The sequence below is a fragment of the Ochotona princeps genome, chromosome X, assembly GCF_030435755.1.
Source record: "Ochotona princeps isolate mOchPri1 chromosome X, mOchPri1.hap1, whole genome shotgun sequence".
Classification (NCBI taxonomy): domain Eukaryota; kingdom Metazoa; phylum Chordata; class Mammalia; order Lagomorpha; family Ochotonidae; genus Ochotona; species Ochotona princeps.
The window spans coordinates 39,078,273-39,150,361 of record NC_080865.1 but is presented as its reverse complement, the minus strand read 5'-3'; positions in this window follow the sequence as shown (position 1 = coordinate 39,150,361).

The window sequence follows — 72,089 nt, the reverse complement described above, 5'->3', positions numbered from 1 at the left end:
TGAACCTTTATTTCATCCACTTTGCAAAGCCTTGATTCTGAGGACAAAATTCTGCTACTCCTTAATTGAAAGTGAGCCATTCATCCTGTTGCAGGCATCCGTCAAGGTTCAGGGACCCAGCAATGGTTGATTCCTGTGATCTCGGTACCCAGCAAATCAAGCCACAAATCAGAAACCCCAAAGTCAGAGGCCCATAAGGTATCACGATCTCTCCCGCACATGTAGTTAAAGCCGTATCCCCTTACCTCAGGGCAATGGCATCCGTTAGCTGCACAGTTAGTGAAAGACACTTTTGAGGCAATCTTGGTCCAACTCTTGACCTAATGCCTCACCAGTGCCTCACAGAAAGCACCCAGCGTTTCTTATGTCCATGCCCACTGCCTGTGAATGGTCACTTCTATCCAGTGTACATGCACACAGTCCACATGTTTCCTGCCCTTCTTCCACCTAATGTACCCTTTCATTGAGAGAACGGAGAAGCACCTGGTGGACCACCCACATCCTGAGAACTTGCTCTAACCGCTCACATCTTCATGGAACTCTTTTCCAATGGCTGTACAAGTTTCTGAAGGAGAGCCACATCTCTTTTTTTAATTCATTAATTACATTGTATTATGTAACAGTTTCATAGGTACTTGGATTCTCCCCACCCTGCCCCAAACTCTCCAACCATGGAGGAGAGCCACATCTTAAGGCAGACAAGGACCAAAGATCAAGATATTTTCAAGCTGATTATGCAGTGACTATTTCCCAGAACTTAAAGAATCCCAGCTCCTTCTTTTTTTTTTTTTAAAGATTTATTTTATTTTCATTACAAAGTCAGATATACTGAGAGGAGGAGAGAGAGAGAGGAAGTGGAGCTGCCGGGATTAGAACCAGGGGCCATATGGGATCAAGGCAAGCACCTTAGCCACTAGGCCACGCTGCCGAGCCCCCAGCTCCTTCTTGAAGTGAAGTCATCCAAACTACACAAATGGAAAAATTTGATTCCAGCTTATCGGCTAGCAGTGAATAATGCTTTTGTTGTTTTTTTTCTTCATGGACTATTTTTTTAGTATATTAACATTATTTTGAAACAGAAAAATAAATTTGATCAAATGTTACCAATAAAGGACCACACCATTCTTTTATCAAAAATATTGTTTTCCAGCATATTGTCTTATAGGTACAGGGAATCCATCTTGCACCTTCCTGTCCTCCCTCCCCATTCTCCTCCATCCTCCAGTGTTTCCCTCCATATTATCACAACAGTATAGTCCTTAAGTTAAATATACCTTGATAACTGCATACTAGATTTTCTACCTCTCCCATTGCCTATGTGTACAATACCATGATAGACTTACATAGCACAAATTTGGGCTTGTGTCTGTTGGTTTCTTCAAGTGCACTTGATGCCGATGATGGCATGCTGTACGTACAGTATCTATTCAACTGCCTTGCTCATTCCAGTCAAAACTGGATGTGGTTAGGTAGTTTGAAGTGCACAATAGGGAATAGATCCATGAGGCGAAAAGAAACCTCTTTTGCTGATCACTGTGCTGAGGAGGCTGCTGTCACTCAAATTTGATTGGTTCAGGACTTTAAAGCAATTGTGTTGTTTTCAATCAGTTCCTTGAAACCTTGAGCAAACTTCAAACGCAGGCTCTACATTCGGTAAAAATATACTCGGAGAAACCAGAATATAACCACAAATCAGATGGATTCTCAACTGACAGAGCTCTCTCTCAAGGGTAGCTTGATGAAAATCTGCACACTCTGATTGGTCACTGATAGCCCCACATGGAAACTATTCTGGGGAATAGTTGGTTGAGAAATAAATCAGATACAAGAGCTAGGTCCCCACTCATACTATATATCCTTCCTCCTCAAAACAAGTTTCTGTAATAGTTTTCTGTTTTGCTAGAGGTGCAAGATGGATTCCCTAAGGATTTAAGGATTTAAGGGATTGCAAGAAACCCTACCTTTGCTGGGTTTCCTGTTGCAAATGGGAACTGTTCCACGCATGTATTAGTGCCCGCAGTCATATATTCACCCAATATCTGCTGAGCACCTAATGTGAGCGCATCTGGTCCTACATGCGTTCATCTGGTCCTGTACTTGGGTGTTACAGATATGGTAGTGAAATGGGGAGACTCCCAGAAATCCAATAAGGAAATATATTAAAATGTAATCATGAGGCCGGCAGATACTGAGACATAGTGAGGAAACCTGTGGCACCAGCATTTCACGCGCTGGACGCTCCATTTCCAATATAGCTTTCTGATACTGTTCTGGAAATGCAGCAGACGATGGCTAGGTGCTTGAATCCCTGCCACACATGTGGGACCCATTTGAGGCTCTGGGCTCTGGGCTTCAGTCCGTCCCAGCACTAGCCATTGGGGAATGAACCAATGTGCACAATCAATCTCTATCTCTCTCTGTGTCTCTTATTCTCACTTGGTTATACAGGGACCTGTGGTTATTTGAGCTTAGTTCAAAATGAGAATCAGAGAGTCAGTCGTATGGAAACCTGGTGTTATAATCATTTGCTACGTATGTCTTGAGGGGGTGGAGGTAGAAGTTTTCACAACAGCATACCAGTCCTACATGGCAGCTCCCTTGTGAACAAAAGGGAGATGAGTATGAGAAGAGGTACTAGAGGTAGACAGGGATCTGATGGCTGACAGCCCAGTATACCAAGTTGGAGGACTGTGGAGGACTCACAGTGTAAAGAGAAGCCACTATAGCATCTGAAGTCAGCACATGATAGGAGAATATTTAGGCTTCAGAATAGTCACTATGTCTACTGTGTAGGCAGCAGAAAGTTGCTGGCTAGAGGAGCCACCCCCACGTTCTCACACCAATGGTCATTACACAGTCGCTACTTAGGATCGAATCACTCACTTTTGCCAGAGACACTTTGTGGCCTAAACAAAATATAGTCTCAAGAAGTGATGGGAGTGATTCTGAGAATGCAGACAAAGTGAAATTGTGACAATTGATATTAACTCTTGTTTTTCCTACTGCCTTACCACACTCCTTAGGCCTAATACATTGGCACGGTGGCTGGAGTTGCAGCAATGACAAAAATCCATGGCAAGGTCCTGAGTGCTGAAGTCATGTGTCTTCAGGCAGACTGGTGCCTGAGTCCCTTATGACTCTATGGAAGCTTCATACCTAGGCAGAATGGAGACAGAGAAGGGGGATGGAGAAGGATCGTAAGACATGGTCATATTTCTTTTCCCTTTTTTTAAAGATTTATTTATTTATATTGGAAAGGCAGATATACAGAGAGGAGAGACAGAGAGGAAGATCTTCCGTCTGATGGTTCACTCCCCAAGCGGCCGCAATGGCTGGAGATGAGCCAATCCGAAGTCAGGAGCCAGGAGCTCCTTCTGGGTCTCCCACGCGGGTACAGTGTCCCAAGGCTTTAGGCCATCCTGGGCTGCTTTCCCAGGCCACAAGCAGGGAGCCGGATGGGAAGCAGGAACACCGGGATTAGAACCGGCGCCCATATGGGATCCTGGCGTGTGCAAGGCGAGGACTTTAGCCATTACGCTATCACGCTGGGCCCCACAGTCGTATTTCTATGTCCTGTGTTTGAACACAAACCAGCAAAGGTGACTGAAGAGGAGGGTTTGAACAGATGGGCAGAGATGGCAGCAGGAGGGATGGCTGGTCGCAGCATAATTGGAGCCAGAAGCAAGAAGATGAGGGTAAAGGGCCACTCAGTGATGGATGGGACAGAGATAGAAAAGGAAAGAGTGAAAAGGTATACAAGCAGAGACACAAATAGTCAGAGGGTGACAGAATAATGACAGACATGAAAAAATGAATAAGCATATCGTGGTCACAGAGTCCAAACAGGAACAACAACAATGAAATACAGTGTGTGTGTGTACGTGTGTGTGTGTGTGTGTGTGTGTGTGAGAGAGAGAGAGAGAGAGAGAGAGAGAGCAGGATGGATCCATTCGAGGCAGACAAGACAGAGAAAAAAGTTGAAAGGACAGACCGAGAAGAATTGATTGTCAGGGGCTAACAGGTAAACAGTCCAAAGTAGAAAAAAAAAATGCAAAACACAAAACAAAATGAAACAACAACAAAAAACATTGATGGAGAATCAGACATAAATGAGAAGAGGGAAACAGATCGTGTGTCTCAGAGCTAAACAAAAGGAGAGCTAGACAGGCAGGCTGAAGCATATGGAAACCAAAGCAGACACTAGGTCTTTCTGAGCATCTGTCTCTAATTCTTTGCCTCAGTCTTGCACTGTCTTATGGGAAGAAGAACAATCAGAATATCAGAACAAGAAGCCAGAGCACCCAGAGTATAGGAGCCTATTAGCTACAGAGCAGAAGAGTTTCTTTGATAGTGTAAGATATTGATTGCAAACTATCCAGTCCCATTAGTTTGGTAGGCAACGAGACATCACAAGAACAAAGTGAGATCTTTTGCAGTTCTAAGAGTAGCCGACTTTAACGAAGTGTCTGAAAAACAAATGTTACTCAGCTACTTTTTTTAAAAAAAAAAAGTATTTATTTTTCAGCATCAGATATACAGAGTGGAGAGGAAGATCTTCCATCTGATGAATCACTCCCCAAGTGAGCGCAATGGCCGGTGCTGTGCCGATCCGAAGCCAGGAGCCAGGCACTTCCTCCAGGTCTCCCACACAGGTGCAGAATCCCAAAGCATTGGGCCATCCTGGACTGCTTTCCCAGGCCACAAGCAGGGAGCTGGATGGGAAGTGGAGCTTCTGGGATTAGAACCAGCGACCATATGAGACCCCGTCGCGCTCAAGGCAAGGACTTTAGCCGCTAGGCCACACCGCCGCTGAGCCCAACTCAGCTATTTTCATCACAAGAATTGGAGGACAGGTGTCTTGTAAGATACAAGGACTTACATTCTAGGACAATTGTCCAGTATGTGTTTGGTCTTTATTTATAGCAGAGCTGAGGTAAATGTTGTGCTTTGGTTTATAAAATGTCAGATTGCTATGCCTACCAGTAATTGAGACATTGTTTAACCTCAAGTGGCAGGTGCACAAGTGCTGCAGGCTAACCCTCTGCCCTGTGGTAACAACATCCCAGCTTCCTGGCATCCCATTATAGGTGCAGGTGCGTGTCTCGGTGACTCCATTTCAGATCCAACTCTCTGATTTGCGCATGGGAAAGCAGCAGAGAATGGGTCAAGATTTTGAATCCTCGAACACACATGGAAGACCCAGAAGGAGCTCCTGGCTCCCAGCTTTGTATCAGCTCAGCTCTGACTGTCGCAGCCATTTGGGCAGTCAAAGAGCAGATGGAAGACCTTCTCTGTCTATTCTCTCTGTGTATCTCTCTCTCGCTCTCTTCTCCCGACTCTGTATAAAATCTGCATAAAAGCAAGTTAATCTTAAAAAAAAACCAGCTTAAGCATTGCAAATTACTGTTTTAAAAGGTTTATGTATTTTTATTGGAAAGTCAGATATACATAGGAGAGGAGAGACAGAGCGGAGGATATTCCGTCCGATGACTCACTCCTCAAGTGACTGCAACTGCCGGGGCTACGCCTATCCGGAGCCAAGAGCCAGAAACCTCCTCTGGGTCTGCCACGCGGGTACAGTGTCCCAAGGCTTTGGGCCATCCTGGGCTGCTTTCCCAGGCCACAAGCAAGGAGCTAGATGGGAACTGGAACTTCTGGGATTAGAACCGGTGCCCATATGGGATCCTAGCACGTTCAAGGTGAGGACTTTAGCCTCTAGGCTACAGTACCAGACCTGCAGATTACTTTAGTTCTACTTTGTGTAAGAAGGTTGCGGTTTTCCTAATAATGCTGTAGAAGCAAACAAAGTATCTCTGAGAAATCCCCTTGGCATCAGAAATGACCAAACATTAAACTCCTATCCCGGGTAGCTCTGATAAAATTGAAAGTACCTCTTGAAATTGACTGTTCGCTTCACCCTACTCCCTCTGGTTAAGGTTCTTGAGACATATGGAGTCAAAATACATAAATAGGTAAATAGTCTAATTTCTAATAAACTGACTGACTAAATTGTGTGATCATTAGCACAAGAAGCATACTTGATATTTGGTAGAGGCTCTTCTCCTTCCAAAGACCCAGGACAGTTTTAATCTAGATATCCTTGTCCTAGTATGAGCCAAGATACAAAGAGGATTTGTTGGCTGACCACAGTGCTTGAGAATGGTTTTCACCCAAGTTCAATCATCTCAGAAAATTCAGAGATACGGTTGCTGTGCATCACTTCTATGGAACTTGAAGCAACCTTCAATTGCAAGTTCCAGAGTCTGCTAATAATTAAAACAGACAGCAAACAACCATTGTGGGAAATATGGGCGTGCCCTTTCATCAGGGAGATTGTTGAGTCACTGACACAGCCTTTTTATCCAAAGACCCCCGATGGAGATTGGAGAAAAAAAAAATGGAGATCAAGAGTTTTGGAGGGCCCAGCGGCGTAGCCTAGCGGCTAAAGTCCTCGCCTTGAATGCCCCGGGATCCCATATGGGCGCCGGTTCTTATCCCGGCAGCTCTACTTCCCATCCAGCTCCCTGCTTGTGGCCTGGGAAAAGCAGTCGAGGACGGCCCAATGCATTGGGACACTGCACCCGCATGGGAGACCTGGAAGAGGTTCCAGGTTCCTGGCTTTGGATCGGTGTGAATCGGCCTGTTGCGGCTCACTTGGGGAGTGAATCATCAGACGGAAGATCTTCCTCTCTGTCTCTCCTCCTCTCTCTGTATATCTGACTTTGAAAAAAAATAAATCTTAAAAAAAAAGAGTTTTGGAAAACACATACAAGCAAGAAATAAATAAATAAATAAATGAGTAAGTAAGTAAACAAACCTGTGCACCATGTCCCATGAAGTAGCCTGACTTTGCAAATATTCTGAAATTACACTGGTGAGAAAATTGCAGTTGGATCGCACAGTAGTACACCCTCAGTTTTCATCACATCTGCCAGATGCCTGAACCTAGATAACGTGTGAAAGTGCAACAGAGATGGAGACCACAGCCTCAGAACTTCTGTATATCTTCAGCTGAAATTCATTTATGTTCCTCTGAATGGCTGCCTTTCCTCTGGATGTCTGGATTTTTCTTCCTATGGGAGGCAGTGGCTCCACTTTTCTCTCCATGGTGCAGAGATATTCACTTATCTTTCCAGTGATGTAGGTACTCATTCTACTTACAGTGCAATTATGGAAGGTTGTGAGGATTTTACCATGAACAATAAGCTACCCCATCCTTACCATCTTACATATCTGTGTGAGTGTGCAAGTGTAAAACTGAAGATACCACTTGAAACTTGAAACTTGCTAGACCCTCTGAAAACCAACTATTACCTTACTCTAAATTTAGACTATCCACTTTGATGTTCACTGACTTCTAGTCACCTCCCTCTGGAGATCACATGGTTTGGCCCTCTACATGAATGCCTTAAGTAACATTTTGAAGTGAATCAATTTTCCTGCTGCTTCCTTGTCATAATAAAAGAAACATGGACCCCTAGATGTTTAACAACAAACACTTTCATTGCAGTACTTTCATGATAATTGCAACAGGAAAAATGTAAATATGGTAAAACAACTATAATAAAATCAGTTGATGAATAATTAGCGATCCATATGGTCTGGCGCAGGAGCCTAGCGGCTATTGTCTTTGCCTTGCACGCGCCAGGATCCCATATGGGTGCCGGTTCTACTCCCGGCAGCCCCGTTTCCCATCCAGCTCCCTGCTTGTGGTCTGGGAAAGCAGTTGAGGATGGCCCAATGCCTTGTGATCCTGCACCCTCGTGGGAGACCTGGACGAAGCTCCTGGCTCCTGGCTTCGGATCAACTCAGCTCTGGTTGTTGCAGCTGCTTGGGGAATGAATCATCACATGGAAAATCTTCCTCTCTGTCTCTCCATTTCTCTATGTATCTGACTTTCCAATAAAAACAAAGAAAAGTAATTAGCAATCCATAAATTGCATTTTCCATTTCGTGGAGTTTAACACCTCATTTTCTATGTCAGAAAAGGAATTCTGCAACTAAATAAATGTCTGTGTCTATTTAACACTTATGGGGGGTGGGGTAAAGGTGGCAATGAAACATTCTGAAGCCTCTGTGGCGAGTTTCTCCAGGTAATGTGATTCTGGACAAGAAGTGAGTTTGCTGTAGGAATGTCTCTAATTTTCTAAACTTCACATATCATAGATACCAAGGATGATGAAAAGTTCAATGGTTCACTAACTTTTATTTCTGCGGTTTATATCAAAGTGTGCATACTTTGATCAAGGTATATATCAATCCTTTCTCTGTCCTTCTCCCATATCACCTATCCTTTAGTAACCACATGTGTATTTCAAACACGTCTGTGAGATCTGTATCTTCTATATCTCACACTTGAGTGTGACCACACAACACAGGTCTTTCTTTGCTTAGCCTACTCATTTCAATTATGCCCTCCATGTCTATCCACACTGTGAAAGTTAGAAAATCTTGTGTTTTTAAAACTTTATTTATTTGAAAGGCCAAGAAAGCATTTTGGCTTAAACATAAAAAAGAAAAATGCTAAAATGCATTCAATATCCATAAATAATTTATAGGGATTGCATTAAATACATAGAACAATTTGGACAGTGCTGTGATTTGAATGTGGTCTGTCTCCGTCAAAAAACATGCTGAGGCTCTATTCCCCTAGGTACTTGAATAGACAAAGTGTTCCCATTAAGGGAGATAATTAGGGCACATGAGCACTGCCCTCCACTGGATTAATGCCAATCTTACTGAAGTAGATTCTGTCTCATAACATTTGGTTAGTTATTACAAGTTACCATGAGTTAGTTAGTTATCACAAGATTGTAACTAAGTGAGAGTTGGTTTCATGTTGACCCCCCTCTTTCCAAATGCAATGGTAACATCTTTAAGGCTCTTGCAGGGGAAACAACGCCAGCAGCATGCTTATTTTACAATTTCCGTTTTATCCACTTTGATGTCATTGTACAGAAATGTTAGGTGTTTGGGTAGGTTCGTTTTATCCAGGAATTTTTATGAGTGTGTTTGTTACATGGAACAGGTTTTTGGTGAACACTTTCTTGAGTATTCTATGTTTAGGATCACGTCTTCTGTAAGCCACATTTATTTAACTGCTTCCTTTGAATGTTATTCCTCTTATAACATTCTCTTGTCTAATTCCTCTAGCTAGTACTTCCAGTACTACACTGAACGAAAGTAGGGCGAGTAGGCATCCTTTTCTTCTCCATGATGTTAGAGAAATGATTTCAATGTTTAAACATTTAACACATACACTCTTCAGGATGTGGAGAGTTATCCTTCATGCTCCCAAATATGTAGTTCTTCATACACAGTCATATGTCCATCCTTGCGGGCATGGACAATGGTAGAGAGTCCAGCATCCTATTGTCAAGATATGCCATTTTGTCTGGAAGAAGAAATGCATACTACATTGTATCCTCACATCTGAATGTTAGTCTCCATTTCACAGCTACTGTACATCCCCTCAAATGAAAAGTCATAATACAAAATCAACAATAGAAACAAAAATAGAAATTTACAAAGCCATGAAGTAAAATGACATGTTACTAGATATGACAGTCTCCATTACACAGCTACTATACATCCCCTTAAATGAAAAGCCACAAAACAAAATCAACATCCGGGAGAAAAAAGAAATTAACAACACCATGAAGTTAAATAACATGCTACAAAATGACTAACGTGTAGATGAAGAGATAAAAATCAAGAACCTTCTTGAAGAAAATGATGCTGCTGTATGATCTACCAGTCATTGAGTGATTTAATCAGAAGAAAGTGCTTTGAAGAGATGAAACTAACAGAAAACAACATCACCCATGCAATACAGTTTCCGCTGATTTGTGTTGGTGAAGTGTGTCTCTTCTAGACAATAAATAGATGTTGTTTTGTTTTTTAATCCAGTCTACTAATCTATGCCGTTTGATTGAGCTTAAGCCATTTACATTCAGAGTTTAATATGTATGGATGGTACTTTGGTCCTGCCATTTTAGGAATGGGTTGTTCATTGGTTTAGTCTTCTGTTGTCATTTTACTGGGATGTCCTTCCCATTTGCCTTTGGTTTTGGCAGGTGCTATTCCCCTTCTCTGTCAAGAGAACATCTTGAAGTATCATTTGTAGGGCAGGTTTGGAAGAGGCAAATTCTTGTAACTTTTCTTTACTGTGGAAGAATTTTATTTCATTTTCAAAGGCAAAAGAAAGCTTTGCTGGATATGTTACCCTAGCCCCACAATTTTTTTCTTTTAGAATCTGGAATATGTCACTCCATTCTCTTCTGGCCTGTAGAGTATCTTGTGAGAGATCTCCTGTGAGTTTAATTGACATTCCTTTACGTATCAGTTGATTTTTTTTCACGTGCACATTTAAGGATCTTTTCCTTCTGTTCAATTGAAGAAAGTCTGATGATCATATGTCGTGGTGAAGATGGTTTTTGATCAAGCCTGCTGTCAGTTCTGTGCCCCTCCTGGATCTTGTTTCCCAATTCTTTCTCTAGATTAGGGAAATTTTCCTTTGTTATTTCATTAAATACCTTTACAATCTCAGCTTCTTTTTCTGCACCTTCTGGGACTCCCATAACTCTTATATTTGGCCGCTTAATAGTGTCTTTCAATTCTTGAATGCTTTTTTTGGCCTGATCCAGCTCTGCTTTCAGCTTTTTGTTTGTTTCCCCCTGATGACAAGAAATACCTTCCAATTCTGAGATTCTTTCTTCTGCTTGCTTCATTCTATTTTGGAGACTCTCCATTGTACTTTTAATTTGTTTTACTGTGTTCTTAATTTCTGATATATCAGCCTTGATTTGCTGTGTTGCTTTCTTAAATTCTTTGAACTCTTGTATGTGTGTCTCATTGTTGATTAGAAGCTTTAAAATGAGTCTTCTGCAACCTCTTAACAGGAGGTTATATGCATAGAGCATGGGGAGGACCTCAGAGTACAGCAGGAGGACAGGAGGAGGCTTGTATCCCAACCCTGAAGACTCCCAGATCCTCACCAAGGACTATCACTATGAGCACCGAGGACTACATCCCAACTGCCAAGGAGACCACGGGAAATGGAGTGCCTTCAGAGGTCAAGAACTCTGAGGTAACCCACCCCCATTTGGATCTACCACATGGGATGCAAGAAGCCCAAATCCTGCCTTGCAGGATCCAAGGTCATCGGAAGGACAACCAGGAGCACTGAGCGGTCTGCAGAAACAGAAGAGTAAACTTCCTTCGAGACTAGGGAGACAAGCTTTCTCTGATGCTTGCCGGGTTCCGACTTTGGGTCCCCACCCTCTCTCATAATGTCCATCAGGATTGCTCCAGAAACCCCTCAGAACAAACAAACAAACACACACAAAAAACTAGAATAGATAGACAGAGAACAACAAGGAAAGCTTCGAATCAGACAGGAAACGGTCAGCGGGGATGCACTTATAACTCACTGGGTGGGACACAAAGATTAGTTACTCCTCACTGAGGTATTGAAGATTTCTCTGCAAACCCTTCCTAAAACTGTTCACCTAAACTGTTGACATATGTCTTGTTACAGTTACAGAGTTAGACTACCTGAGAAACAACCAGGTTCAGCAAAATCATGCTTCAACGCTATAAACTGCTAAATACTAAAATTAAAATAGACATGAGACAGCTGAATAGTAATCTATAGCCATTTTTAGGTGTATGGAATCCGGTTGTATATAAACTAATAATTGAAATGTCAATGTAGAAGTCACAGGCTGTGATTCAGAAATTGCATTCTTTTTTTTTCCTTTCTCTTTTAACATATTGGTTACTCAATACCATGTCAACTAATTCCATATCTTTATAAATTGTTACTGATGTAACGTCAGGGCTTTGAATTGAACGGGATGATACTCTGCCAGCTCTACCTTCAGACCAGAAATGGTCTCCCCAAGAAACCATTGAACTTATCTGGACAATAAGATGCTGGACTTTATGCTTGGTCCATGCTTGCAATGAAAGAATCTCAACTGAATTTGAACTGTGGTAATGCAATAAGGTGGAGGAATCCACAGTGGGTGGGGGAGGGGGAGGGAGGTGTGTGTGGGGGAATCCCAGTGCCTATAAAACTGTGTCACATAATGCAATGCAATGTAATAAAAAATTAATTAAAAATTAGTTTTATGAATTCTGTGTGCCTCATTTTCTCGATGTCTTCCTCAGTTAACTCTCATGTTGGCATAGGGCTTTGCTCCTTTGCAGGGGAGTTTTCAATAGTATTCATTGTGCTTTTGTCTCTTCTTTTGCTCTTGGTCATTGTACTTCTGGTTAGCAGAGTCTTCCCCTTGGGGCAGGTTTCTAAGCTGTGTCACCCACAGGTCTACAATGTGATTTTACTTATTGCAGTTGGTACACAACTCTTTGCTTGCAGCCACTTGTGCCACAACCTCCAGCAAGTTCCAGGTCTGGGTTCTTATGTTAGATTTCCACAAAGAACTCCGTAGCCTCAGCTCCTGGCTCACCACTACTCCTCCTGTGATACTGTGCTGGGGCTGCACCGCTGCCTCTGCAAACTTTCTTTCACTTTTGTTTGGTGCAGGTCCCATGATTAGAGAGACACCAGGTGTCCTATATAATTGGGTTGTTGGTGGCACTGATCTTGTTGGAACCTGTTGTACTTTAGGTCTGGGTGCCACATGGACCTATTTTGATCCGTATGATGCCACAGTCGGTATTATTTTCCTGCGGGACCAGTGCAATCCACTGAACTCAGTGAGTTCTCACGAGCTCAGCACATGCGCAGTTCACTGTTGTTCCCTGCAGTCCTAAAGCTATTGCCACGGTGTACAAAATGACGGCCTGACATACCATTACTAGGATTCTTGATCTGCTGGCCGTCATATCTGAGGGCTACCCAGACCTGTCTTGGGTGGAACTCGTAGAACGCCACGTTGCTGCAGTTCACTGAGTCAGAAATGAGTTCACTCCCAGCTCAGTGTATACTCAGTCCATTCGCTTGCCTTTGCCTCCTTACTCAAAATGGCGCCCAATTCAGCTCTAGGGTGCTGACTGGGCTGTGAAATCCACCCTGTTCTCACACTGTCCATCTGGGTTCTGCTGCTCTGTCTCTGCTCCTGATCAAATCAAATGGACCAGCAGGCCGGACAGTTTTTTGTCTGGGCTCACCTCCCAAGCTCCCAGTGAAAGTCCCTTCCCACCTGGTTGCTGGTGGAGTTCAGATTGCTGTTCTCTGAATGCCGCTGGAATATCAGTCACTACAACACCACACCATTGTCTCCACTGTTTTCCTGTATCTGTCAGTCTCCAGGTACCCCTCTGCTGTTCTTCTGTCCTTTCCTGTTTCCTGGAATATGTCCTCTCTACTTCATCCTGATTAAGTATTTTTCCATCTGTTTGAACAAGTCCTTACCCTATTCCGTCATCTTGCTTCTCCCCAGATTTTTTGATTTACAGATGTTAATGCATCCTTTCATCCCTGGAGAGAATCCTACCTGATCATAGAGAATGATCATCTATTTTTAAATAATTAATTGCTTTTATTGAAAAAGCAGGTCAGCTTCATGGAGAGGAGAGACAGAGAGAAATATTTCTAATCACAAGTTCACTCCCTAAATGGCCGCTGTAGCCAGAGTTGAGCCTATCCAAGGCCAGGAGCCAGGACTGTCTTCTGGGTGCCCCTGTGGGTACAGGCTCCCAAGGATGTCAGTCATGCTCCACTGCTTTTCTAGGCCACAAACAAAGAGTTGGATGGGTTCCATGACATGAACATGGTACATATGGAATGCTGGAGCTTTTAGGCAGAGAATTTGCCAATTCAGCCATCATTCCAGCCCATTATCCATTATTGATCCATTTGATGTTTTATTTGCCTCATAATTTAAATATGAAAGCTTGTATTTGTCCAGAAATTGAGCCAATTTCCTGATGTACAGATTGCTTCCATTTCTTCATTTCGTATTTAACATTTCTGTGGTATCTTAATAATGATTCTTTTTTTGCCCACAGTTTTGTGTCATCTTCCTTCCTTCCTTCCTTCCTTCCTTCCTTCCTTCCTTCCTTCCTTTTATTTTCCTTCCTTCCTTCCTTTTTTTTACCTTCCTTCCTTCCTTCCTTCCTTCCCCCCTCCCTTTTCTAATTACTGGCATTGTCAAGTTGGATTTATTTTTTCAATTATGTGAGCCTTGATTATGTGGAGAGAGAAAGTTGGGTGGGGGAGGGGTGGAGAGAAAGAGTCATCTGCTGGATCACTCTACAAATGTTCTCAGTTGTAGAGGCTAACTGGGTGGAAGTCACAACCCGGGAACTCTATCCATGATTCTAGCAGTAATATCAGGAACCCAAAGACCCAAATCATTACCACTGGCTCCCAGCATCTGTATTTTTTCAGGAGCTCTATCCAGGAGCCAAAGCTAGATATTATTTCTAGATATTGCACTGTGGGATGCAGTCATTTTACATGGCATCTCAAGCATTCAACTGAGCACCAAACTGCCTTTACAAAGTTTTGATTGATATGCAATGCTTTAATTGTTGTTCATGTTACAGAGGAATACTTCCAAAAAAAAAAAAAAAAGATACACAGCATAAACCAATCTGGTTGGGCCGCTAGAATGTTTAGCCCCTTTATTGTAAATAACTTGTTTTGGGAAGCTGCCAGATTCTCTCCCACAGTTATCGTTCACCACTTAATACACTACAGCAAATTAAGTTGTACTGTGGAACTGTGCTGTGCTGTTTACCGCAGTGTGGAACACTAGAAATTGTTACTTCTATATGACTATGTTTTTCTATTCATTATCCTATCTCCCTCTATCCTCTTCTTCCTACTCAGCATAGCCTGTAGTGCTCAATAAGCTCAGTTAAGGTCAACTGTCTTATACCTTCCACATCTGAGGGAAGACACATGGTATTTGTCTATTTGTGTTTGTTTTATTTCCACTTAACATAAATGTTTCTGGTTGGATTGCTTTCCTTCAAAATGCTGGAATATCTTCTCTCTAATGCCTAAATCATATTCCATCGTGGACACACGCCATAGCTTCTTTATCTTTTTCTCTCTCACTGGCTGGCTGCATTGTGAAGCTGCAGTGAGCATGAGCTAGAAATCTCTTTCACATGAGAGTTGGATTGCTTCATACATGTACCCAAAAATGTGAAAACTAGGTTAAATTCTAGATCCATTTAAAGAAAAATCTTATTTTTAAAGATTCATTTATTTTTTTTATTTGAAATGGAGATATTCAGAGAGGAGGAGACACAGAGAGGAAGATCTTCCGTCTGATGGTTCACTCCCCAAGCAGCTGCAACGGCAGGAGCTGAGCCAATCCGAAGCCAGGAGCCAGGAGCCAGCAGCCAGGAGCCAGGAGCCAGGAACTTCTTCTGGGTCACCCACGCGGGTGCACACTCACAAGGCATTGGGTCGTCCTCAACCACTTTCCCAGGCCAAAAACAGGGAGCTGGATGGGAAGCGGAACACCGGGATTAGAACCGGCGCCCACATGGGATCCTGGCGCGTACAAGGTGAGGACTTTAACCATTACACTATCACACCAGGCCCCAAAACAATATTTTTTTTTTTGTGAAGATTTAACTCTGTTGGAAAACTGCAAGGATGGGTTCACTTTTGAGGCCTCCAGTCTTTTTCCTTGGTCATCATGTCTGTTTTCCTGCCAGTCCCAAGTTCTGTTCATCTGTTTATTTTAACATAGGACCAGCCATCTTTTTGTCATTGAGGTCTGACTCATCCCTTTAGCTTTTCCTTTGGAATTTCTTCCTTTCTCACACACAGTGATGATGCCTGTTCAGAGAAGGAAATGGGACAGGTTTATATAGCTTGTACTGAAGGAGTACTTGATTGCCCACGGATGGACTCTTGTTTGCAAATAAAGTTTCCATAGATGTGATTACTTGGTGTAGGATGATTTGTTGTGGCAGCCATTGGAAATAATTATACTAACTTGCTAACCTTCACGCCCAGAATTTCTCCTTAAAAAGACAAAAACACTAGAAGGAAGAACTTGATGTCCACAGACACAAAGAAATTACAAATGCTTAAAACTATAGAAATGTTAATTACCCTAATTGGGTAATTATGCATTGTCCAGCAGTACTGAATTCTCACTGAATCCAAGATCTAGGGTAAAATATCATGTAGCAATCAGGAACACACACCAAAAAAAGAAAGAAGAATGAAAACAAATGGGCAAAATGAAAAATTTCCCAGTAACATGTCATAACAAATTATTAAAATGTGATGGTGTGAATCAATGTAATGTGATTTGACCTATAGCATTCTGTTTTGATTGTCCTCAACTAAGTACTACTGCTAATATTTGCTTAACTACAGTATACATAAAGGCTGCCACGTCAGAGGCATAAATTCATAAAGGAAATCAGAGCAGCTAACAGATTAAGCATTTAATGTGTTAAGTATTTAATGTATTCTATTCTTTCATAAACACATGTTCATGGTGATACAAAAAGTATGAATGAGATTACAGCTTTGTTCAGCTGAAAATTAAAAATTTATGTAGATTAATTAACTGAAAATAGTTGAATAATAATTTTCGTGTTCTTAATCATTTTTGAAAATTATGTGAGGTATTTTTTCTTCTGAATTTTGTTTCTTTACTTTTTTTAGATATCTAAAATCTCACATTTTTATACTACATGGAATAGTTCAACACACGTGTATCACATGCAAACATATCAGGAAATAGCCATCCTATTTGTGTGTGTGTGTGTGTGTGTGTGTGTGTGTGTGTGTGTGTGTGTGTCTGGAGATCTTCTGTTCCAACTGTTTAGACACTGTATGACCCTTTATGCTTAACTATAGTCATACCTATGTGTTGTGGAACAAGACTTGTCATTTCCAGTTATATAATGGTATGCACTATCCGATACCCTATTTTGACCCTCACCCCAATAGTTCTAGTAACTGATTAGCTCAGTTCCGATAGATTGCCTGTTACTTTCACAAATGAGACAGAACTTACTCTATGTGTCTTCCTGTGTCTAGATCACTCTATTTAACATCTCCAATTTCATATATTTTGCTGCACATGTCAAGATTTTGCTATTTTATATAACTGAAAATTATTCTAATGACTGGGTGTGATTGTGTGCATGTGTGCATGCAATCCTCCTTATCCATTCATCTAGTGACAGAAACAGGAATCAAGATAGGAAGTAGAGCAGCCAGTAATTGAGCTAACACAGCAGCATGGCATACAGCCATCCCAAATGGTGGCTTAACTCATCACTTCTTTTTAATCCCTTAAGCCATATTGTATATTAAGTTGGGAAATTTTATGCATTTTTTCATAGTTTGTGTCAACATGTATTGACTTTATGTCTTTCTTAAATTTAAAATTTCTTCAGGTTATTTTGAACATGATTTTGTCAGATCCAATTAAATTTCATGTGTCTTGCTTGCTTTCACAATGGTTGTTATTTTTCTTTGATTCTATATGCACTACTCCTTTATGATTCATTTTTACTGCTCGTCTTGTGCTGCTACATTTTCTCATCTTGGAAAATCTGCATGCCGCCTTGATTTATGAAAGATAGCTTCTCCAGGTAAAATGTTCTTAATTGACAGCTATCGCTTTTCAGAATCCGCAATGTATAATTTCTTTCCCTATTGGTTTGTAAGATTTCACTTGAAAATTTGCTCTTATGCTAATGTGAGTAACCTTAAAAGTGACTGCCACAAATGTTAAGAGCATGAACACAAACGTTAACATTCTCTTTTCCAATCCTATCTTTTTCTTTTAAATTATTTATTATTTAACTTCATTAATTACATTGTATTATGTGACACAGTTACATAGATACTTGGTTTCTCCCCGCACCTCCCCATACCCTCCCACCATGGTGGATTCCTCCACCTTGTTGCATAACCACAGCTCAAGTTCAGTTGAGATTCCCCCATTGCAAGCACATACCAAACATACAGTCCAGCATCTTATTGTCCAGTCAAGTTCAACAGCTTCTTAGGTATATCCTCTCTGGCCTGAAGACAGAGCCAGCAGAGTATCATCCCAGTCAATTGAAAGCTCCAACAGACCATCAGCAAAAATTTACATCATTATGGAATTAATTGACATAGTAATGAGTAACCAATATGTTAAAAGTAAATATGAGTTCCCAGCCACCTTCTGTGATCACCTCATTGACATTTCAATTTTAGTTTATACACAACATATAACATTCAAAACATAACATGTTATACATAAGATCATATCATCTTAAATTAAGGCAAACATGTGGTATTTAACCTTTTGTGATTGGCTCATTTCCCTTAGCATTATGGTTTCCAGTTTGGCCCATTTGGCCACAAAGAACTGCATTTTGTTTTTTTTAATAGCTGAGTAGTATTCCATGGAGTAGATGAACCATAGCTTTCTTATCCAACCCTCTGTTGATGGACATTTTGGCTGCTTCCATGTTTTTGCAATTACTGATTGTGCTGCTATGAGCATAGGAGTGCATGTTGGTTTCTCATAAAACAATTGTTCTGGATATATTCCTAGGAGTGCTATTGCTGGATCATACGGTATGTTGAATTTGAGTTGTTTGAATATTCTCCATACTGATTTCCATAAAGGCTGTACCAGTCTGCAGCCCCACCAGTTTTTAGGGATCCCTTTTCCCCGCAACCTCGCCAACAAGTGTTGTTGGTGCTTTTATTCATGTGGGCCAGTCTTACTGGCATCAGGTGGTACCTCATTGATGTTTTAATTTGGATTTCCCTTATTGCCAGGGAACTTGAGCATTTTTTCATATGTTTATTTGCCATTTGGGTTTGTTCCTTTGTGAAGTGTTTGCCCATTTCCCGTGCCCATTTCTTGAGTGGCTTGTTTGTTTTGACATTTTGGTTGTTTTGTAGCTCTTTGTATATTCTGGAGATTAGCCCTCTATCACCTATGTCGTGCGCGAAGATCTTCTCCCATTCTGTGGGTTGCCTTTTTACTTTGTTGATTGTTTCTCTAGCTGTACAGAAGCTTCTTAGTTTGATGAGGTCCCAATTGTTTATTTTGGTCTTGATTTCTACTGCATTTGGAGTCTTTTTTAGGAAGTGAGGGCCTACCCCTAAGTGTTGCAGTGTGTTTCCAACATTTTCTTCCAAATGTTTGAAGGTTTCTGGATGTAGGTTTAGATCTTTTATCCATTTAGATCTGATCTTAGTGTATGGTGAGAGATGTGGATCTATTTTTTTGTTTCTGCAGGCTATTAACCAGTTGTCCCAACAGCATTTATTGAACAGACCTTCCCATTTGCCTGGATTGTCCTTTGTCTTTTTGTCAAAGATTATTTGGCTGTATCTGTGTGGGTTTCCTTCTGGTGTTTCTATTCTGCTCCATTGATCTTCCTCTCTATCTTTGTGCCAGTACCAGGCTGTTTTGATAACCACTGCCCTATAGTATGTCCAGAGGTCCGGAACTGTGATTCCCCCTGCTAACTTCCTGTTCTTCAGGATGGTTCTAGCTATCCGTGGTTTTTTGTGTTTCCAGATGAACCTTTGGATCATTGTTTCCAGTTCCATGAAGAATGTTTTGGGCAATTTGATTGGGATTGCGTTGAATGTATAAATTGCTTTTGGCAGTATAGACATTTTAATGATATTGATTTTACCTATCAAGAAGCATGGGATGTTACTCCATCTTTTGAGGTCTTGTTCAATTTCTTTTTTAAGTAGTTTGTAGTTTTCTTTAAATAAGTCTCCTACATTTTTGGTTAGATTTATTCCCAGATATTTCATGCTTTTCTCTGTTATTTTGAATGGTATCTTGCTGGTTAAGTCTTTTTCCATCTTGGGGCAGCTCGCATACACTATGGCTGTTGACTTTTGTTCATTAATTTTGTACCCTGCCACTCTACCAAACTCTCGTACAAGTTCTAGCAGTCTCTGTATTGAGTCTCTTGGCTCTTCTACATAAAGAATCATATCATCTGCATATAGTGAGAGTTTGATTTCTTCGTTTTCCATTTGGATTCCTCTGATTTCTTTTTCTTGTCTTATGGCCTCAGCGAGTACCTCTAGGACTATGTTGAATAGCAGTGGAGAAAGTGGACATCCCTGTCTTGTTTCAGATCTCAGTGGGAAGGGTTCCAGCTTTTCTCCATTCAGTATGATGCTGGCGTTGGGTTTTTCATATATGGCTTTAATTATGTTGTGGATTTTTCCATCTATGCCTACCTTGGTTAGGGTTTTTAGTAGGAAGTGGTGTTGGATTTTGTTGAAAGCTTTTTCTGCATCTATTGATAGTATCATGTGATTCTTGTTTTTCAGTTTTTGGATGTGGTGTATCACATTTATGGATTTCCGAATGTTGAACCACCCCTGCATTCCAGGGATGAATCCTACTTGATCTGGATGAACGATCTGTCTGATGTGTTTTTGAATTCTTTTGGCTAGGATTTTGTTGAGAATCTTAGCATCAGTGTTCATCAGAGAGATAGGTCTGTAGTTTTCTTTCTCTGTTAGTTCTCTGTCTGGTTTTGGGATTAAGGTAATGTTGGCTTCATAGAATGAGTTTGGAAGGGTTGCTTCCTTTTTCTATTGTTTTGAAGAGTTTGTAGAGGATTGGGGTCAGTTATGTTCGGAATGTTTTGTAGAATTCTGGAGTGAAGCCGTCTGGGCCTGGGCTTTTCTTTGTTGGGAGGTCTTTAATCACTGATTCAATCTCTACTTCAGTTATGGGTTTGTTCAGGTCATTTGTTGCCTCTGGGCTAAGTTTTGGCAGGTGGTGTGAGTCTAAGAACTTTTCCATTTCTTGGTGATCTTCTGATTTGTTGGAGTACAGTGTTTTGTACTAATTTCTAATTATGGCCTTAATGGATGCGGTGTCTGTTGTTATGTTGCCTTTTTCATCTTTGATGCTGTTAATTCTTGCCTTCTCTTGTTTTTTCTTTGTCAGTCGGGCCAGTGGGGTGTCTATCTTGTTTATCTTCTCAAAAAACCAGCTTTTTGATTCATTGATTTTGTGTATGGTTTTTTTTATTTCTATCTGGTTGATTTCCTCCCTTGTTTTGATGATTTTTTGTTTCCTATTGTGTGTGGGACTCTTCTGCTGCTGCTTTTCCAATTCCTGGAGGTGTGTGGTTAGTTCCTGTATTTGGCGCCTCTCTTGGGCCTTGACATGAGCTCCAATTGCGATGAGTTTACCCGTAGCACTGCTTTGGCAGTGTCCCACAAATTTTGGAATGCTGTGTCAGAGTTTTCATTGGTTTCCATAAATTTTCTGATCTCATCTTGAATTTCTTCTCTGATCCATTGTTCATTTAATAGCATATTGTTCAGCCTCCAAGAGTTTCTGTATTTCCTTGGGCATTTTGAATTGCTGATTTCCAGTTTCATTCCGTGGTGGTCTGAGAGGGTACATGGTATGATTCCTATCTTTTTGAAGTTATTTAGGTTTGCTTTGTGTCCTATCATGTGGTCTATCCTGGAGAAGGTGCCATGCACTGCTGAAAAAAATGTATAATCTGTGGCCTTAGGGTAAAAAATTCTATAGATGTCTATCATGTCCAGTTGTTCTATTGTTTGTATGAGCTCTGTTGTTTCTTTGTTGAGTTTTTGCTTTGTTGATCTGTCTGTTGTTGTTAGTGGGGTGTTAAGATCACCCACTATTATTGTGTGCATATCTATGTCTCCCCTTAAGTCCGTGAGTAATTGCTTCACGTAGCTAGGTGCATTTGAATTTGGTGCATATATGTTCACAATGGTAATTACTTCCTGATGGATCAGTCCCTTCACCAATATATAGTGTCCTTCCCTGTCCTTTTTGTTGTGTGTCAGATTGAAGTCCACATCATCTGAAATTAAGACAGCTACCCCAGCCTTTTTTTCTCATCCATTGGCATGAAATATCTGCTTCCAACCTTTCACTTTCAGCTTCTTCAAATCTCTTCTGGTTAGATGTGTCTCTTGTAGGCAACAGATAGTTGGGTGCTGTTTGATAATCCATTCTGTTAATCTATGCCTTTTGATTGGTGAGTTCAGGCCATTTGTGTTAAGAGTTAAAATTGAGAGGTTGTGATTCTGCCCTGCCACACTTTTTTTTGTGGGTGTTGATATCTGTGTAATTGCCCTTCCTTGTGTGGACTTTAGTGGGGAGACCTTCCTGTTTGCCATCTTTGCTTATGACTCACCTCCTTTTTTTCTGGATTTAGTGCATTTCTAAGGAGATTTTGTAGAGCTGGTTTTGTGCTGGCATATTCTTCTAATTTCTCTTTGCTGTGAAAGTATTTGATTTCGTTCTCAAATATGAATGAGATCTTTGCTGGGTACAATATTCTTGGTTGACAGTTGTTTGATTCAGGATTTGGAAGATCTTTGTCCATTCTCTTCTTGCTTGTAAAGTCTCTTCAGAGAAGTCAGCAGTGATCCTGATTGGTTTTCCCCGGTATGTGATCTTTTCTCTGCTTCGTACTTGTCTTAGGATTCTTTCTTTGTCTTCGTTGGAGTGGAACTTGAGCACCATATGTCTGGGTGAAGATCGCTTTGGGTCATATCTGCTGGGAGTCCTCTGACTGTCCTGGATTTGGGCTGGGTTCATGTTCCAAGTGTTTTGAAAGTTTTCCTGTATAATTTCGTCGAGCACCATTTGCATTCCTGACTCTTTTTCTGCTCCTTCAGGAAGGCCAATAATCCTAATATTTGATTTTCTGAGGTTGTCTTTCATTTCTTGTATGGTCTTATTGGCTTTGTTCAGACTTGTCTCCAGCTGTTGAATGAACTGGGTATGTTCGTTTTGTGTGTCTTCCGTTTCAGAGATCCTCTCTTCTGCTGTATTTGTTCTGTTGGTTAGGCTCTCAATTTTGTGCTCTAAGTCAAGGATTTTACTTTTCATTTGTTGTATTTCTGAGGCTATGTGGTTCTTGAGTTCCTTGAAGTCCTCCCAATTCTTCTCATTGTCTCTGACATATTTTAACATTATTTTTTTGAGTTCCTTGTCTGGTAGATCTTCTATGTCTTCATCTCGCATCTCCAAAATAGACATTGGCTTTTGATCCTTTATTGGTAGGGTGTTGGCACTCTCATCTGGATCATTACCTTTTCTGGTATTTCTTCCCATTGTGTTGGTGTTTCTTTTTTGAGAGACCTAGGCACCAGTGTGCTGAGGGGTCTCCAAGCACTATCCTGTAGACATCGGAGTCTGCAGGCGTGGAGTAGCAGGGTGTGGGAATTTTCAAGGCACTTTTGGTGCGTCTCCAGAACGCTGGACCTCAGGGCGCCACTTGCAGGGCCCAGCGGATTCAAAGCGCACTCTCAGCTCGTCCCCTACAGGTATGCTACCACAGGGAGTGGGGGAGTGAAGGCACTCTCTATGGGCGCCCCCTGTGCGCAAGATCACAGGGCTCGGAGGATTCTAGGTGCTTTCTCGGTGTGTCCCCAGTGCCAGGGACTGCAGGGCGTGGAAGTTCCAGGTGCTCTCTGGGAACGCCTCCTGCATGCGGGTCCACAGTGCTCTCCTGGTGCGTCTCCCAAGCATGGGACTATAGGGCGTGGGGTGTTCCAGGTGCTCTCTGGAAGCGCCTCCTGTGCAGGCCCGCCCACCCCAGCGCTTGCAGGGAACCAACCGCCCCAGCGCTAGCACGGGACTGCCCAGCCCAGAGGTGTGCTTGGGTTCCTGTGGGATAGCACCGCCCAGCTGAGTGCCAGACCGCAAAGGCACAGGGGAGTATTCAGTGTGCCTTTTGCCTTTCTCCCAGACACAGTTTTGGCAGTTTCAAGGCACTTGCCCGGTGTCCCTAGACGCTGGAATCTCGGGGGGGGGAGGGGCGGGGAGCTGAGCACCAATTGTGTTCAGGCTCTGTGCATGCCCCTGGGGGGCCAACTCCCGAAGCCTCCAACCCACCACTGTCCCCACCCAACTCACTCAAAGCTCAGGTTCTTGCAGTCTGCCTCTTCCTCTGGTGGGAACCCTAGCCGCAGGTGCGTCTCCCAGCTACTGCGTCCGTTGCTGGTCCCGGCGGGTGTAGGCGGATGGAACCTGGAGGCTGCGGTGGTCCCGGCGGGGCTTGGCGACCAGGGTGGGCGGATGGCAGCGGGTCCCGATGACTCAGGGTCCTGGTGTCCGCAGCGGGCACAGGTCCTGGCGGGTCCTGGTGACCAGGGTGAGCAGATGCCAGCGGGTCCCAATCACCGCCGGTCCTCACAGCCACAGCGTCTGCGGGTCGGTCTGCAGGTCGGTCTGTGGGTCGGTCTGCGGCTTTCAGCGTCTGCACTCAAAGCTGATTCAGCAGGTCAGGAGCGGAAAGTCGTCTTCCCTGCCCTTTGTTTTGTTTTTCCCTGGTTGCTCTTCCGAGTTGTGTGGATCTTTTTGGTTCCACACTGTCCAGGGAACTTCACGTTCTTCTCCCTGTAGTTCTATGCTGCTCCAGTAACGCTTTTGTCGCGTTCTAGCCCTCTCTGTCTGTGAGCTCTCTCACAGTCTTCCTCCTATGTCGGCCATCTTGCGAGTCTCCAATCCTATCTTTTGCACATTGTCTTGAAATGCAAACATTACATTTATAAGCACCTGTCTATGTCTACACTAATTTCATGGGGAAAAAGGATATAGTGTTACAAAGTGAGGGGTTAACATTGCTAAAGAGGGAACATTGTCATTCAAATGGAATGAATCATTGAAGCAACATTAATAACCACATACCAAATGGTAGGACAGCCACTCCTTTTATGCATTTTATTTATAACTTTTAACAGATTGCAAGGAATCACGTGATCACCTCAACTGATGGACAAAAGCACACAGACACAATTCAACATACTTTCTTGGAAAGAACTCTTAACATTTTAGGTATGTGAGTGATGCTCCTTGACATAAGACACCATTTCTGAAAAACCCACAAATAATATCATAAACATTGAGAGAAAAATGACAGCTTTTTCTCTAAAACCTGGCACATTGCAAGAATACTCACCCTCACCACTTTTTGATAATCAGTTTTGAGTGGAATATAATAATTGTACCATTCTATAGTACGATGCCATCCCCTGTAGATGAAGTCATTACAGCAGCTGCACATCAGCACTGTTCCTGTTTCTTTCTGCAGGCTTTTGAATTCTCAGTACGGTTTTCCACTGCCATAATTTCCTAATGAGAACTTCCCAACAAGCAGTTGCTGAGAAAATGTCACTGCCCTTATTGTTCTGACAGTTTTATATGGTTGATCTGAATCAGGATGCTCTCTTTAAAAAAAAAAAAAAAAAAGATTTGTTTATTTTTATTGGAAAGTCAGATATCCAGAGAGGAGGAGAGATAGAGAGGAAGATCTTCCGTCTGATGGTTTACTCCCCAAGTGAGCCGCAACGGCCAGTGCTGCACTGATGCGAAGCTAGGAGCCAGGAACTTCCTCCAGGTCTCCACGTGGGTGCAGGGTCCCAAGGCTTTGGGCTGACCTCGACTGCCTTCCCAGGCCACAAGCAGGGAGCTGGATGGGAAGCGGGGCTGCCAGGGTTAGAACTGGCACCCACATGGCATCCCAGCACGTCCATGGTAAGGACTTTTGCCACTAGGCCACCATGCCGGGCCTGAGGATACGCTCTTTTTAGCCACTTTCGCCCCTTCCCCTAAATTTTTCTTTTTTGCATTGTTATAACTAAATCCCACACATTTCCAATGGTTACATTTTTATGTCCTTAACTTTTTTCTCTTTTTTATATTTTTATTTTGATGATCTTCACATAGTTGATTAGGGGGCAAAGGGTCAAGGGTTACAGGAAATTGGGTAAGATCATTGTTTCCACATTCTGTTTTTTCCTTCCTGTATCTGGGCGAAGGGGAGAGACAAAGGCAGAAGTCATACCCACCCTCCCAACCATTCCTGGGTCCCCGAGTGGGGCATGCTCCAAGGGCATTGCTCAAGTGGCTTTGAGAGTTCAACTGTTCTGGATTGCTGCCAATCTCTCCATTCCAAGCACCATGAAATCTCTTCAGAATACACTGGTTGACATAGTCCACTTTAGCTTCTCCACTTGCCTAGATTTTCACTGCCAAAACTTGGCTGGCATAGTTGATCAATTTGTTCTGTCCTCTGTTGTGGTATCAGGTGTCCCCTGCAGGCTCCAATGTACTACAATATCCTCCATGTGCACCTGGATATGCTGTCCACTGCTCTGAGTCACTGAGGAAGGCCCAGCTCTGACACATACACTCCATGGTCAGACCATGGAACCTGCAGTTCTCTCCATGGTTGGGATTCTGAGTCCAGCAGTTCGACTAGGGGGATCCCCAGAGAGTCTTCATCTCAAGTGATCCCAGACCTGATTCTTGTGTGTGCATGCCAGTACAGGGTCTGGCACAGTCCATCACCCCCATCAGTTTATGCATGTGCTGGTGGCTGCAATTGCTGGGTCAGTTCTGTTTCCAGCCCTGACTTCCTCATCAACCAATGAGTGTTGGAACCATACCCAGGAGATCCTGCCCACCACACACTTGGCCATGTAAACCAGTGGAAGCTGCAGCCTAGTTGGTGTGACTGCCAATAACCCTCACCAGGCCTGCCCCCTGCCCTGGTTTCCATGCTTACCAGTATGTACAGCAGACTGCTCCAGCCTCTCCCACATCCCATTCAGCTAGACCAGTCTGGTGTATATCCTTAACTTTTCAAGGGATTGTTAAATCTCCTTTTTCAAAAATGTTATTTTATTGAAAGTCATGTATACAGAGAGGAGGAGAGACAGAGAGGAAGATCTTATATCCCATGCTTCACTCCCCAAGTGGCCACAAAGGCTGGAGCTGAGCTAATCCCAAGCCAGGAGCCCGGAGCCTCTTCCAGGTCTCCCACATGGGTGCAGGGTCCCAAGGCTTTGGGCTGTCCTCAACTACTTTCCCAAGCCACAGTCAGGGAGCTGGATGGGAAGCCAGGCCGCTGGGACATGAACTGGTGCCCATAAGGGATCCATGCACCTGGCAGTTGAGGACTTTAGCAGTTAGGCTACTGAACTGGGCTCTTAGTCTTCCTTTTGACTTTTTCAATAATATGTCATTCACTCAGGTGTTTGCTGCTCAAACTCTGTGCATTTGCATGGGTTTTAGAGTATGTTTGGTTAATAATTTCCAGCATCATTCTGTGGTTGTTAGGAAACACACATGGTGAGATTTCTTTTTTCTTTTTTTTTTTTTTTTTGAGTTTGTTGATATCTGTTTCATGCCCTAATATATAGACCACCCTACAATTGGTTGCATCTTCTGATGGAAAAAATGTGTTTTCTATGTTCCTGTTACTGGGTGCAAGCGAGATCACACCAGACATGTCTAAGGTGATTATCATTGTATGATTAAGTGATTAAGTGAGTATCATATTATGATACAGTTCCATAGGCCCTGGGATTTCCCTTATCCCCTCCCCATTCCCTCCCAACCTCCACTGAGTTCCCCTAATCATTACTATAGTATAGTTCTTTTTTTTGTATTATATAATTTAATTTTTGTTATATTGTATTGTACATGTTTTAGGATAATGTATTTATACACACATATGTTATAACATCCAGACAAATTACAAAGAGCTTGAGGAAAATTAGAATTAAAAGGTGAAGTTATTTTTCTAAAAAAACCTTTTACTTAATGTAGTGGTTTTTTCATAATACAAACTTTCAGGGATTATTTTGAAAAGGTTTTATATTATCTTATTCATATTTTTGTGTGATTTCTGTCTATTAACAGGATCCAATGTAATATTATGAATTAAAAAGCTTTCATTTTATGCCACTGATGTTTGAATGGTGTACCTTCTATATGTTATAGATGAAAATGGAATGTGAATAATTGAATAATTAATCAACAATTTTAAGTTTGTTCTTATTGCTTTAAATATTCTTGCAACTGGATTAGATTTTTTTTCTGAATTGTTTTCTATTTTCTGGTTGATCTCCAACTTAAGCATTCCTAATTTTCATTTTCTATATTAGTAAAATGTGAATAGCTACATTCATGTTTTGGCATAAATTAAATAGAAAATGTATACATTAGAGAAATTCTCAAAACAATACAGAGCATATAGAAACCATCACATATCAACATGGTATAGAACTATAGAAGCTGAATGGTACTACTGTTGTAATGGAATAGTGCAATTATAAAAATATTCTCCAGTAATACTATCATTTAAAATAAAGTCAAATATATATTTATGGCAATCATAAAAGGAGAAATTTACAATTAATGTAAAAGTGGAACATAATTGACAGTACCTTTCTGTTTTTACTTATCTTGATTCATAATTTAAAAATGAATATGTGCCAAATGTTACATGATATAAAACCAAAGCGCATCAAAATTTAAAATTAGCTCCACCTAATACGTAAATAAGCAAGCCAATCCATTAGATGTAAAATATCTATTGTGTTTTCATAAGGGTATTCATTTTTTTCTTAATTTATAGGCTTTTTTTATGATACAGATACAACAACCTTTTTCTTAAAAGGTTTGTTTTAGCCAAAACCATGTACCAAGCCACTTCAAGAACATCAATTAAGTGATCAATTAATGGTCAAATTACCTACAGTTTGGGCTGAACTCCCTTCTTCACAAACACTATTTGGTTCTCCCACTTACTGTACACAGCTTTATCATAACATGCTACTCTTTATCAAAACTTACTGTACACAGCTTTATCATAATATGCTACTCTTTATCAAAACTGCCCTGATAGTGTATTTTACCTTTCAGTTGCCAGTTTATCCAGGATATCCACCAAGCATCAGCACAATGTCTCAAAACGCAGTTCAGTACAGTTTGTTGGAGAATGATGAGTGACAGAGTAGATGGAGGAAAATATAGGCTGTGTCTAAGTTGTTGTGTTCACCACATCAACACCATAGAATATGAATATGACCCCAGAACAAGAAGAAAGCAAGGTGGTCTCTATATGATACATCGGTTCACATGTCTACACAAATGCACAAATGTGTAAATTCATATAATCTGTTTTATAATAACCATGATATAATTGAGTGTTCATATAGTTAACATCCGGTAATACCAGTTTTCATGAAGAAGGAAACTATTAAAAATCAAGTAATATTTATATTAATGGCCCTGTACAGTTTATTCACTGAGTTAAAATAACTCCAGACCACTATGCTATGAACTATAATCCAAGCAAATACTGACAAATGTCACATATTCTCTCTCATATGTTAAGGCTAAACAAAAATTAATCTAAATTTAGAATAGTGAATGCCAGAGGCTGGGATTTCCGGGGTGAAGATAGAGAGTGTGGGTAACAGGTACCAAACATAGGCAGACAAAGTGAACAAGATCTAAGGTTCCACAAAGCAGTGTGGTCACTACAGTTCCCAAGATTGTATCGTACATTATTGGGAAAAATAGTTGTGTGGATTTGGAAAGTTACAAATACAAAGCAGGATAAAGAGCAGGGGATGCAAGTTCTTAGCCACATCCTGTGATTAGCTCATTGATATTTCAATTTTAGTTTATATACAGAACCGGCTGCTATACCCCTTAAAATGGCTATAGGGTACCATTCAGCTGTCTCGTGTCTATTTTCATTTTAGTATTTAGCCGTTCATAGTGTTGAAGCACAATTTTGCTGAACTTGGCAGATTTTAGGATACTCTATGCTTGGTACACGCCCGCAAAGAAAGAATCTCGATGGAACCCGAACTGTAACACTACAACAAGGTGGAAGAATCCACCATGGGGGAAGGGCACGGGGAGGGGTTGGGGGAATCCCAGAGCCCATGAAACTGTCACACAACGCAATGCAATCAATAATAAAAAAAAAAGAGCAGGGGATGTTAGTGACTGATTTGATCAGTGCAATGAATAAATGTCTTAAAATACCATAATCTGCCCTATAAGTATGTACAATTGTTATGTGTTAATTAAAAATGTATTAAGCCCTTATGGAAAAAATGTAAAACAGAATTAATGACTCAATTCTTTCCTTGTTAATTTTAAATGCAAATAAGTAAATACATAAGTTATTTGTGTAAGTTGTGTAAAAACAGACAATATCTTAGGAAGATTTAATGGGAAATAATGAAACTATAATGTCCCACTGTTTAAAAGGAGTAAGATCAGAAACCAAACTTCTTCATCTGTTTTGTGTTCTTGTGTGTGTGTGTGTGTGTGATACTTACATGCATGCTGTCTGAGTGGAAATGAAAATTCAATTTGCTTAACTTCACGTACAAAAGATCAGATTAGAATCCCAATTCCACCTTTTAGGATCAATGTGGTATTGACAGATGTATGTAACTTTCAGTTACATTACCCAACAGTTGATTAATATGATCCTGCTCATGTTAGGGTGCTATGAGAAGTGACAGACAGCAAAACTGCTATCTAGTCTAGTGTAGACTCTTCCTAAAGTCAATGAATTAGGCATTGGTTGGATATATTTGAAGTTAACCTTAAGAAACCCAGACTTATTGGAGAAAATCAAGACAAGCGACATTCGTTCTGCTAGTTTTGCAAGTTTGATTAAAGTAATGAGTAAGTAACAGTGCATATGGGAAAGATTGAGAATCTAAGATGACCTGAAATTGCTGATCTATGGTATTAATAATAAAATCACACAAATTCATATTGCTGTGAAACTTTTTCCCCTCAGGCCATGCAGAATGCTGCACTGGCATCTCAGATGAACAACAATTCAAGTCCTGGATAGACCAGGTCCAAAATCCAACAATTTGATATAGCGCAATTCTGGGGGCAACTGTGATTCACCTAGGAGACTTTGAAGGAATTCTGGTCCTATGGTTTAGGCCTTGTTCCTTCCTGGTCATTGCAGTAACTTGGGGAGTGAACCAGTAGAAGGAAGTTAAGTCTCTCTCATACACACTCTCTCTGCCTTTCAAATAAATAGATCTAGAAATACATTTTCTCTCAATAAACGTGTCACAACTACAATAATATTTAGAATCACGCTAATGGTATCTGTTTGGAGGGTCAATTAGTACAACCTTAAATCACTCTGAAGTTTTAGAAAGATTTTCTTTGTCTCCCCTTGGCTTCATCTCCAGATGTTCTCTGGATGCATCCTTGAATTTGTGCTCTCTTCAAGACGTTACTTACTTTGCCATAACATGCCATCTGGACAGTCTAGAAATCAGGAAATGGTCTCTTTTCCAGACATAAATGTCCCAACTGCTTTGGCTTTCACAGCCTCTCTTAATTACATTCTCTCTCCCTTAGCAGGAACTTGCTTCCAAGTACCCAACCATGCGCCAATTCACCTGAAAACTATGTGTCTTCCAACATTATGACATATATACATATTTTTTTTCCTTGTGTATTTTCATGAGCCAGCTTTAGTGGAGACAATGTGTCTTTCCCCTGTGTGAAATCAAAAGAGACAGTGAGGAGGCTGGGCCAGCTAGGCAATGAAATCATAAAATCGTTGCTTATCCTTGCTTAAAGATTAGTGTTGGCTATTGGCTGCCATCTCAGCTGGAGTCATCACCTTGAACACCTGCATGTGTTTTCCCTATGTTCCCATTTGTCATTCTCATGGCATTGTGAACACGTTCCAGATATGAGCATACCTACAATGTAAGGCAATTAATAACTCTCTCACCTGGTGCTGTGATACAGAGAAACCCCTAAATTCCACCCAGCTTTATGATATATCCATTCACTGAGAGTAGATCAACACCTCGCATAAAAGGAGCATGTGGATTGATAGTGTTTAGTGGCCCAGCCTGCAACATAATTTCTTTTTTTATTTATTATTTTTAATTAATTAATTTCATTGTATTATGTGACACAGTTTCATAGGCACTTGGATTCTCCCCACCCCTCACCAAACCCTCCCAACACGGCGGACTCCTCCACTCCACTGCATAACCACAGTTCAAGTTCAGCCGAGATTCCCCCACCGCAAGCACATACCAAACATAGAGTCCAGCATCTTATTGTCCAGTCAAGTTCAACGGCTTCTTAGGTATACCCTCTCTGGTATGAAGACAGAGCCAGGAGAGTATCATCCCGATCAATTAAAAGCTCCAACATACCATCAGCAAAAATTTACATCATTATGGAATTAATTGACATAGTAATGAGTAACCAATATGTTAAAAGTAAATGCGAGTTCTTGACCACCTTCTGTGACCACCTCATTCACAGTTCAATTTTAGTTTATACACAACATATAACATACATAACATAACATGTTATACATAACATCCTATCATGTTAAATTAAGGCAAACATGTGGTATTTAACCTGTTGGGATTGGCTCATTTCCCTTAGCATTATGGTTTCCAGTTTGGCCCATTTGGCCACAAAGAACTGCATTTTGTTTTTAATAGCTGAGTAGTATTCCATGGAGTAGATGAACCATAGCTTTCTTATCCAATCCTCTGCTGATGGGCATTTTGGCTGCTTCCATGTTTTTGCAATTACTGATTGTGCTGCTATGAACATAGGAGTGCATGTTGGTTTCTCATAAAACAAGTGTTTTGGATATATTCCTAGGAGTGCTATTGCTGGATCATACGGTATGTTGATTTTGAGTTGTTTGAATGTTCTCCATACTGATTTCCATAGAGGCTGTACCAGCCTGCAGCCCCACCAGCAGTGGAGTAGGGTTCCCTTTTCCCCGCAACCTCGCCAACAAGTGTTGTTGGTGCTTTTATTCATGTGGGCCAGTCTTACTGGCGTTAGGTGGTACCTCATTGATGTTTTAATTTAGATTTACCTTATTGCCAGGGAACTTGAGCATTTTTTCATATGTTTATTTGCCATTTGGGTTTGTTCCTTTGTGAAGTGTCTGCCCATTTCCCGTGCCCATTTCTTGAGTGGCTTGTTTGTTTCGACATTTTGGTTGTTTTGTAGCTCTTTGTATATTCTGGAGATTAGCCCTCTATCACGTACGTAGTGCGCGAAGATCTTCTCACATTCTGTGGGTTGTTTTTTTTTTATTAATTATTTTGCATTATGTTACAGTTTCATAGGCTCTGGGAATCCCCCCCCACGCCCCTCCCCCCTGGTGGATTCCTCCACCTTGATGCAGTATTACAGTTCAAATTCAATCAAGATACTTTCCTTGCAAACATATACCAAGTATAAAGTCCAGCTATTTATTGTCCAGAGGGGTTGAACAGTCTCTTGGGGAGACCATTTCTGGTCCGTTGTTAGAGCTGGCAGAATATCATCCCATTCAACCAAGAGTCCCGACATAACACCAACAGCAATTTGCAACATTATGGAATTGACATGGTTGTGAGTAACCAGTGTGTTAAAAAAAAAAAAAAAAAAAAAAAAAAAAAAAAAAAAAAAAAAAAAAAAGCAAGTTCTTAACCTCAACCTTTGATTATCCGATTGACATTTCAGTTTTAGTTTTATATACAGAACCGACTGCTATATAACTTAAAATGGCTATAAGGTACCATTCAACTGTCTCGTGTCTATTTCATGGGTTGCTTTTTTTACTTTGTTGATTATTTCCCTTGCTGTACAGAAGCTTCTTAGTTTGATGAGGTCCCATTTGTTTATTCTGGTCTTGATTTCTATTGCTTTTGGAGTCCTTTTTAGGAAGTCGGGACCTACCCCTCGATCTTGAGGAGCATTTCCAACATTTTCTTCCAAAAGTTTAAAGGTTTCTGGATGTAGGTTTAGATCTTTTATCCATTTAGATTTGATCTTAGTGTATGGTGAGAGATGTGGGTCTATCTTTTTGTTTCTGCAGGCTATCAACCAGTTGTCCCAACAGCATTTATTGAACAGACCTTCCCATTTGCCTGGATTGTCCTTTGTCTTTTTGTCAAAGATTATTTGGCTGTATCTGTGTGGGTTTCCTTCTGGTGTTTCTATTCTGCTCCATTGATCTTCCTCTCTATCTTTGTGCCAGTACCAGGCTGTTTTGTTAACCACCACCCTATAGTATGTCCAGAGGTCTGGAACTGTGATTTCCCCTGCTACCTTCCTGTTCTTCAGGATGGTTCTAGCTATCCGTGGTTTTTTGTGTTTCCAGATGAACCTTTGAATCATTGTTTCCAGTTCCGTGAAGAATGTTTTTGGCATTTTGATTGGAATTGCGTTGAATGTATATATTGCCTTTGGCAGTATAGACATTAATGATATTGATTTTACCTATCCAGGAGCATGGGATGTTACTCCATCTTTTGAAGTCTTGTTCAATTTCTTTTTTAAGTAGTTTGTAGTTTTCCTCAAATAGGTCTCCTACATTTTTGGTTAGGTTTATTCCCAGATACTTCATACTTGTCTCTGTTATTTTGAATGGTATTTTGCTGGTTAGGTCTTTTTCCAACTTGGGGCTGTTTGCATACACTATGACTGTTGATTTTTGTTCATTCATTTTATACCCTGCCACTCTACCAAACTCTCGTATAAGTTCTAGGAGTCTCTGTGTTGAGCCTCTTGGCTCTTCTATGTAAAGAATCATGTCATCTGCGTATAGTGAAAGCTTGACTTCTTCATTTCCAATTTGGATTCCATTGATTTCTTTGTCTTGTCTTATGGCCTCAGCAAGTACCTCTAGGACTATGTTGAATAGCAGTGGTGATAGCAGACATTCCTGTCTTGTTCCGGATCTCAGTGGGAAGGGTTCCAGTTTTTCTCCATTCAGTATGATGCTGGCATTGGGTTTTTCATATATTGCTTTGATTATGTTGTGGATTTTTCCATCTATGCCTACCTTGGTTAGGGTTTTTAGCAGGAAGTGGTGTTGGATTTTTGTCGAAGGCTTTTTCTGCATCTATTGATAGTATCATGTGATTCTTGTTTTGCAATGTTTGGATGTGGTGTATCACATTTATGGATTTCCTTATGTTGAACCACCCCTGCATTCCAGGGATGAATCCTACTTGATCTGGATGAATTATCTGTTGGATGATTTTTTGAATTCTTTTGGCTAGGATTTTGTTAAGTATCTTAGCATCAGTGTTCATCATTGAGATACGTCTGTAGTTTTCCTTCTCTGTTGGTTCTCTGTCTGTTTTTGGGATTAAGGTAATGTTGGCTTCATAGAATGAGTTTGGAAGGGTTGCTTTCTTTTCTATTGTTTGAAGAGTTTGTAGAGGATTGGGGTTAGTTCTGTTCGGAATGTTTTGTAGAATTCTGTAGTGAAGCCGTCTGGGTCTCGGCTTTTCTTTGTTGGGAGATCTTTAATCACTGATTCAATCTCTGCTTCAGTTATGGGTTTGTTCAGGTCGTTTGTTGCCTCTGGGCTAAGTTTTGGCAGGTGGTGTGAGTCTAAGAACTTTTCCATTTCTTGGTGGTCTTCTGATTTGTTGGAATACAGTGCTTTGTAGTAATTTCTAATTATGTTCTTAATGGTTGCAATGTCTGTTGTTATGTTGCCTTTTTCATCTTTGATGCTGTTAATTCTTGCTTTCTCTTGTTTTTTCTTCGTCAGTCGGGCCAGCGGGGTGTCTATTTTGTTTATCTTTTCAAAAAACCAGCTTTTTGATTCATTGATTTTGTGTATAGTTTTTCTGATTTCTATCTGGTTGATTTCCTCCCTTGTTTTGATGATTTCTTCTTTCCTGTTTTGTGTGGGGCTCATCTGCTGCTGCTTTTCCAATTCCTGGAGGTGTGTGGTTAGTTCCTGTATTTGGCGCCTCTCTTGGGACTTGACATGAGCTTGAATTGCGATGAATTTACCCTGTAGCACTGCTTTGGCCATGTCCCACAAGTTTTGGAATTTTGTGTCAGAGTTTTCATTGGTTTCCATAAATTTTTTGATCACATCTTTAATTTCTTCCCTGACCCATTGTTCGTTTAATAGCATATTGTTCAGTCTCCAAGAGTTTCTGTATTTCCTTGGGCATTTTGAATTGCTGATTTTCAGTTTCATTCCGTGGTGGTCTGAGTTGGTACATGGTATGATTCCTATCTTTTTGAAGTTATTTAGATTTGCTTTGTGTCCTATCATGTGGTCGATCCTGGAGAAGGTGCCATGCACTGCTGAAAAAAATGTATAATCTGTGGTCTTAGGATAAAAAGTTCTCAGAAGAAAGTGTTTTGAAGAGATTAAACTCCTGTAAGCAACAAAGAGATGAACTTTGTTTATTAATCTAGTCTACTAATCTGTGACGTTTGATGGATGAGTTTAAGCCATTTATATTCAAGGTTAATATGAGTGGGTGGTAGTTTGGTTCTGTCATTTTAGCAATGGGCTGTTCTTTGATTTAGTCTTCTGTTATTATTTTACTGGAATGTTCTTCATATTTGCCTTTGGTTTTGGTGGGCGCTATTCCTTTTCTCTGTCAACTTCTTATCAACACTTGTTATACACATTTTTCTTGAAATAACATTGTATTTTGAGCTTGAGTTGTTTTCAAAACAGGAGAGTCTTTAACTGATTCAATTTTTGACAAATACTTGAAAGTCATCCCACCCTTTCGTTTCTTAAAAGTTCCTTGTGTCAACCAGGGGGACACATCAAAATACATGAAAATGATAGTAAAAATGACTCATTTGATAACAGTATGGCTATTGTAGGAGAAAATGGAGCGTTGAAAAAGAAATTCTAAAAGCGTTCAGATATGTGACATAAGATTAAAATTTTTCAAAACATCAGTGAAAGTGCCAGTGCTGTGACTCACCAGCTATTCCCCCACCTTTACGTATCACCAACTCATATGGGTGCTGGTTTGTTTACGGTTACTGCACTTGTGATCTAGCTCTCTGTTGTGGCCAGAGAAAGTGAAAGAAGATGGCTCAGTTCTTAGGACTTGACACACATACGTGGAAGACCCAGAAGAGGCTCCTGACTCCTGACTTCAGTTTGGCTCAGCTTCAGCTGCTGCTGCCTTTAGGGGACTGAACCAGCAGACAGAGGACCCTTCTCTCTGACTCTCTTTCCCTCTGTAAATGTTAATTTTTCAATAAAAATATGTAAACTTTAAAAAGCAACAGCCAAGGAAAATAAAAAATGAAATGATCTCAGTTTCATTATCATTGTCCTAATAGGCAAGTGATGAACTTGGTATATAAGAAATCAGAAAACTATAAGCTTCCACTTATTGAGAAAAAACATATTTGAAAGACTTTGTAATTGATGTTATTGTGCTGTAGAGTCGGGGTTCTAGGATCCCTCTGGATCAGATAGCTTTATCTTTTTCCAAATTGGTTTACTTTTCAAGAAGGTTTTAAAATTACTTAAGGAATTTCCAAGACTAGCACTTTAAAAGATTTATTTCATTCATTTCCTTATTGGAAAGGCAAAATTATAGAGAGAAGGGGATACAAAGGGAAAGATCTTTAGTCTGCTGCTTCAGTCCCCAAGTGGCTGTGGTGTGTGGAGCTGAGCTGAGCCAAAGTCAGGATCCAGGAGCTTCTTCTGGGTCTCCACATTGGTGCAGGGTCTCAAGGCCTTGGCCCATCCTCTACTGCATTTCCAGGTCATAGGCAGGCAGCTGGATAGGAAGTGGAGCAGCTGGGATGAACCGGTGCCCATATGGGATCTGGATGGTTACAAGGCAAGGATTTAGTCACTAGGCTATGGTGCCGGGACCTCCATTATATGTTTTAATTTCGTTTATTGAGTGCTTTGTGTCTAACATCTTTTAATTCTTTTTCAGTATCTTGACTCTGCTGAATTTCACTGTCACGTCATACACTAATTTGCTAATTTAATTTTAACTGGTTACCTGTGTTTGTATGTCTGAGTAACGTCTTGGAACTGCATGTTTTAGCAGTGCAATTCATAATAGGTAAGACATGGGATCAACCAAATCCCTTCCACAGATTAACTGATAAAGAAATGTAGTGCATTTACTTCATGGGATGCTACTCAACCATAAAATACATGAAATCTTTTATAAAATTTTTAAATCCAAGTGTTTTAAGTCCAAATGCAAATAAACTTGAAAGCAGCAAGAGAAATACGTCTTGTTATATACAAATGGTTTCTAATGAAAACATGGAATGTAAAACACGGTGAAACAGCATTCACAAAGTATGCTAGGGCAAAGTGGTTTGTCTCTGTGTCAAAGATTCTTAACGCATGGATAAATACATATAAAACTGAAAATGAAACTGAGCAACTCAGTGATGTTGGGTACACTCATGATGTTGTGGAGTCACCATTTATTAGTTTCTGTAGCATCTTTTAAATTGTTAATGTTTTTTGGCAAGGCAGATTTACAAAGAGAAGAAAATCAGTAAAGAGCCTTGATTTGGTGGCTCACTATCTAAATGAAGTCAATGGCTGGAGCTGAGCCAATCTGAAGCCAGGGTCCAGGAGCTACTATCAGGTCTCCTACTCAAGTGCTGGGTCCCAAGGCTTTGCACTACCCTACCCTGTTTTCCTAGGGCACATGCAGGGAAATGGATCAGATGTGTAGTAGCTGAGACATGAACTGATGCCTGTGTAGCATCAGTGCTTGTGAGTGGAGAATCAACTTGTTGAGCCACCTTGTCTGTCTCCATTCTACAGCATTTTTTTTTTTTTTGTGGAGATTCTACGTAGTTTGCAGCCTTTTGTATCAATAGGATTTTAAAGCTTCTTTGTCATTTTTGTTTTATTCCACAGTTATTTTATGTTGTTTATACAAGGTGAAACTGTATGCATTTCATATATACTGATTTAAGAGCATAACAACACTTCATACACTAATCACACTCCAAACACTCTCCTGCCATCCCTCTTTCTTTTTTTATGATTTTTCTTCTAATTTGTTTAATCGTGTATTTGTAGTTTATTTTGTCATCACAATTTCACAATCTTTTAAGCAATTCATCATATTTGCTTAAATGTAAATATGTCTACACGTGCATACACATGTTTGAGTGTAAGTGTGACTATATTGCCACATACTAGATGATTCATGAAATATAAAAAAAATTAAAGAAAATTCAACAACATTTGCCAGAGGCCAGCTGCAGCTGACTTGAGGCTTGTAAAGGTTGAATGAATTTTGAGAAGACAAGATGAAACATGAACCACTACAGCATGATGCTTATAATGGATAACTCACAGAAGCTGCCATCTTTATTTATACATAAATCATCACAAGCGTTTGCACAACATCCAATTGTTTCATTTTTACATCATGCTTAAGAAAATGCAAAAATTATCCTTAAAACATTATTATCGTTTTACTTCAAAGAAAACATTATCAACAAATCATTGCTCATTCAAATCTGCAGTCACCCTGTTGAAGACAATGAACTCCACATTTAGCAGCACTTTCATTTACATAGTGACAGGTGATTTAGTTATATATCATATATTTTTTTCATTAAATCATATAATCAGTCATATACTAACTACCATCACCTTCACCTAGTGCTGATTCAATTGTTTCTAGTTCTTTTGTTAAAAGGCAGTGAAAAGGATCAGGGCAACTCAGTCTTTCTACGAATGGAGGGCCTTTTCAACCTTTTTTTTCCCTTAAATACAAGCAGCAATATAAGGTAGAAGCTTTAAACCATTTTTCTTTGGGGGTTCACATTTGTTTCCCTTTAGAGATGCCCCATATACCTTCTGATTTCCCTGGTGAGAAACCAAAATGTGTCATTTCATGTGTTGTAACAGTTCAAGGCTGCACAGTATACAAGTTTTGTACCTCCATGATTGCCATCTGTTCCAAGATACTATCAAACCGTTTCTTATGGAGAACATCATGTATCTTAGAGCAGATTCCGGGTCAAAAGTGGGCACACAATAAGACATTTGGGAACCATATAGATTCAATTGTGCTACTGTATGCTTTTAGCTATGTCTCATTGTCTTAAGGTGCTAAAGAGCCTTTTACCATAACATGATTGATAAAATTAGTTTTCAGTGTTAAACCAGTTAAAAAATCATTTCACATTTGCAGAAAAATAATAACACCCTCAGAAGAATTCCATGAAATATCAGAGAGGTGATTTAATGTTCATAAAATGGGGCAAGGCAGCAATGAAGTGATTAGAGAGACATTCTTCCAGGACTTGCCATGCAGCCAGAAACTTCTTTGTAGCCTTACAAACAGAGGAGCCATGCTTATCACAGCCCTTGCCCTCCACACCTCTGCATGTTCCCCCACAATTTATAAATGTAGCATATCAAATTATTAGACACACATTTATAAGTATAAATGTGAATATTTCTATGTGTATGCATGATTCTGTATGACAGTTAAGTATATAGTATATGTCTTCCTGTGTTTGGCTTATTTAAATTATAATATTGATCATAAAATTTATCTGCTCCACTGTAAATGTCAGGGTTTCACTCTTTTTTATGGCTAAGTAATATTTTAATATATATTTGTGTGTGCAGTTTTTTTGTTGTTTGTTTTCTAACCCAATTACACTAATAGACATTCAGGTTCACTCCATTTCTTTTTTGTTGTAAATAAAGCTTCAGTAAGCATGTATGGCTTTCATTTGCTGACTGAATTTTCTTTGTATGAATTTTTTGAAGTGAGATAACTATCCCATGTCATAGACAGATTTTTAGTTATATGTGTACTCTCCAAAGTGTGTACTATTTAGTACTTTTACCAACAGTGTATTAGAACTCAATTTTCTCCAAATATTCATCGGTATACTGCTAGTTTTCACTTTTTGAAGTTGTATGTCACATCTATTATCATTGAGATATTTGTGTATAATTTTGTTTTTGTTCCATTCTTGCCTGGTTTGTTCAGGATGAAGGTAACGCTATCCTTATGTAATGAGTTTGGATAGCTTCCCTCATTGCTGGTGTTTGAATCAGTTTGAGAGCAAATGATATTCAATTTTCCTAACAAGTTATGTAAAATTTAACAGGAACACCATTGGTTCTTAGAGCTATACAACAATGATTAAAATATGGGTCCCTTTGAAGATAATAGTGAAATTTGATCAGGAGAACAATTCTGTAATTGCAAATAGTTCTCCCATTAGATAGGCTGACAGGGGAAGAGCAAGGTTAATCGTAATCAGCATGCTGTTTTAAGGTGATGACAGTCTGTATGCCTCATGCTAGATGCATTGTTTGGTGACCGGGAAACTCTTTGTCACTGATTGAATCATTTCATTAGCTGTTAGTATTTCTGTTCTTTCTTCAATGTCTTGAAAACCAGTTTTACTACATTACAAGTTGCCATAACATTATCCATTTCTTCTATATTTCCTACAATGTTGGCACATTGCTGTTCATGATATATTTGTACTTCCGAAGTATCAGGCATATTAATCTTCCTTGTCATATTCTATTGATTTAATGCTTCTTTTTCCTTGCATAGACTGGCTACCTATCAATTTTGTTTTATCTTTTCTAGGAACAAACAATTCATTTAATTAATATTCATTTGTTATTAGTTCTATTATGATTATTTCTGATTTTCATATTTTTCTTTCTTCTAATTGTGTTTTTTTTTAATTATTGTTATTGATCTGGGTCCTTGAGATCCATTGTTAGGTTAATCATTTAATTCCTTTACTTTCTTTTGTTGGCATTTATTATTATTCATTTTTCTTTTCATATTGCTTTTACTACATTGTCTATGTTTTATAAATCATGTTTTTCCTTTTCATTACTTTAAAGACATTTTAAACTTTATCTTGATTTCCTCAATGACACATGTATCTGCAGGAACATACTGTTCAATCTCCAAGATTCATTTGACTTCTAGAGTTTCTTCCATTGCAGACAGAAAAGGCACACAATACGTATTCAGTGGTTTTAATTTTGCTGAAATTTCGTGGCCTGGTGTAAGATCTTAGTGATTATTCTACACGCTTATAAAGTGTCCATTACACATCCGTGGGATGATATTTTCTGAACATTTACATTGCATGCATTTCTTCTATAGTATAATTTGATCTCATGATTTCTTTGTTGAACTATTTTTTCTCATTGATCTGTCCATTGATGGAAGTGCAATACTGAAGCGTCCCAGGAATACTGTATTGAAGCTAGTGTCTCCCTTCAGATCTGCTAATCCTTGCTTCATAAAATTGGGTGTTCCATAATTAGGTGCATATACATTTAAAAATTTTTTTGTTAATGTATTAGTTTAACGAGAACAGGTTTCATGTATTCCATAGATAAAATTCTTTTTTTTTCTGTTGAAAGACAAAATCATTATTTTTTTTTTTTGGTGGGGGGAACAAAAATAACAGCACTGTACAACATACTCTTCTTAAATAAATGCGTTTAAATTTTAGATTGAAAAACATAATTTTGCAAAGAACCCTCTTCCTGTACCACACATTAACCAAGACCTGCTAATATTTATTTCATAAAATTGGGTGCTTCAAAATTAGGTTCACATACATTTACAATGGTCATAGTGACCATTACAATATGGTGTCCTACTTTGTTTTTAACAGCTTTTTCCAAATATCTATTGTTTCTGATATCGGTATGTCTACTCCCTGCTTTAGAGGTCCATTTACATGTAATAGGTTTTCTGACCATTCACTATTACTTTGTGTGTGTCCTGAGGGAAATAGTGTGTTTCTTAGAGGAAGCAGTGTTGGGTCTTCATTTATCCATTCTGTCACTCTGCGTGTATTCATTGTGGAATTTGGTCAACTTACATTTAAGTTATTGATAAGCAATGACATGGTCATTTGATTTTCTCCTTAAAATTTTGCTTAGTGTTCATTCATATTATATTTATATAAATTAAACAGATTTCATGTACTTCATATATATGTATATATATATATATATGTGTGTGTATACATATATATATATATATGTATATATATATATACCCTATCTTCCTCCTGCCCTTTCTCACACCTTATTTCTGTACTTATTTTTCTTTTAGTTTTACATGATGTATTTTCAATTTATTTTATAATCTTAAAATATTGAAACAAAAAAATTGAAAAACTGCTATTTCTCAAGAACATAGACAATTGCTATAAACAAATTAATTTTAAAATCTCGGTTTTGCTCATATAAATTACAGTTTTATGCTCTTTATTAATTAAAGCAAATCAGGGAAGATATGTGAAATCTGTCTCATTTCCTGACTAAGTTCACTAAACATAATTGCTTTCAATTGCATCCATTTCAATTCAAAACAGGATTTCATTCATTTTATGGCAGAGTAGTATTCCAAAGTGTATGTATAATGCATTCTATCTGTCCAGTTAAAAAATTATGGAAATCATTTTATGCTTTTTTTTCATTTTATGATTAGGTTTCATATATTGGCTATTGTAAATTAGGATGCAATAAACATGAGGGTGCAGGTAACTCATCTACTGATTTCATTTCCTTTGCCAATTTAATTTCCATTTTTCAATTGCCTGGAGTTGTGTGGCTGTGTCATGTGCTAATTCCCTTTTCGGATTTCTGATGAATCATCATACTGTCATCCACAATGGTTGTACCAGTTTACCAACCAAGCAATTGTGCATTAGGATAACATTGCCATTCTAACTGAGATGAGGTGAAATATCATTATGTTTTTTATTTGTATATCCTTGATGGCTAGTTAACCTGAGCATTTTTTAATGTGTCTGCTGGCTATTTAATTGCCATCCTTTGAAAATGCCTGTTTATATCTTGTCCATGACTTAACCAAATGGTTTGCTTTGTTTTTGAACTCTCTGAGCTCTTTATACATCCTGGCTATTAATCCCTGATCCGTTGCAGAGGTGCAAATCTTTTCTCTCAATTTGCTGGTTGCTTCTTCGCTTTGTTTACACTATCATTTGCAGCCCAGAAGCATCTGTTCTTGATTTGATCTCATTTGCTTTTTGTCTTTAGTTGCCTGTATTTCTGTCTTTCAGTTAATTTGGATATTCTTCCCTTTTTTGGTTTAGGAGAACCAGGAGTGTATCATTTTTGCTTGTTTTTTCATGAAACCGCTCTTATTTTCACTGACTTCCGCATGTATTTTCACTTCAAATTTGTTTCTTTACTAATTTTAATTATTTACTTCTTAAAATTTGGACAGTGTTTGTTCTTGTCTTTCAAGATCTGTGAGATATGTGGTTAGGTCACAGTATCATTGTATGACTTTCCAATTACTTCATGTAAGCACTACTTGCAATAAACTATTCTCTTAAACCAATTTTGCTGTGTGCTATAAGATTTGAAATAGTGTGTTGTCATCTTCATTGTTATCCAGGAGTTTTTGTAATGTCCCTTTTGATTTTTCTAGAAACCAGTGGTCCTTCAGGAGTATGTGTTAACCCTCAAAAGTATTTACATATTTTATAGCTTTCTTGTTGATTTTCAGCTCCATTTTGTTGGGATCACAAAATATATGCATCATGATTTGTTTTCATTCAGAGACTTGTTTTATGGGTGATCATATGGTATATCCTAGAAAAATTTTTATACAATGCTAAAAAGAATATGTATTCTGAAATTGTAGGATTGTTCTGTAGATATCAATTAAGAAAATGGTTCATAATCCAACAGGTTCTGTTTTTCTTGGTTGTTTTCATATTTGTTTGATCTGTGCATCAAAGAGAGTTGGATGCTCAAACTTCCCATAATTACTGTATCGGAACCGATAAATGACTTCAGATCCATTTTACTTAATATGGAACCGATAAATGACTTCAGATCCATTTTACTTAATATGGAGCAGGGCACACTGGGATTGTGTGAATATACATTGTTATGTTACATAACCTCATAGAACTAATGCTTTTGTCATTTTATAAAGCCATTCCTCGGCTCTGATATGTGTTGTTGGGTTAAAGTCAGTTTTCTCTCAAATTAGAATGGCTACTCATTTTTTGGATTTACATTAGCATGAAATATCCTTTCTACTTTTAAACTTTAAGTCTGTGTATATCTTGTTTTGTATGCCTGGAAATGGTGAGTTTGTTTTCAAATGCATTCAGCTAATTTGCATCTGTGGTGAATTTAAGCCATTTACATTTCATTGTGGTATTGATACGTAATGATTCTGTCCTCAATTTTTACATGTTTTTTCTGCTTTATACTTCCTTTATAGTTTTACTACCAAATTTTCTGTCTTCACATTCTTTCATTTTTTTTAAGATTTATTTATTTTTATTGGAAAGGCAGATACACAGAGAGGAGACAGAGAGGAAGATCTTCCATCCAATGTTTCACTCCCCAAGCAGCTGCAACGGCTGGAGCTGAGACGATCCAAAGCCAGGAGCCAGGAGCCAGGAGCTTCTTCCGGGTCTCCCACATGGGTGCAGGGTCCCAAGGCTTTGGACCATCTTTGAATGCTTTCCCAGGACACAAGCAGGGAGCTGGATGGGAAGCGGGGCTGCAGGAATTAGAATCAGTGCCCATATGGGATCCTGGCACTTTCAAGGCGAGGACATTTGCTGCCATGCTATCGCACCAGGCCCAAAATCTTTTCTTTCTACTTTTCCAATGAAAGTTAAACTATATTTAGTCACAGTGAAGATATTAACTGGAAATGCTTGTTAGCTCTATAAGTTTCATGTACTTACATGTCACTTTATTTAATCAAATTAGTAACGTTTTCTGATATTATTTCAGTTAATAGCCCTTCTTATTCATTCTCTCTTTCCATTCAGGAGCCCCTAGGACTCGCATGCTAACTCATTTGATAGAATACCATAGACTATATTATACCAAGAATAGTTTCAATTTTTCTGATTATTTCTTATACTATCTGTTATATATCCAAAGGTATACTTTTTCAAAAAGATTTATTTCTTTTTATTACAAAGTCAGATATACAGGGAGGAGGAGAGACAAAGAGGAAGATCTTGCATCTGATGGTTCACTCCCAAAATGAGCATAAAGGCAGGTGCTGGGCCAGGAGAGAGGAACTTCCTCCAGGTCTCCCACACAGGTGCAGGGTCCCAAGACTTTGGGCCATCCTCAACTGCTTTCCCAGGCCACAAGGAGGGAGCTGGATGGGAAGTGGAGCTGCCGGGATTAGAACCGATATGGTGTCAATATGGTGCTAATATGGGATGCTGATGCTTTCAAGGCGAGGACTTTAGCCTTAGGCCACTTGTGCCGGGCCCCCAAAGGTTTACTTTTAAGTTCAGAGATATTTTTTGTCCTCACCAATCCTGTTAATACTGTATATTTTTTGGTAAATTGAAATATCTACTATTCATATTTTGTATTTAATTTAATATATCTCTCAAAAGGATAATTCATATATGCTTGTTGGCCATGACTTCAGCATACAAAATTGCATCTCATTATTTTTAATGCTATTATGATCGTTCTTTGAATTTCTTTCATAACATTCATCAATCTCTTCATTCTCACATTCTAATAATTAGGTGTTGTTGGATTATGTTACTAGAGTATGGTGCTACTATGGTATCTTCCTTGTTCACATTTCTCATATTTATATATTTAACTTTTAAGCATTTGTGGATATGCCTGCTGATTTATACACTGACGTTTGCATGTTCAAAAAATATGCCTTTGGTTTTTAGTGGAGTTTCTGCTCCTTCAGTGCATATTCAGAGGAATGGGAGCTCCATTCAGTGCTAAGGAGTGGTGCAAGGGTCCCAAGTGTCACTCAATTTGGGCAATATATTTCTGTTATCAGTAATGAGGGCTATATGATCGCATCGAAGGGTGTGATCACTACCTCACTTCCTGTCAGACAAAGTGATCAAAGATGAGGGTGAACCCCTTGCAGCTGAACACCCCACCCACACATGGCCATGATCCACATAAAGTATCCATTTGTTCTTCACTCAGCACGAGCACAGAAACCTCTATGATGACTAATCACAAGCATTTAGGAATACTTTGCCTCTGATGCTAGACATAGCCTCTGATGTCTACAGAGAAACCAGCTATATTGCACATTCTATCATGTAGTCACAGAAATCCCACAGTCAAAGCACAGAGGGTTCCCATATTCACAGAATTGGGGATACACTATCAGTTAAATGGGGATGCTATGTAGATGGAAAGAGCCTAGGTTTTCCTATGGCCTACTGACAGCATGTGTTCTGCCATTGTAGTTTGAATACAGTTGCTCTTGAGTTAGAGGAGGGAAGTATCTCAAAGGCTTCGAGGGACAAGTCACCCACTGCCAACTATCCAGACCAGGTACAAATCACTAAGTACCACGGAATATTTTCCTCAGATAAAATCTACTAGTGGCATGTGCATTAGCTGGTCTGCCTCCAATTGCCTTATCAGGAAGTAGCCTTCTCTCTGCTTGTGACCAGGACCCATCCATGGATGGGAGATGGGAATTAAGCATTGCGTTCCAACATTATTTTTAGATAGGAGCCCTGCCTCCTCCATGTCACTGTGATATGTGAAGTCTTCCCTGAGGCAATATTAGAAGTTACAAGGGTTGTGGCAGGCTACCTTATTTTAAAAATTTGGTGATTCTTTCCACTGCCTGACTTTCACTTCTGAGTATGGCATTCTATGACAGTAGAGAAGGGAAAACACACACTCCAAGCCAAGTAGTTCCTACAACCCCAAACAATTCCATTGGTGGCAGTAAACGTGGGTGGTTATGAAATTTCTTTTAAGCTGAAACTCCTAACAGTGGTTCACATAGCAATTTCTTCCTGCACTGAAGATTCAAGAAGGTGGCTCACAGCCACTATCTGACTACGTAACATGGCCAACTATAGAGGTGCCTCTGTCTTCTCTATTCTCATACTTAAAAGAGTTCATTGTTTTTTCTCACTTCTTCTCAGGAAATTCCAACAGTCAAAATCCTGGAATGTGCTCTGTAGTTTGTGTTTTTATGTACAAAATGGCTGAAGTAAGCATCACTACACCTTTCATACATCTCAGAAGTCCAGAAATTTATTTAACCCAGGATCCTCTGTATCCAGCATGAATAGCAAAATTCAAACCTCAGAGGAAAACAATTGCAGATAATTAATCATTAGCAAAATAGCTCTAGAAGAACTATCAAAGAAAATGATTTAGCAAATCCAATGAAAGGAGCTAAGTGGATTCTTACTGGCAAAATGTAATATGAATTAACAAATATATTTTACTCTTTATCATACTCACACTGGCAATCTTCTCTTTCCTTCCTTTCTTTTTTCCTTCATTCCTTTCTTCTTTCCTTCCTTTTCCTTCCTTCCTTTCTCCTTCCTTCTTTCTTTTCATCCTCCCTCATTTTCTGCCTTCCTTTTCCTTCTTTCCTTTTTATTTTAGTTGTGTGTGTATATATATATATATATATATATATATATATATATATATATATATATATTGTTTGTGAGGTAACATTATTTCCAAACTGACATTATAGTCAAGGGCTAAATGCTACACAAAATAAAGAGATTAAAAATAAATATACCCTAGTTCCAAAGCTATATAGGCAATGGCTATAATCAGATGTAAAGATGACTACTTCAGTCATATGAAATAAATATTAAAATAATCACAGATCATTAAAGTAGGAAAACATTAGTAACCATCAGTTTGACAGAGATCTAAAACAAAGTCTGATAAAACTGTATTTGCAGTAATAATGATACATGGAGACAATTCTAATATTCTGCTTTGTTTTCTGGGAATGTATTTTTTAAAGTTTAGTTGCCTCGGGCCCAGCAGCATGGCCTAGCAGCTGAAGTCTTCGCCTTGAATGCACCAGGATCCCATATGGGCACCGGTTCTAATCCCGGCAGCTCCACCTCCCATCCAGCTCCTTGCTTGTGGCTTAAAGCTTTGGGACCCTGCACCTGTGTGGGAGACCCAGAAGAAGTTCCTGGTTCCCGGCTTTGGATTGGCGCAGCACCAGCCATTGCGGCTCACTTGGGGAGTGAATCATCGGACAGAAGATCTTTCTCTGTCTCTCTTCCTCTCTGTATATCTGACTTTGTAATAAAAAATAAATAAATCTTTAAAAAAAAAAAAAAGCTTAGTTGCCACATCTTGAGTGCGGCATGATAGTGTAGCAGCAAAAGTCCTCGCCTTGAACATGCCAGGATCCCATATGGGCACTGGTTCTAATCCCGGCAGCTCCACTTCCCATCCAGCTCCCTGCCTGTGATCTGGGAAAGCTGCTGAGGACAGCCCAAAGCCTTGGGACCCTTCACCCGCGTGGGAGACCCGGAAGAAGCTCCTGGCTCCTGACTTCAGATTGGTTCAGCTCTAGCTGATACAGTTGCTTGGGCAGTGAACCATTAGACAGAAGGCAAGATAGAAAGATCTGCCTTTCCAATAAAAATAGATCTTTAAAAAAATAACATTTAGTTACCACATCTGAAAGAGAACATATATTTTCATCTTTGTGTATCAGGATTATTTCACTCAAAATGATGTCCACCAGTTGCATCCATTCTTATGCAAATGGTGGAATTATATTAATATTTATAACTAAATAGTACTCCATTGTATGTATGTATATAGATAGATATGGTGAATATATATTACACACACATATACATATATATACACCATATACATATGTGTGTACATATATATATATGTATGTATGTAACTCCATTTTCTTAATCAATTTGTGTAACTGCTGGAGTCTGTGCAGTGGATGTAGATGACACGAATGTGTGAAGAGAACAGTTCCCCTGTTGCCAAAGACTTGCAGATGTCTCTCCAACCACCTTCATGTAGTTGCACCCCCTTTTGCAACCAATGTAAGCTTGGGAGTAAATGTTGCTGATAATGTCTTAGTGAGTGGGCTTTAACTACACACAGGAGTAGAATTAGGCCCATTCTATTTCTAGACACCTTATCGTGTGCCTATACATTGCGCCAGAACCTGGCCCAGCCATATTGCATGCCTTCTGGGAAATGGCTTGATAAGAATCCCACAAGTAATGGAAGTAATAGAAGTATGGCTGAAACTACTATTGTAATAAATATAGTTGCTATGGCGCTAAAGGTTAGCCTGTCCTTGCAACTCTTTGAAGCATGGAAAATGTAGCTGTTTTAGCCACTTTTACAATTTTTTGGCTAGAGGAATTTTAGGGTGCTTTTATTAATATCTTAACGGTATGCCTTTAATTATTGTTTGACTCTTTATGGGATTATAGGGCCTGCAGTTAGTTGTAGGGGGATTTAATATTTCAAACTTTTGTCTTGGATCTTTATGTTTTTTCCCTTTTAATGTATTTCTCCCATTAAGTGATAGATAAGTTGTAGAAACAGAAATGTAATGGGACTAGTTAGTAGGTAACTGCTTGTGCCTTGGCCTTGGAGGCCTGGTTGTCACTTAATGGCTACTACTGAAGAATGAATAATGGCTTGCTTTGAAGAAACTGATTATAGTAACTTACAGAAGTGTCTTTATGAGCACCTAGTTGACCATCAAGTAAAAAAAAAAAAAATCAAACATCTGTGCAGGCTGGCTTAGTTCTGAAGTTAAAGATAACAAATCCAAGCATTTGTGCAGAGGCGTGTGATGTGTCTGAGTAAATAAAAAGAACAGCTTCTTGAGCTGTTATGAGATGGCATCATGTCTTTCCTTTTCACTGACTCCACACACCATTCTCGAGCTCTGAACTCAGCTGAAACTGGCCCCTGCATGTGATGATGGATACTGTGGTTTGCAAATATTTTTGGTTATTTTGAACTGTGTCACAGTATAAATGATGGTGCAGGTACCTTTCTGATACCAGAAATAGGCAAAAACAGTAGTGTCAGATCTATATCTAGTTTCCAAAAAATGTATCCATGTATCTTCCCACAGTGGCTGCAGTAGTTAACATTCTCACCAATACTGCTTACATTTATTACTCTCCAACTTTTTTATGATAAATGTTCTCATGGGTGTGAGGTGAAATACTGTTGTTTTTACTGGAATTTCGTTGATGGCTACTGGTGTTGAGCATCATTTCATCTATTTACTGTCAATTCTTTGTAGGATGCCTTATGCAAGTCCTTTACCCATTTCCTATCTGGATTGGTTGTTGTTGCTGTTGTTGTTGAGGATTTCTAGTTGAAAATATATTCTTCATATCAATACTTTGTGAGATAAACTATTTCTCAGCTGCCAAATATTCTCCCCATTCTGTTGAATATCTCTTCATTCTATTTATCGTACCCTGTACATTGCAGTGGCTTCTGAGCTTGTTATAATCCCATTTGTTTAAATTTGCTTTGTTCTCTATGCTTTGAGGTATGGGGGGTGGGAGGGAGGTTGGGGACAGCAGTCTTGTCCATGAAGTCATTGCATAATAATGCTTCAGAGTGCTTCCCCATATTTTCTTTCAGAAACTTCAATATCTCATATCTTAAGTTTAGATATTTGTTCTATTTTTATTTGAGCTTTATATGTGGTGCAAGGTATGCATCTGCTTTGATTATTCTACATAAAAGCATCTAGTTTTGCCACCAAAGTTTATGGCAGAGATTACTCTCTTCCAATACATTTCAAAAATCAGTTGGCTGTGTTTGCAAGGATAAAACTCTGAGTACTCCATTGTGCTACATTCAGCTATTTGTCATTTTTATGACAATATCATGATGTTTTAAGTAATTTCGTTTTGTAGTGTGTTTTAAGTCAGTTATCATGATGCGTTAGAGTTGAGATTTTGTTCAGAATCACTTTGGACCTTTGGATATTCTTGGTGTTTTGTGAGTCTATCTTAATTTGGGGATTGTTTTTTTTCTAATTTGTAAAAAGAAATTTATTGTCAATATTTCAATAGAAATGTTGCCTTGAAAGAGTACACTGGTAAAGGAAGTGTACATGTTTCCATACACTGATTCTTAAAATCAATGAGTAACTAATAGCCTTCAATTTTATGTGTACCCTTGATAGCTTTTTTCATCAATGTTTCATGATTTTCACTGTAGAAATCTTCCATGTCATTCATTACATTTATTCCTAAATGTTTGTATATTTTTGTGGTAATTGTGGATTTCACTTCTTTCTTAATTTCTTTCTCAGTGAGTTCATCATTAACATATAAAAAGCTAATTTTCTACACTTATTTTTTCTTATGCTTCTATCAGTTTTCACAATGGCATTCTGTCAGCATAAATCAAAATCACAAGGTTGAAACACCATTAAATGAATTCAACAAGCAGTACATAGTAAACCACCATTCCTCAAGAATATAGACAAGGTCTGTAAAAGTAATAATCAAATGCCAAATGTGGATTTGTAACCTACTGAATTACTTTATCAGTTCTAAAATTCTTTTGGTCAAGTATTTAGATTTTGCAATGTATAATATTGTTTCACCTGCAAATAAGTATAATTTGTATCTTCTTTTAAAATTTTGATTCCATCCCTTTATTGCTGTATCCTCCCCAACAATTCTTGCTAATACATCCAGCAAAATGTTGAAATTTTGTGTGTGTGTGAAAGTGAATGATTGTCATACTACAGATGTGAGAGGAAAATATTTTCAGTGTTTATCCATTCAGTATATTATGGGCTGTTGGTTTGTCATAAATACCCTTTAGCATTCTGAGGTAAGTTCCTTCTATGATTTGAGGAGGTGTTGTTTGTTGTTGTTTTTATCATGATGAGTTATAGAATTTCTCAAAGACTATTTTATGAATCTATTGAGAAAACCATATAATTTCTGATCTTCCTTTTATTGATACAAATTGTCCTGTTTATTAATTTACAATTTCTGAACTACCTTTGTACATGTGGAATAAACCCCAAATGAAATTTTGATGTGTGATATTTTCTGTGGTTTAGAGCAAGTTTGAAAGTATTTTGTTGAGAATATTTTCATGTATGTTCATCAAGAAAACATATCTACATATTCCTTTTCCTGTTATGTCTTTGGTTTATGTGTCATGTGATAAAATACTCATACAAATGCTTTGACAGAATTCCACCCTGTCAGTATTTGAAGCTCTTTCAAAATTATTGAAGTTCATTGTGTTTTCAATGTTTGGTAGTCATCAACGGTAAAGCCACTAGGTCCTGGACTTTTCCTGGATGGAAGATATTCAATTACGATCTCAATCTTTCATTTATTGTGGTTATGCTCAAATTGTTTTAATCTTGGTAGATTATATTCATCAAGAAATGTAACCAATTGTTTTAGATTTTCCAATTATAAGCTATTTTTTTTCATATGTATATCTTATGCTGTATGTAGATCAATTGTGTTTATTATAATGTCTCTCATTTCTAATTTTTCTTCTTTGTTAATGTAAAGTTTTCTTCATTTTTTATATTCTCACAAAGCATATTTTTCTCGAATTTTCATCTCTCGTTTCAATTTCACTTATTTCCACTCAGTTCCTTTTTCCCACTTTACTGATTTGATGCTTATTTTATTTTAATTTATTTTATTTTATTTTATTTTTGCTGTGTAGGAAAGAAAGATGCATCATTACATCATCTATTTAGACATTTTTTTTTAATGTGAGAATTTAATGCTGTAAAACATCTATCCTAATACTGCTTTGGCTAAATCCCATATATTGTGATGTGTTGTGTTTCTAATTTTGTTTATTTCAAGAAAGTTTCTGTTTTCATTCCTTGAATAACCCATGGATGATTCAAGAGTGTGTATTTTAATGTCTACCCATTCATGGATGGATGCTCTTTTGTACTCCGTGTTGCTGATTTCTAATTTTACCTCCTGTGGTGTGAGAAGATACATAGCATGATTTCCACATTTTAAAATTTAGTGAGGCTTGATTTGTGATCAAATATGATCTACCCTACAAAATATTCCACATACTGATGAGAAGAATGTGCTTTCTGTAGGCGATCAGTGAAATATCCTGTAAGTTTCTTTTTAGTCCATTTATTCAACAACTCTGATGATACAGTTACCTCTTTACTGATTATATTTTCTGTCTCATTGATCTGTTTATTAACCAGAGTGAAATATTGAAGTCAGCCATCACTAGTGTATTGGAGTATATCTACCCAGTTAGGTCTGATAATATGTGTTGTGTATCTCTAGGGAGCTTTGCTTTGGGCAAATATTTATTCTTAACTCTTATATCTTCTTGCTGAATCAAAATTTTTATCAAAAGATTTAATTCATTCTTTTTATACAGTTTTGATTTAAAATCTGTTTAATTCAATATGAGCGTACTTTCTCCTTCTCATTTTTGGTTTGCATTATCTTGGGGTATTTTTCAAACCCTTCCCCGTGAGTCTTCCAGTAGCTTTATTTGTGAAGTGAGTTTGTTGCAGGTACACATAGTGGGGTCTTATTTTTGTATCCATTCAGCCAACATAAACATTTAGCTGTGAAATTTAAACATTAAATGTAATGCTACAGAATCAAGATGGTGGGAATAGAGTGAGAATACATTTAAACAGATGGAGAAACATTAATCAAGGTGAATCAGAGAGGGCACATTTCAGGAAATAGAAGACAGACTGACAGTAAAGGGCACCTGGAGATTGATGGACACAGGAAATCAGTGGACACAACAGTGTGGTGTTGCAGTGACAAGATACTCCAATGGCATTCAGTGAGAAGTGATCTGACCTGCACTGGCAGTCGGAACTCAACCAGCAACCAGGTGCAAAGAGGAGTTCACTGGGAACTCCGAAAGTGAACCCAGACGATGAACTGCCCATTTTGCTGGTTTGTTTTTTGACCAGGAGCAGAGACAGAGTAGCAGATCACAAACAGACAGTGCAGGAACAGGGTGGATTTCACAACACAAAAAGCCAGAAGAGCTAAATCAGGCAACGTCTTGTGTAGCAAAGACTATGGGACAAGGTTGCGCATGCACTAAGTTGGGAGCAATCCCATTTTGGGCTCAGTGAATTGCAATGATGTGGCATCATACAGGTTCCATGCAAAATAGGTCCGGGTATCCCTCAGACCTATCAGCCAGCAGATGAAGAGCTCCATGAGTGTAACATCATGTGTCATTTTGTACAGTGTGGCAAAGGCTTTGGGACTGCAGCGACAACAGTGGGCTGTGCAAGAGCTGGGCTGGGAGTGTCCTCACTGAGCTCAGTGCACTGCACAGGTCCCACATCTAAAATAATACTGAATTTGGCAACTTACAACTCAAAATAGTTCCATGTGTCCCTCAGCCTAATGACCAGCAGGATCTGACAGGATCAGTACTACCAGCAACCTAGCTATTTAGGACACCTGATGTCTCGCTAATCCTAGGAACTGCGTGCAACAGAAGTGGGAGAAACATGCAGACAACGATGCAAAGACAACACAGTATCACAGGAGGTAGAGTGCTGAGCCAGGAGCTGGGGCTATGGAGACCTTGGTAAAGTCTAACATAAGAGTCCAAAACTAAAACCCACTGGAGGGAGTGGCACAAGGGACTGAAAACAAAGAACTGCGTACCAACCACAATAAGTAAAATCGAATTGCAGTCCTGTGGGACACAAAGCTTGGAAACTTGCCCTAAGAAGAAGAATCTGCTAATCAGAAGTACAATGACCAAGAGCAAAAGAAGAGACAAAGGCACAATGAATATTAGTGAAGACTCCCCTGCAAAGGTGCAAAAGCCTTTGCCAACTTCAGAGTTAACTGAGGAAGAGATCGAGAAAATGGTGGATATAGAATTCAAAACACTTGTTATAAAGCTTCTTATTAACAATGAGAAGCACACGCAGAAACTTAAGGAATAAGTCACACAGGAAATAGCAACACTGAAACAAAATCCTGAAAGGAGTCCTGTATTAGAAGTAAACACCATAGAAAAAAAATGGCCGACCATGGAGGGTTGATGTAGGGGGGAAGGCAGAGAGAGAGGGCCAAAAAGTGCCAGAGGAAGGAGCAAGTATAGTTGAAAGTAGTATAAACAGGTGTGCGAACCTCCCAGGACACTGTGGAATCAACAAGATTCACGCAGTCTGGAGAATCAACCAAAAATAACAACAACAAAAAAACCAAGGTAACGCTCAGCTTAGCGGTGTGGCAGCTCGAAAACGGTGTGTTAAGAACCCAGCAGGGGAAAGGCCGGCGGGAATTTCAACCGGAAAATATACAGGCAGTTTTAGGAAATCGTTGCACAAAGCCCCTCCAGTGGCAGCTAGAAACTGCAGGAGTGCTGAAACCTCTAGCACTGGTGGCAATATTAATAACCTTGGCGGGACCCAGGCAAAGACAGGGATGGCCAACTAACACACATTCCCCTATAACAAAACCCTATGGCACCGAAAGGGTGCTAGGACCCTGAAGTGCTGTAGCAGGCAGCTGTGGCAGCAAGGGTGAAATCCCCAGGATCACAGCTAAACTAAATTCTGGGCCAACCCAGGCCCGGGGGGGGGGGGGGGGGGAGGGAAAGAGGCGGCGGAGCGGGGGCCCGATAGATCCAGTACCTCAGACAAAAAAACAAAGCCAAAAAAAAAAAAAATCCAAGACACCAGACCCAGGCGCCTCGGCGCTGAAACCTAAGGTGCTGAAACCTGAAACCCAGAAGGAAAACAAAAAACCAAAAACTCGCTGGGCAAGAAGGAAAACAAAAACCTAGGCTAACAAGACCTTAGGCCACCCACTAGGTGGCAACAGAGGTCAAGGGTGAGAATCCAGCAACACCTTGGGCCACAAATATGAAACGAAATAAGAGAGTTAGTGAAGTAGAAACAGCTTCCTCCACCCCAAAAAGCCACCATAAAGCCTGCCCAATCACAGAGATTACAGATGAAGAAACTGAAGACGTCTCTGCTAAGGAGTACAGAAAAATAATTATAAAACTCTTCAGAGACAATGAAAAACGATGGGACGAGCTCAAAGATTTTAAAAACCACATAATCAAAAATGGATGTTTGTAGAGTTTTACATGCATTTCCGTACTAACTTATTTCACTGTTGGGTATATTTAATACAGTAGGATGGCAAAAAAGAGAAAAAAAAGAGGTAAATCATAAATAGCAAATATATCCTAGGGACAGACAACTCAACTATAGAAAGGAATATTAACCTATGAAATGGATGTTTCTAATTGGGAATTCTGCATTACTAGATTTCACCATGATGAGGAACCTGCATTATTTTACTCCCACCAATAAAATTTTTTCCTTTAAACAAAGGTAAGTATATACACATGTATTGACTTAGCAGCTCATTCTAACTGAATAAGACTGAATGAATACTGTAATTGAAAATATATTTTAAAACTTTATCATGAATTTTTAAAAGAAAATTATTGCAAATTGTATCATTCCTGATTACACAGACTTTGTGGGTAGATATAAATAAATTTTATACTTCTATTTTGCAAAAAAAAAAAACACAAAAAACAAAAAACACATAACCACAGAAACAAAATCACTCAAAAATGAGATCCTAGACTTGAAGAACAAAGTTGAGAGCTTAGCCAACAGAATTACAGCAGCAGAAGACAGGATATCCGAATTGGAACATTCCCAGAATGAAAGCAGGCAGATTATTAACCAACTAGAGTCACAACTACACAAGGCGACCAAGACGATCCAGGAGATGAACGACAACATCAAGAAGTCAAATATCAGAATAATGGGTCTCCCAGAAGGAGCGGAAAGAGAGACAGGCATACAACCAGTACTTGAGGAAATTATGCAGGAGAACTTCCAAAATACCTGGAACATGAACCCAATCCAAATTCAGGAAGGCCAGAGGAATCCCCACAGGGTGGACCCAAAACGATCTTCCCCAAGACACGTGGTAATTAAGTTACCCTCCAATGAATACAAAGAAAGAATCCTAAGGTTAGCACGAACGAAAGAGAAGCTTACATTTAGGGGCAGGACCATCAGAATCACTGCCGACTTCTCAGAACAGACGCTCCAGGCAAGAAGGGAGTGGAACAAAATCTTTCAAGAATATGCCAACACAAAACCAACTCTACAAAATCTCCTTAGAAATGTGCTACTCCCAGAGAAAAAGGAAGCAAGCCATAAGCAACGATGGCAATCAGGGAGATCTCAATAAAGTCCATCCACAGAAACGACAATCAATTACCAACAACATCAAAAACACAGGCATATGTCACGGCAAAATTATACTTTCTCAATATTAACCCTCAACACAAATGGCTTAAATTCATCACTCAAAAGGCACCAATTAGCAGACTGGGTTAAAAAACAGGATCCAACAATATGCTGCTTGCAAGAAACACATCTAACCAGAAGAAACTCCAAGAAACTAAAAGTGAAAGGATGGAAGCAAATATTCCATGCCAATGGACGAGAAAAAAAGGCTGGTGTGGCAGTCCTATTCTCAGATGATATGGACTTCAAAGTAATGAACGTCAAAAAGAACAGGGAAGGGCGCTACATCTAGGATCCAAAAAGAACCAATCGCCATTCTTGACATTTATGCTCCTAGCCTGGATGCACCCAGCTACGTGAAACAACTACTTTTGGACTTAAAGGGAGACATAGATGAACATACGATAATTCTGGGAGACCTGAACACCACACTAACACCAATAGATAGATGAACGCAGCAAAAGCTCAACAGAGAAGCCACAGAACTCACACAAACAATAGAACAACTGGACCTACTAGACATCTATAGAATATTTCATCCTAAGGCCACAGACAACACCTACTTCTCAGCAGTGCATGGCACCTTCTCCAGGATAGACCACATAATAGGACACAAAGCAAGTTTAACTAACTACAAAAATATCAGAATCATACCATGTACCTTCTCAGACCATCACGGAGTGAAACTGGAAATCAACAACTCAAAATGTCCCAGGAAACATGTAAACTCCTGCAGGCTGAACAATATGCTATTAAACGAAAAATGGGTTAGAGAAGAAATTAAAGACGAGATCAAAAAATTTATGGAAACCAACGAAAACCCAGATACAAAAGTCCAAAACTTATGGGACACTGCCAAAGCAGTGTTACGTGGTAAGTTTATTGCAATTAGCGAGCACGTCAAAGCCCAAGAAAGTCAACAAACGCAGGAATTAAGCACACACCTCCAGGAACTGGAAAAGCAACAGCAGAAGGACCCCACAAACAAGAGGAAACAAGAAATTATCAAAACAAGACAAGAATTAGATCAGAAAGAAATTAAAAAAACCATTTAGAAAATAAATGAATCAAAAAGCTGGTTCTTTGAGAGGATAAACAAAATACATACCCCACTGGCGTGACTGACAAAGAAAAAACAAGACAAAGCAAGAATTAGCAGCATCAAAGATGAAAAAGGCAACATAACAACAGACACTACTACCATTAAGGAAATAATAAGAAATTATTAAGAACTATACGCCAAAAAATCCGATAACCACTTGGAAATGGAAAGAATCCTAGACTCCCATCACTTACCAAAACTCACCCCAGAAGCAACAGAAGACCTGAATAAACCCATCACCGAAACAGAAATAGAATCTGTGATTAAAGAGCTCCCAACAAAGAAAAGCCCAGGCCCAGATGGTTTTACCACAGAATTCTACAAAACATTCCAACCAGAGCTAACCCCAATCCTTTACAAGCTCTTCAAAACAATAGAAAAGGAAGCAACTCTTCCAAACTCATTCTATGAAGCCAATATCACCTTAATCCCCAAACCGAACAGAGAATTAACAGAGAAGGAAAACTACAGACTGATCTCCCTGATGAACGTTGACGCTAAGATTCTCAACAAAATCCTAGCCAATAGAATACAAAAAAACATCAGACAGATCATCCATCCAGAACAAGTAGGTTTCATCCAGGGAATGCAGGGATGGTTCAGCATAAGGAAATCCATAAATGTGATACATCACATCCAAAAACTGAAAAACAAAAACCATATAATAGTATCAATAGATGCAGAAAAAGCCTTCGACAAAATTCAACACCACTTCATGTTAAAAACCCTAACCAGGGTGGGGATAGAAGGAACAATCCACAATACAATCAAAGCAATATATGAAAAACCCCATGCCAGCATCATACCAAATGGAGAAAAACTGGATGCCTTCCCACTGAGATCTGGAACAAGACAAGGCTGCCCACTATCACCACTGCTATTCAATATAGTGCTAGAGGTACTTGCAGAAGCCATAAGACAAGACAAAGAAATCAAAGGAATCCAAATTGGAAATGAAGAAGTCAAGCTCTCACTATTTGCCGACGACATGATTCTTTACATAGAAGAACCAAAAAACTCAATACAAAGACTCCTAGAACTCATACGAGAATTTGGCAGAGTGGCAGGATACAAGATAAATGAACAAAAATCAACAGCCATAGTGTATGCAAATGGCCGCAAGATGGAAGAAGATCTAACCAACAAGCTACCATTCAAAATAACAGAGAAAAGCATGAAATATCTGGGAATAAATTTAACCAAAAGCGTAGAAGACCTTTATGAAGAAAATTACAAAACACTCAAAAAACAAATAGAACAAGACCTCAAAACATGGAACAACATCCCATGCTCCTGGATAGGCAAAATTAATATCATCAAAATGTCTATACTAACAAAAGCAATATATACATTCAATGCAATCCCAATCAAATTACCCACAGCATTCTTCATTGAACTGGAAAAAATGATACACAGATTCATCTGGAAACACAAAAAAACACGAATAGCCAGAACCACTCTGAAGAACTGGAACTTAACAGGGGGATTCACAGTTCCATACTTCTGGACATACTATATGGCAGTGGTTATCAAAACAGCCTGGTACTGGCACAAAGATAGAGAGGAAGATCAATGGAACAGAATAGAAACAACAGATGGAAAGCCACACAGATACAGTCAATTAATCTTTGACAAAAAGACAGACAACAATCCAAGCAAATGGAAAGGTTTGTTCAATAAATGCTGTTGGGACAACAGCAAATGCTGCAGAAACAAAAAGATAGACCCACATCTCTCACCATACACCAAGATCGAATCCAAATGGATAAAAGACCTAAACCTACATCCAGAAACCTTCAAACCTTTGGAAGAAAATGTTGGAAACACACTGCAGCACTTAGGGGTAGGCCCTGACTTCCTAAAAAGGACTCCAAAAGCAGTAGAAATCAAGACCAAAATAAATAATTGGGACCTCATCAAACTAAGAAGCTTCTGTACAGCTAGGGAAACAAAAAAGTAAAAAAACAACCTACAGAATGGGGGAAGATCTTTGCACACGACATCGGAGATAGAGGGCTGATCTCCAGAATATACAAAGATCTCCAGAGAAACCAAAACACCAGAACAAACAAACTGCTCAAGAAATGGGCACAGGAAATGGGCAGACATTTCACAAAAGAACAAACCCAAATGGCAAACAAGCATATGAAAAAATGCTCAAGTTCCCTGGCAATAAGGGAAATCCAAATGAAGACAACAATGAGGTACCACCTAACTCCAGTAAGGATGGCACACATACATAATACCACCAACACTTGCTGGCGAGAATGTGGGGAAAAGGGAACCCTTCTCCACTGCTGGTGGGACTGCAGACTTGTACAGCCTCTATGGGAATCAGTTTGGCGAATACTCAAACAACTCAAAATCAACATACCATATGATCCAGCAATAGCACTCCTAGGGATATATCCAAAATATCTCCTACACAAGAAACCAACATGCACGCCTATGTTCATAGCAGCAATATCCAAATCGCAAAAACCTGGAAGCAGCCAAAATGCCCATCAATAGAAGACTGGATAAGAAAGCTATGGTTCATCTACTCTATGGAATACTACTCAGCTATTAAAAAAAAAGAAATGCAGTTCTTTGTGGACAAATGGGCCCGACTGGAATCCATCATGCTAAGAGACATGAACCAATCCCAAAAGGTTAAATACCACATGTTTGCCTTAATCTGAGATGAAAAGATGACAACTTCGAAGATAGTACCTGTATATTGTAATATTAGTACAATCTGTAACAACCTGTATCCAATGCAATAAGATAACGCGATATAATCTATAAACCAACAATTAATGTCAGAATACCTAAGATCTACATCGAAAAACTGTAAAATCTACTATACCCTCAATACGTTATGTTAATCAGTAATGGGGAGGGAGTGCAGGGAAATTTTTCAGGACCATAAAAAGAGTGAGAAAAAAGTACAATATAGCCTATCAACATCAAATTTGGTAATTCATAGACAACAGACTCAAAGCGGCACTAAGCAACAATAAAACTACTATACCAATGCATGAGCGGGGAAACGGGTGCAATCCTGACAAACTCTTAACAGGAGGTCATATGCGTGGAGCAGGGGGGCACTCCAGAGTAGAGCAGATGGTAAGGAGGAAGCTTGGATCCCAACCATGAAGACTCCCAGACTTTCACCACAAAACTATTAATACGAGCAACAAGGACTATATCCCAACTGCCAAGGAGGCCACAGGGAATTGGATGCCCGAGGAGGCCGAGTACTCTGAGGTCACCCACCCCCAACCGGAGCTTCCGCTGGGGATGGAACAAGTCCAAACACTACCATACAGAAACCAACGTCATCGGAAAGACAACCAGAAGCCCTGAGCGGTCCGCAGAAACAGAAGAACAATAAATATCCTTCGGGACCAGGGAGGAGAGCTTTCTCTGGTCCGAGCCTGGCTCCACCTCTGGACCCCCACTCTCCCTCGCAATGACCATCGGGATCGCTTCGAAAACCCCTCACAGCAAACAAACAATCATACAAACTAAAAAAACCTAAAATAAATAGACAAACAACAGAAAGTAGAGCTTGAAATCTGACAGGAAAGAGCTGGCGTGGATTGGCTCATGCCTCGCTGGGTGGGACACAAAGATTAGTTACTCCTCACCATGGTGTTGAGCATTTTCCTGCACACCTCCCCCCCCAAAAAAAATGTTCTGCACCTTAAATGTCGACAAATGTCTTGTTAGAGTTACAAGCCAGTCTAGATTATCCTAAAATCTGCCAAGATCAGCAAAATTATACTTCAACACAACAAATGGCTAAATACTAAAATGAAATAGACACGAGACAGCTGAATGGTACCTTATAGCCATTTTAAGGTATATAGCAGCCGGTCCTGTATATAAACTAAAATTGAAATGTCAATGAGCTAATCGGAGGTTGTGGTTAAGAACTTGCTTTTTTTTTTTTTTTTCACATACTGGTTACTCAAAACCATGTCAATTCCATAATGTTACAAATTGCTGTTAATGTTATATTGGGACTCTTAATTGACTGTGATGATATTCTACCAGCTCTAACTTTGGACCAGAGATGGTCTCCCCAAGAAACTGTTCAACTCATCTGGACAATAAGTAGCTGGACTCTATGCTTGGTATATGTTTGCAAGGAAAGAATCTTGATTGAATTTGAACTGTAATACTGCATCAAGGTGGAGGAATCCACCAGGGGGGAGGGGCGTGGGGAAGGGTGGGGTGACTCCCAGAGCCTATGAAACTGCCACATAATGCAAAATAATTATTAATAAAAAAGAAGTAAACACCATAGACACGTGCACCATACCCCAGACAAATTAAGTTTTTTTCATCTTCATTGGTGAATTATGCTTTTTTTAATCAAATACACAAGGTCTCTCAATCTGGACATATAAATATGTAGATACATATATGGATGAGGGAATGAAGAAAGGTTTGATAGCAGATAGAAGAGCAGAATTAGACCATGAGAATGCTTGTAGCACTGTGCAGTGTAAGAGTTCATAGCTCATAATACTTCACAAACTTTGCGAGCCACCAAAAAGGAGAGTTCCAAGATTCTTATAAAAAATAATAAAAAAGAATGGTAAATATTAATTATTCTGAATTAATCAGTGCATAGTATATGCATGTATTAAAATGTTACACTTTACATAAATATGTACAATTTAATTAATTTTAAATTTTCAATATTTAAATTTTGTTACTATTTTTCAAGATACTGTTTCATAATTGTAGGGATTTCTCCTTCATGCTGCCATTCTTCCCTCTCCCTTTTCCCCTTTCTCCATTCTCCCTGTTTTTTCACAGAAGTACAGTTCTTTAGTCAGAATTACAAGTCGAATATTTTGCTACTCAAGTGTACTATGACATTGTAGGTATAGGGGTGGATTTTGGTTTTGTTGCCCACCACAACTCCCACACTTTTTTACTGGTGTTTGATTCTTCCCTTTTTCATCCAATATCACCTTCCTTGTGCCCCTCTTCCTGCATCCTGCGAACCCCCTTCCCACTTGGGGCTAGGGTGGGGGACAAGGAGAGTGGATAGGAAGGCCCCCTGCCACCCCCAATAGGCAGGCAGGAGGAAAGGGGTAGTACCTGCAAACCCCTCCAGCACTGAAGAGGAACAGGGTTCTAACCCTTGCCACCCCTCCCCTGCTCCTCACCTCCACCACCCCCTGGACTGGACTGCCGCTTTTGGGTGGGGGACAGTGGGTTCCAGCTTGGCTGACACTTGAGAATGTAAGAACTACAAACAAAAATTTCTATTAAATTAAGTTTCCTGTAAAAAAAACTAGGACCCTACTATCAAAGCATTTAATACATTAATAAAAACCATCAACCATACAAAAAAATGAAACCATAATCCCTGTTTATGGTTTGGATTAAATAATATCATTAAAATACCTGTACTACACAAAGCAACCTGCAGATTCAATACAATCTTATCAAAATATCAATGACATTCTTACATTTGCATCTAAAATTTGCATGAAATTGCAAAATATATTGAATAACCAAAGTAATACTGAGGGGTGAAGGAATCATGAAATTTCATAATGAAAATATGTTGTAAATAAATGCTACCAGCATAAAAGTTGGCATATAGAGATTAAAAAAGTAAAAAAAGAAAATGTAGAAATAACTTCACCCATGTAATTCAACCATTTCACATAAGTACAAAGGCCATACATTAGATAAAGGAAGGTCTGTTTAATAATGGAAATTATATTCCCACTTCTCAGCACCTATAAAAATCAACTCAAGATGGAAAAAAACCCTAAATTTAATAACTGGAATTGTGAACTTACTGCAAGAAAGCATAAAATAAAATAATTCAATACCCTGGTGTGAGTGATGGCTTCTTGGATAAAATCTCAAAAGCATAGACAGCGAAAGCATAAACTAGGCTAAATAAATTATATAAAACTCAGAATCTCTGACATGACAAAGGAAAAAAATAAATGAAAAGTCACCCAACTAAATGGAAGAAATCATTTGACACAAGATTAATATCCAGAATACATCAAAATCTTTAATGATATAATCAACACAGTTAAGTAATGGGCAAAGTACCCTATTAGTTATCAAAAGAATAAATATAAATGACCAAACAATGCATCAAAATTTCTCAGAATCACTACCTGTCAGGGAAATGAAGTCAAAGCAGCAATTTAATGTCACCTGACAGAATGGTTGTTACCCAAGACAGTAAAAAATGCTTAAGAGGGTCTGGAGAGCAGCTGTAAATACCCTCTGAGAAACAGTAAGGATGTTTCTTTGAAAACTACACACATATACACCATACGATCCAGCAATCCCACTAATAGACATATATGCAAAAAACAATAAAGCATTGCATCAAATAAATGACTGCTTCACTATGTAGCAGTCTTGCTCACAGTAGTCAAAATGTGGACTCAATCACAGTTGTGACTTGTGGGATTTCTTCTCTGATGGTTTTGTCTTTTTTTTTTTTACTTTTTTTTAATTAATTATTATGCATTATGTGACAGTTTCATAGGCTCTGGGAGTCACCCCACCCTTCCCACGCCCCTCCCCCCTGGTGGATTCCTCCACCTTGATGCAGTATTACAGTTCAAATTCAATCAAGATTCTTTCCTTGCAAACATATACCAAACATAGAGTCCAGCTACTTATTGTCCAGATGGGTTGAACAGTTTCTTGGGGAGACCATCTCTGGTCCAAAGTTAGAGCTGGTAGAATATCATCACAGTCAATTAAGAGTCCCAATATAACATTAACAGCAATTTGTAACATTATGGAATTGACATGGTTTTGAGTAACCAGTATGTGAAAAAAAAAAAAAAAGCAAGTTCTTAACCACAACCTCCGATTAGCTCATTGACATTTCAATTTTAGTTTATATACAGGACCGGCTGCTATATACCTTAAAATGGCTATAAGGTACCATTCCGCTGTCTCGTGTCTATTTCATTTTAGTATTTAGCCATTTGTTGTGTTGAAGTATAATTTTGCTGATCTTGGCAGATTTTAGGATAATCTAGACTGGCTTGTAACTCTAACAAGACATTTGTCGACATTTAAGGTGCAGAACATTTCTTGGGGGGGGGGTGTGTGCAGGAAAATGCTCAACACCATGGTGAGGAGTAACTAATCTTTGTGTCCCACCCAGCGAGGCATGAGCAAATCCATGCCAGCTCTTTCCTGTCAGATTCCAAGCTCTACTTTTTGTTGTTTGTCTATTTATTTTAGGTTTTTTAGTTTGTATGATTGTTTGTTTGCTGTGAGGGGTTTTCGAAGCGATCCTAATGGTCATTGCGAGGGAGGGCAGGAGTCCAGAGGTGGAGCCAGGCTCGGACCAGAGAAAGCTCTCCTCCCTGGTCCCGAAGGACGTTTATTGTTCTTCTGTTTCTGCGGACCGCTCAGGGCTTCTGGTTGTCTTTCCGATGACGTTGGTTTCTGTATGGTAGTGTTTGGACTTGTTCCATCCCCAGCGGAAGCTCCGGTTGGGGGTGGGTGACCTCAGAGTACTCGGCCTCCTCGGGCATCCAATTCCCTGTGGCCTCCTTGGCAGTTGGGATATAGTCCTTGTTGCTCGTATTAATAGTTTTGTCTTTTAACTGCACCTGTGGCTTAATGGAGTAACTTACTTTAGTGGATACCCTGGGAAAAGTGCTAGCAGAGGCAATGCACTCTTGTCAATGCTGAAATGAAGGGTCAGTCCAGCTTAACCCCCAAATTGGGCATTGTGGATTTCCCCTTTTGTCCACACAAGAAAGGAAATGATCATGACTCTTAGTGTAAATAGTCCTCCTTATTTGGCTGATTTAAGGTGACTGACTACTGAGATTATTCCACCATGATTATAACCCCCTCCCCACCCAAAAAGAAACAGCATTCAATAGATCTATGCAGTTCTGTGTGTGCCCTGAGACACAACTATACATCATACCCTACCACACGATGGCAGAATAACCATGTTTTTTTCCTACAAGACTTCCACAGTTACAAGGTATCAGGATTCTACTCAGTTTCATGAGGCTGTACAAGTTATGAAGAGCAAGCTGATTTTCCACACCAGCTACCTGTGTGTTCTGTTTGTTGGCTGCTTAGTTCTCAGATCTGTGGGTGGCAGGGCGTGTGTGCACACTTCTGAGTTTCCAGTGAGGGAATGGCTCCCTATGTAAACTTTCTTGTTTCTCTAAGTCAATCTTAATGGAATTAGCAAGATGCATCCACCACATTTGTTAAAGTGGGTACATATAGAGAGCTAAACATGTATTCCCATAAGCCCAGCTGCACAATGAAGAAAATGCCAGTGCTGTGTTTTCTGCAGTCCCAATGTGGATTGGGCTAACTGTTTCAGCTTCTTCTCTGGAACTCTGCTAATATGTTCCCTTCTATATGCCAGTCTTGGAGCTCCATAGATTAAGGAAGGAAGGCATGCATTACTCTCCCAGGGACCCACAGGGACCTCACTCCTCTAATCTGGCTCCATCTAAACCTGAGTCAGTGAAATCCCACCAGTTCAAGTCAGGCAAAGTCAGCTCCTACGCTGGATCCCACCACTTGTCCCATCTTTCTATTAGAGTATTCCAGTCATATGTAGAAAACCTGCTTGCTGTAATACAACCACATCATGCACATCACTCTGAGATGTCTCCATGCCCCCTGAAGAATCTCCATCATTATGCAACTCTCTCCCAAAAGCACAGCTTGCCGTGTTCTCCCTCACTAATGCTCCATTGCCAAAAATAGCTTCCTCACCCATGTTAATGCATGTTAGATCTCCTGTCTTGATATATTTACCTAATTCGGTATTATACCTGTGATCACAAAGTGAGATAGCAATATGTCATATGTCATTGTAAAAATTAGGGGAAAAAGGGAAAAAAGAGTGTCTGTCAGTAGAGATGTGGATAGGAGACAAGGTAGAATGGAAAGTATCACTATTCTCTGAAATTTGTGTCATGTAATTTACACACTTTAGATGGATTTCAAAAAAGAAAAGAATGTGGGGGAATGATGTTTCACAAAATATGAGAGATTATAGCAAATAGAAAAATCTGAATTTAAAAGTACAATGACTAGGGGTAAGCAGTGACACAGCAGTTAAACTGTCATTTGGGATATCAATTTCCATATGGGATTGACTGAAGTTAAATCTCGGTTGCATTTCTGATTCTGTTTAATACTAAAGTACTCTTAGCAAGAACAGATGGTGATATCAGGTATTTGTGTCCCCAAACCTAAAGTAGGACACTTAAAATAAGTTTCAGGCTCCTGGCTTCAACATGGCCCTGCCTCTACCATTGTGTACATTTGGGGTAGTGAATCAGGAAACAAAAATAATTCTCTCCCTTTCTCTCTCTCTCTCTCTCTCTCTCTCTCTCTCATATATATATATATATATATATATATATATATATATAAATTTTAAAATATGTGGCCATTTGTCACAGAGGTAATGTCACCACTTAAGACATCCACATCACATATCAGAGTATCTAGTTTGAGTGCCAGATAGTACAGTTCCAGTTCTGTTTCCTGCTAGTGTGTGTCCTGGGAAATAGCTGATAATAGCTCAGGTGCATCTCCACTACTCACTTGGGAAATCTAGACTGAGTTCTTGTCTACTCCATAATTGTCTGTTGCAGGCATTTAAAGCATAAACCATTTACTGTATGATCTATTTTCTCTCACCGTGTTCACTTCATATGAAACAAAAATAAACTTTAAAAAAAGCAAAAGTTTTAAAATACTCTAAAGGCTATAAAAGCTTACACAGATGTTATGAGCAAGTGAAATAAAAAATTAGTGAACAGTAAGGTAACTTACTTGAGATTGTTCAAGAGGATGAAGAAAAAAATAAGAAAAAATGCAGGCCCCAGTCTCCCAAGGATTAACTCCACAGCTTAGCTTGTTTCTCAGAGGGAAACATGATTAACAATTTTGGCCTGATACATCTAGCCACTGGCTTAACCGCAAGTTCCTGCTTCCTATTTGTCAAGTTATCTGCCAAGGGATTGGATAAACACTGGGAGGAACTCAAGGGATTTAGGGTGGCCACAACAGGATTGGATAAACACTGGGAGGAACTCAAGGGATTTAGGGTGGCCACTACAGGGAGGAACTCGAGGATTTAGGGTGGCCCCTTGAGGACTGGATAAACACTGGGAGGAGCTAGGGAGAGTATAAAAGAAAGCCTGGAGTTGCAATAAAGATCAATCTATCATCGATCGGCATTCTGTGTACTGCGTGTTGTCTTGTGTTGTCTCACTGCGTTGTCTGTGTTGTAACCCTAGTCCCTCCGCTCCGCTCGGCTCGGGGTACGTGGTGACGTGGGTGTTGCCAACATCTGGAGGTCTCACCGAGATTGAGAAAGAGAGGATACGACGAAGGGTCGTCCCGGGAGTCTGGCCAGCTGATTCAGGTAAGTGGGACGTATTGTAAGTCTCTCCTAAACTGGTAGGAGAGGGAGGTTCATTTTGAAATATAGTCAGGTTTTGGATTTATTTTGAAATATAGTTAGGTTTTAGACTTATTTTGAAATATAACTAGGTTTTGGATTTATTTTGTAAGTTTTCGACTTATTTTGAAGTATATTCAGGTTTTAGATTTATTTTGAAGTATAGTTAGGTCTTGGTGTTTAATTTATCCGGCGAAAAGGACGATAAAATGGGTTCTGCCTTCTCCCGGGATAAATTGGCCACCAAGCTTGAAGAACTTCTACATCAACTGGGGATGCCAGTTAAATTTAAAATGATTAGAAATTTTGTTAAAGCCATTCAATCTAGCAGTCCTTGGTTTATTGTTTCAGGCAACTTGAGTATTCCCGATTGGGAACAGGTTAAGGCCAATTTACAATCCTGTTTACAAAAAGACCCAGATAATTTCCCCATTGTTAACTTTTCTTTGTGGCGCTTAGTCCGTGATTCATTATTTACTGATAAAGTGAAAGTTGAGAGACAGTTAAGAGAAGTACAGACTACTTTTGAAGAAATCCAGGGGTGGGAAGTTCTATGGTCCTTGGAAGCCTGGAATGAGGCGGCCTCGAGTGAGGCCACCCGGAGTGAGACCTCTTCTTTAGAGGAGAGTGAGGTCTCTTCTTTAGAGGAGACCGAAGCCTCTTCTTCAGATGAGAATGAGGCCTCTTCCTCGGAAGAGAGTGAGGACAAACGAGATGAGGAGGTTTTCTTAAAGCAGAAAATTAAGGATAAGGAGAAGGTTTTCTTAAAGCAGAAAATTAAGGATAAGGAGAAGGTTTTCTTAAAGCGGGAAATTAGGAACATTAAAAGAAAGCTAAAGAAAGCCGGAATAGGTGCACGTTCCTCTGGCAAATTGTCCAGTTCAAGACCACCACCATATGCCCCTAATTTTGTGACCCCTACCGCTCCTCCTGAGGAGGAAGCCGTGGGCCATTCACCCAATAATTACCCCACGCGGCCATGGAGTGACGGCCTCACTGATCAGCCAGTGGGTGGGGTTCGATGCTTCCCTGTAATAGAGGTCCCAGTTCGAGGAAGTCCCCCTCGCCGGGAGCATCAGCCCCTTCAATTTAAAGACCTCAAAAATGTAAAGCAGGCTGTTAAAGATTATGGTGCCCAGGCACCCTTTACTCTTGCACTCATAGAATCCTTTTCGAGTTTAAATCTTACTCCTAATGATTGGATGCGATTGTGCCGCTCTGCTCTCTATGGTGGCGACTTTCTCCTATGGAGTGGGGACTTTCAAGATAGGTGCAGATTTTTTGCTGAGCAGAACGCGGCTGGGGGACATGCAGACAGAAGCCTTGAAATGCTTACTGGCACTGGACCTTTTGAGGGCATCCAACAACAAGTTAATTATGACCTAGGAGTTTATGCACAGATAGTAAAAGCAGCCCTTGGAGCCTGGAAGTCCTTACCTAATGCTAATACAGGAGACCAGCTTTCCAAGGTCTTGCAAGGCCCTACAGAACCTTTTCAAGAATTTGTGGACCGTGTTATGCAGGTTGCTACTAAGATCTTTGGTAACGTGGAACCAGCAATGCCAGTAATTAAGCATATAGCCTTTGAGAATGCTAATAAATATTGCCAGGATGCTCTCAGGTCCCACAGAGATAAGTCCCTGCATGATTATCTTAAAATTTGCAGACATATTGACTCCACCCATGCCCTTGGGCAAGTGATAGCAGCTGCTGTTCAACACCCTCAGCCCTACCCTAGGGCGCCTCCCAAAACCTGTTTCAGATGTGGACAGCCTGGACATTTTAAAAAACAGTGCCCCAAAATTCCACGACAAGGAAGATCACCCCTGCAATCCTTGCAGGCCCCAGATCTTTGTCCAAGATGCCGTAAAGGCTATCATTGGAGCAGTGATTGTAGGTCCAGATATGATGCCCAAGGCAATTCCCTATCGGGAAACGGGGTCAGGGGCCCGCTCCGGGCCCCCCAACCTCAGGTGTACGGAGCCCAGCAGACACCTGTAACTTCCGGAACAGCGCAGACTCCTTTCAGAGTCCCTCTCCCACGGCGAGGAACACCGACATTTCAACCCTCCTCAGAGCAACACCAGGTAGCGCAGGACTGGACCTCTGTGCCACCTCCGGAGAGGTATTGACCCTGCTCCTGGGGCCCCAACGGATAAAAAAAGGAGTCATGGGCCCCTTGCCTAGGAATACCTTGGGCCTGATCCTAGGAAGAAGTAGTGCTACTATGCATGGAATCAGAGTACTCCCAGGAGTGATAGATGAGGATACCCCCGCAGAAATAGAAGTCATGGCAGAATCAGCCAAAGGCACTATAATCATTCCACCAGGAGCTAGATTTGCCCAGCTGATCTTGATCCCCAAGGTTCCAACTGACAACCCCATTCTTAAGCGAGATAGACAAGGAGGATTTGGACATTCTGGCCCCTTGGCATGTTGGGTCTCCGACATGCAAACCCGACCCACCTTACAGTTAGAAATAGAAGGGAGAAAATTCACAGGTTTACTTGATACCGGGGCTGACAGTACAGTTATATCTCAAGCACAGTGGCCAAGTTCCTGGCCATTAGAGGCCACCCCAACCGTTCTCCAAGGGATAGGAACTTCTCAGCCACAGAAAAGCGCCAGGTTGTTAAGGTGGAAGGATCAAGAGGGTCATTCAGGAGTTTTCTAGCCGTATGTCTTACCACATATTTCTATCAATCTGTGGGGACGAGATTTGTTGAGTGCCATGAATGTTGTATTGACCTCTCAGCCTGTGCCAAATATGCTTAATAGACAGGAATACTTTCCTGGAAAAGGTTTGGGCAGACATCTTCAAGGTGATCCCCAACCAGTCTGTGACTGGGTTAAAA